General features: G+C 38.5%; 1 pseudogene; it reads right to left on the reverse strand.

Moving 5' to 3' along the window:
* Nucleotides 1-42,114: 42,114 nt before the first annotated feature.
* On the reverse strand, nt 42,115-44,169 carry LOC102428957 (annotated as a pseudogene).
* Between the last annotated feature and the right edge of the window lie 27,920 nt (nt 44,170-72,089).

Consider the following 72,089-nt stretch of genomic DNA (forward strand, 5'->3'; position numbering starts at 1 on the left):
TGGACTCCCTTTAACTTTTATACTCAATTTTATTTCTCTCCTAATCCCCTTCTTCCTGGTCTCATTTTGTGACCCCTGCTGCTACTTATCCTACATGATTTTGAGTCATAATGTCCTCTTTAATCAGCCCAATGTCTTTGAAAAATAGATATATTTATTATTCACCACTATTTTCCAATTATCTTCCAACAGGAGTAGTTAGTTGCATTTTCCTTTCTACCAAATTACCTCTCCTGAATTTTAATATGTAAGTTATAAAATAGTCTTCCAGACTCAGTAAATTCTGCAAGTAGTAGTTAAACAGACACTGGGTTGCATAACATTTATTTTGAACAGTGTCCTGTGTCAATAGCATGTGGCTTTATTTATCAAGATTAAGGGTTTCCACACTACCAAGAAACAATAGTTTTCAATTTTAAGTAAAAATTCATGCTTTATTTATTTTTACCTCCCTAACAATCACATAGAATTATGTGATTATTCTAAAATTTGGTTAAGGCAAAACACATGCGATTATACACTGAGTGGCCAGATTATTATGACCACCTGACGTTTGTAGGCAAATTAGCTATAATTTCACGCTGAAGTTGCTAGAGGGCCAGACCATTATAAATAGGGAAGCAGGTTGTTTACCACAACAGTAGAAGTGATTTTTTTTTTTTTTCTGAAGATATGGGTAAACAATGTGATTTAACAGCCTTTGAATGTGGGATATATATATATATATATATATATATAGAGAGAGAGAGAGAGAGAGACTTATAAATATAAATTTAGTCTCTTAAGAAAATGCTAAAGAGTTTAGTTTCTGATGCAACTTCATATAAAATATAGATATAGAGATAGTTCCTATGGGGGCCATTAAAATGTGGCCTTCCCTTCAGCAGAGGGTTTATCAAGGTTTCAGGTTCAATTGTGAAGAAAATGTCCACAGAATAGAGCTCAGCCTGCCCACTTTGGTTTATGGGTGTAGGATGTGTTTAGATTGAGCCAATTAGCTGTTTTTTGTCACATTAAATTAATAACCCATTAGTCTGGGTGAGTCCTCAAGAATTGATTTTTTAAAGCTCGTAGGTTTAGAAACCACTGAGTAATAGATGGCAATTATATCTTCCATATATAATTAAATTGTCATTTCTGAATACTTAAAATGGTTGTGGGCCATGATGGCTGCTACAGTATAAACACTGGGAAAATTGGTGAAAATTTCCATTGGGATTTGTTCATGTTAATTACTTTGGCCTCAGTGCTCTTCTATCCCTACCAATTTTCTCCCTTTTGTGATTTAGTTCTCCATCACTCATAGGTTTGGGTTGCCAGATTTCACAAGTAAAATATGATACCCAGTTAAAGTTAATTTACCATAAACAGTGATCTGGTTGTCGGTGTTGTATCAGAATTTCCTGAATATTGTATGAGACATCCTGACAAAATACACTCTTCATCTAAAATTCAAATGTAATTGGACAGTCTGTATTTTACCTTGTAACACTGTCTTAGGTATTGTATTAGTTTGCTAAGGCTGCCATAACAAAATGCCATAACAAAAGGTGGCTTACACAACAAACTTATTTTCCCACAGTTCTGGAGACTGGAAGTATGGGATTAAAGTTTTGGCAGGTTTGGTTGCTCCTGAGATCTCTCTCCTTGGCTTGCAGATGGCCACTTTCTCTCTGTATCCTCACATGGTCTTGGGTGCATGTGTTTGTGTCCTAAACAGTGCTTCTTATAAGGACATCTGTCATATTAAATTAGGGCCTCACCTGTATGATTTTATTAGTTAATCTTTAAGGTCAAATCTCCAAATACTGCCAGATTTTAAGATACTAGGGATGAGGACTTCAGCATATGAATTTGGGGGGAACATAATCCATTACATATAAGTATATATCCCATCCTCTGAGCTTATGGGACATTCAGGTTCATTTCCATTATTCCTTCAATATAGTGATTTCAAGCATTTACTGTGTCATGTGCATTGTTCTGGTGGATATATAATCCTAGTCCCTGCCTAGAGGAAGTTTACATTCTAGATAAGGTAGTCAGATAATAAACAAATATGTGAATACTAGAGGCCTGGTGCACAAAATTTGTGGATGGAGGGGGGTCCTCTCAGCCCAGCCTGCATCCTCTCCAATCTAGGACCCCTTGGGGGATGTGAGACTGCTGGTTTAGGCCCGATCCCAGGGATTGGACCTAAACTGGCAGTCGGACATCCCTCTCACAATCCTGGACCACTGGCTCCTAATCACTCACCTGCCTGCCTGCCTGATCACCCCTAACTGCCCCCTCCCACTGGCCTGGTCACTCCCAACTGCCCCCCTGCTGGCCTGGTTGCACCCAACTGTCACCCACCGTCAGCCTGGTCGCCCCATGCAGCCTGTTTGTTCAGTCATGTGGTCGTCCCTCACTAACCCCCTGCTGGCCTGGTCATAGGCAGCCATCTTGTGAGAGTGTGAGGGTCAATGTGCATATTACCTCCTTATGAAATAGGATTATTATATAGGATATAGGTAGTGTTGGTTTTTTGTGTATATACTTCTTGAGTAGATTAGTAATCTCTAGGGTATATTTCTCAATTCTGCTGTTTTCCTCCATATACTATTACATATAATGTCTTAGCAAAACGTGGCTATGCCTGAACCCATTAAAGTTAACTTCATTTGTATGTTTTGGAAATGTACTAAATTTGCAAATTTACTGAACAGCATGTTCCTCCATCTTTTCTACAAACTCTATGAGATTCCTCTGTAAATGTAGCTGAGGTTGTCAAGTCATTCCAAAACCAAACCCTGACCTTTGTGTGGCCTCATTATAGAATACTTTGTTTTTTTAGACACATGAAAACCCAGTCTCTCCAGGAAGGACGAGAAATGGGTAGCAAGTGTTTCTGGGGCCAGATTGGCCAGAAAGACACTCAATACTGTGTTGTCAAAAATTCCTTTATGAGTTTGTTTGCTTTGTTGTTGTTTTCTTTTTTTTTCCCCTAAAAGATAACATAATCCTGACTGATAGAAATTAGGATTAGAAAAAAAAAAGTAAACATATTAGAGGCTAGGACAAAAACTTGATTCCAGAAAGTGAAATTAAAATTCTATAGAACATTGCAAACCTTTGCCACCTAAGTGGTATTCAGAGCCTGCCCCTTAATGGGCTGTAGGTCAGGGGCTTCTTGCACTTTTATAACAAAGGAGGATTCCTCTGCTTTTCAGCATTGTGATGGAGAGGTCCTCTTCACATTTACAACCAGTGGGTGGCTATTAAACTTATGAGGGATTTTGTTGCTGCTATTATGGTTTTCTCATTTCCTTTAGCAGCTTTCATTCACCAGGAACTGCACGAGAATTTAAAGTATGAGATATTTCTATTAAATGCTTACAATTTTCTAGTTCCTCATCCCCTAGTAAATGTTTCATTGTGTTCAACTAATATTTACAACATTTTGCCATAGAGCTATTTTCATATTATTTTCAGGGTTACATTACCTTGCCTTGCTTTGGAAACTCCTTAAATATATTATCTAGAAATATATTAGATAGATCTATACAAATGAGACCCTTCTTGGGCTCAAAGACACTCATAAATATGAGAAATGTGGTATTTTCTGTTCTCCTAAAGTCCTCCAAATCTCATCAACTTGAGATAAATCTGTGACCTTCCTACCATCTAAAGACCTATATTTAGAAGACAGAAGAGATTTGTTCATTCACCCAAAGCAACATTACAGAGTGAACCTCCAACATTTAGAAGGAAAGGGATGGGGCATCAATATAAGATTTGTGAACTCTGTCCTAAATTACTGTAATATGCCCCAGATTGGTGCTTCTACAACAATCTCACTGTTGTGGATATCTGAATGTAAGTAATTAAGGTCATGGACTCAAGTTCAAGCAGTGAAATCATTGAGCACAAAATTGAGCATACACAGGAAGGTGTTCTAAAGAAAGGCTTGTGGTTGGGGAGGCTGAGCACTGGGGGATGGCAAGCTGAGAAGGAGCCAGGCAATTTCATTAATTGCTAACAAGGCTTCCAGTCAATGGTTCGGTTTCTCAGGGAGGTCTGGGCTAATGTAGAGACAGATGATAATAATAATCTGTGTTAGGAGAAACCCATAATCATAATAGTCTGGGACAGCCTTGAGATAAATCTATAAATAAGATATAGTGTCCAGAAAGTAGTTTCTTTTCAGGTATGTAAAGGCAGGAACAAAGAGATGGGAAGCCATTTGTTTTCCAAAGTGTGCCCAGCTGAGTTTGTCCATGCATGTGGGCTGTTTACTATAATGTAGGGCTAAGCTTGAAAGAAGTAATGAACAATAGGATACTTCCTCTCCCCTTGTGTCCTATACTCAACTCTGCTTCTCTATGAATTTGCCTCAGCAATGCCCCATTCTGTGCATTCAATTAACCTTCTCTCATGTTTTCACTGTTGCTGCCAAAAGCACATATTGTAAGAAAGAGAGAACCTTACTTCCTAGTCATTTCTCTTAAGAGAAAGGAAATAACATTCTCTAAAGCATCCAGAAAACTTATTTTTTAGAAAGTAAGTGTTCCCATGCCCATTTTAACTCCAAAAAATAGCATGGAGTATAGTGTTAAGATGTTGTGCTTACACAAACATAAGCCCACCTCTGGAGCTGTGTTGAGATCAACATTTCCTCAATCAGAGAGTTAAGAGTGTAAACAGGAGGGAAAGATTCCTGAATGCCATTGTGTTTCTGATAGGAAGCAGAAAGGAGAGAATGGGTACTGGTGAGAAGTCAACAGTGACCATTACTATCTCCAGAATCAAACTCTCAGAGTCCATTGAATAAATTCCTATTTTAATTACTTGTAGGCAGAAAGAATATTGTGCGAGAATTAAGGAGACCTTGAAGTCAATTCCTCTAGCAAACTAAAGAATCGTGTTGAATCTGTACCTTATATATATATTTTTTTTAATATATTTTATTGATTTTTTACAGAGAGGAAGGGAGAGAGATAGAGAGTCAGAAACATCGATGAGAGAGAAACATCGATCAGCTGCCTCCTGCACATCTCCCACTGGGGATGTGCCCACAACCCAGGTACATGCCCTTGACCGGAATCGAACCTGGGACCCTTCAGTCCGCAGGCCGACGCTCTATCCACTGAGCCAAACCGGTTTCGGCTGTACCTTATATTTGTCCTCTTTTAAACAAGAGTAGTTCTGGTAGAAGCTAAGGTATTAAGTAGTTATGAAGGCAAAAGGGTAAAGTGTGAGGATCACTTTGTAGTCTATTCAGTCTGTGAGGCTCTAGTCTTCCTGTCTCTTGGTGTTCCTTCACTCAGATGTGCTTCTAGGATGCCTAGATGCCTTTCAGACCTTGGAGAGTTGATTGCAATTTCATTTATTTTCCTTGCCATCTTTTGATACAGATTTCAGGTACCCAAATTATTCCATCTTCATTGGGTGATTGTTCCAGGCCAAACCTGTATTGTTTCTAGAAAACTGCAATACACATGATAAATACAAATGCTGTTGTATCTGTGTAACAATTTGTACACATGACATTTGCAGCTGTTTACATGTGTTACTCTGTCAAAGCAGCAAAACAAGATATTGATGATGAAAAAATTAGAGGCATCTAAAGCTCTCATAATTTATTTGCATCTTAGAGAATTCACCATCATAAGATTTTCTGGTAGAGGGCCAGCAATGTGTTTCTAAGGGATCTGATGTTCTAAACCCTGAGGAAAAAAATAGACACCCAGCATCTTCATAATTAAGATTATTACAGGACTGACAAAGGTAACACATGCTGAGTCGAGGTTCATGTCCTACAGGGTGATGTATTTATAATGGGTTTTAACTTTTCTGCTACAAATTTGAGCATAATTATGTAATTTTAAGTGCTTACTTCAATGCTATCCTCCCTTTACACCCATAGAAATTAATTCAATCCATATTAATAAAATCAAGCTCAGATACTCCAAAATGTGAGCAAAGGGTTGAACTTTCCATTTGACAATTCTCTACTCTTGTGTTTAATTATTTTGAGTTTTCTTTTTTAAATATATTTTTATTGATTTCAGAGAGGAAGGGAGAGGGAGGGAGAGAGAGAGAGACATAGAAACATCAGTGATGAGAGAGAACCATTGATTGGCTGCCTCCTGCACACACACATACACACACACACACACACACACACACACACACACCCTGCCACTGAGGATCAAGCCTGAAGGGCATGTGCCCTTGACCGGAATCAAACCCAGGACTCTTCAGTCTGCAGGATGACATCCTATCCACTACACCAAACCAGCTAGGGTTATTTAGAGTTTTCTTATAGGCTGTTTGGTGTTCCTAATGTATTATTTTGGACGATTTTAACTCATTTTATTCTTATTATAGTATGCCAAACACAAATTTCAGTAAAAGACAAATATTATTCTTTATAAAATATGCCAGAAGAGGTGATTGCAGATTGTACTTTCTCAAACTTTGGAAAGATACCATTCATAATCCATCTACTGCAAAGGGAGAGGACTTGATCAATGACTGTAACTTCTAATCTTGATAAAAGAGAAAACATAGTTTGTGTCTATTGGAGTAGGGATAGCTTCTTTGCATCAATGTATTAGATGAATAATTGAGATCGTTGGTAAACAACAGCAAGAAATGGTTAAAGTAAGGCATGTTTCAGGTATTAGAAGGAATAAAGAAAAACTGCACTCAAATAACTGTTCTTTTAAAAAGGACTGTTCTTTTAAAATTACCTGGAGGGCCGAAACCGGTTTGGCTCAGTGGATAGAGCATCGGCCTGCGGACTGAAAGGTCCCAGGTTCGATTCCGGTCAAGGGCATGTACCTGGGTTGCGGGCACATCCCCTCTTGGAGATGTGCAGGAGGCAGCTGATCGATGTTTCTCTCTCATCGATGTTTCTAACTCTCTATCTATCTCCCTTCCTCTCTGTAAAAAATCAATAAAATATATTTTTAAAAAAAAAAAAAATAAAATTACCTGGAGGAAAAAGAAAACTATTTAAACAGTAAAAATTGTAATTTGAAGAACTACCTGAGACTAAATGTAAATTGACAAAGAGCGAATCAAGCTCTACTTCTCAAGTGATTTTGTTTTGCATCCCACAAGCAGAGGATGCTTTACAGGTGTGAATACAGGAATCTATTATTATTTTTTCTTTTTTGGTTTAAGGTAATTTATTTTCCCATACTTTTGATGTCTACCAGTCTAAGGTCAAGGTGTCAGCCAATTTGGTTTCTTCTGTGGTGTCTCTATGACTTGCAGAGGGCTGCTTTTTCACTATGTCCTCACGTGGTCTTTCTTTGAGCTTTCACTTCAACCTCTCCATTCAAATAAGCACTTTCAGCCCTCTGGGAATTGAATACTTATGCCAATGATTCTAGATCATTCAAGACATTTCTGGAGGCTTTAGAGAATGTTATTTCCTTTCTCTTAAGAGAAATGACTAGGAAGTAAGGTTCTCTCTTTCTTACAGTATGTGCTTTTGGCAACAATAGTGAAAACATGAAAGGAGGTTAATTGAATGCACAGAATGGGGCATTGCTGAGGAAAATTCATAGAGAAGCAGACTTGGAGCTCTCACTGTGTCAAGTCTGAGGAGTCTCCACTTCCAGATGTGTTATATAAAAATGCTCTATTCCTCTTACCTTAAAGCCCATTTTAAACAGGTTTCTATAACTTGTATTTAGAAAAAAATTTTTTTCCAAAGTTCAGAAGAATTATGCTGGTTGATACAATGTGTATTATATCAGAATGATTTTTTAATAGATTTTTTAAGGGTTTTAATATAATGCTAAAAGCACACATCTAACTTTACAAAACAAAGGGATGCTTGATGTAATGCAAACACATTTTATCAACTAGGATGATTCCTCTGAAAATTAAGTTTTTTAGCCATCCTTTTAATTCACTATTTTCTTTCTACCAAGTCATATCCCTTCCCTTTGCTACCTCAAAATCTTCATCTGTGTGAAAGGATTCCACACCAACCAATTCATCTCATTTTGGATAGTTTAAAATATTAGTATATACTCATTTTCTAAAAGACTGTTCTTCCACAATGCCATGTATTGGTCATCAGTTCTGTACTTATTTATCAGTGTTTTTCATATGTGTTGGTGTTTCCCCTTCCACTACCTGGTAAAAGTCTCTGAAAACCTAGGCTTCAGGTCGCCATTTCATTTCCCATGACACCTAGCAATAGACTAAAATGTAGGGAGCTCTTAATCAATTTATCCTGATAATAAATTATATAAAACATTCCAATGGTTACTTGGGTGAAGCAATTATGAAGTTCTTTGCTTTTCTGCTTCATAGATTCAATTCACTCGTTATCATAAAATCTGAATTGAGTGGACCCAAAAGAAACGTTGGCCTGATATTCCCAAAATATGAATGTCATGAAATGGAAAGCAAAGACTAACAGGTGTGGCTATTTGTAACAAATTTATGTCTCACTGTAATTTATTTTGTTTTGTTTTCTTTTTTATCACTTGTATTTTTTCCCCTGGTGTAACTCTTATTTCTACCCAGGCTGGTCCAGCCCTGATTTGATGTCCTTGGGCCTGATGTCCCTCCTAACAGACAGTTCACCTTTGCTATCCAATTTTAGACCATCATCTCCTGACATAGTGCTGTCCTATGATGGCTCACCTTGCTCCTTCTGGGTCTACATCCTGTTAATCATCACCAACCTAATAACAGTGATGTTCATGCTGGAGCCATAATACTCTCATCTCCCTCCCCAGGCCTTCTGGGCTGTTCAGACAGCTAATGTCTTGTTAAAACTTTTTTACTTATTAATTTTATCTGTGACAGAGCCTGATTAGCTTCTGAATCACTCCATGCCTATTTTTAGTCTGCCATACTTCTATCCTTCACAGATAGTTTAATCCCAAAGTATTAATTCGTCTCTATATAATGCTGACTTGTCTTTCTACAGGTATCCTAAATCTTCCTGTTTTTGCTCAAGGTCCACCTTGCTTTTACTTGAGTGCCTTGCCCATTGCTTTAGATGATTCACCTCTCTCAGCAGAGAGAGAACTGTGTTTGGAAGCCATGAGAAAGCCTGAGGCCCATCACTAAACTATTATCAACACACACAAGGAAGAATATGAGATTGTAAATATCTGTAATCAACAAGGACTCTGTAAGCATATAGCCTTATTGTTATGAAAAACACTGTCACAATGCTTTTTCTATGTTTTAGGTGCTGCTCATAAATCCTATTGTAGAGGAAAACTAATAATATATATGAGTCCAATTGCAACCAATTAAAGATAGTTTGGAATAAGCAGCCTTTGTGATAAACTGGCTATAACAAAGAGACAAAATGTGTGGCCCTAATTCTCAGTGCTATGTGTATATAGAAAAATGATAGAGGGAAATGATGGTTAGAGTTTTTGTAGAAGACATCAAAAGAGGGTTCAGACCAGTGCTAGTCTTTGAATAATAGCTAGGACACAGAAAATAAACAGTAAGGAGTATAATCAGGATAGGGAGAACATTATGAGAGAGCAATTTGAGAATGTAAATAAAATATCATGAGCTTGGGTTGGTAAGGATAATAGAAGAAGAGTAACCAGTTGAATAGAAACACAGAGCAAAACTTATAAATATGTTTTGGGTTAGCACTGAATTTTAAATTGAAAGTCTGGATATACTCTAACAGGACAGGGAGGATTGTAGGTTAAGACAAAATCAGTTAGACATAAATGTTGGGCATCCAAACCATTCAAATACTATCATTCAGCTCCACAGAGTCTTTTCTACACAAAACTTGACACAGAGGTGTGTGGAATTCTGCATTTAAAAAGTGCATACTAGCCCTTGATCAGTGTTTGTGGACTTTCTGTCATTAGTTTTTTAATTAATTCCATTCTGTACATATTTCTTTATTCTATTATTTTGTTTTTTCTGACTAATAGTGTAATTTCATTACTGATCTATCCTCCACATCCTACTTCAATCTACTTCATCATATATGTTTAAAACCATGGTTTCATTTTTTAAATTGGTCACCTTGATAATAAGAAAGCAACTCATTACCTTAGAAATTGGTAAAAGAAGGAAAATAATTGATCTGGTATTTTGTCTCTGTGATAACAAACTTGCACCATTGGGTAACTAACTGATAAATGAAGGGACGTATCTCTTTATAAAATTGTCACAATTTACACACAAAAACAAATATGATAAAATTAGGTATCATCATTTTGAAACTTCTATTTAATAAATAGATATAGGCATGAATGATCAGTGGTTGCTAAGATCATAAAAAGAGTCAACCAAATATAATGTCTCTCATATAGGCTTGCCAAACATAGCTTGTAAAAGAGATTGAATTTTAGTCTGATCCAATATCTGGATCCACTTGCCAATTTCCTGGAACTATAGAGGATTTTTTGAACTTATTAAATTGTACCATATGTGTGCAATCAGCAACATACAGACTGAGGAAGACTCTATAAGTCTAATGGTACAGGTTCTTTAGCAATAAAAGGAATAGTGGGGAAGTATATACAAAAAAAGCCTTTTAAAAAACTATTAAAATTCAAAATATGAGCAGGGTAAACTATAGTGTCTGCTAAAACATATTTAGGTTGTAAAACTATGAACAATGCTGGAAAAATATTACTATAAATGCAGGAGAATAGTTACTCATGAAGTGGTGAGGGCATTGCAATTGGGACCAGACACATGGCAAGTACTTCTGGGGTAGCTGGAAAGATTATAATTCTTGACCAGAATGAAAATTACATTGTAATAATAATGCACTCAGCCACATTCTGAGGTGTTTTGGGGTTCTTTTGCATTTGTGTTTTATTTTATAATAAAAATATTATTTTTTATATTGTGACATTTTAATTTCTTTTGAATACAAGTCACTATTTGAAAGCCAGGAAACAGAATCAAACTGAGGCAGTCTAGACCTGTAGGAACCCAGGCCCAGTCTTTCCATCTTCAACAGAATGACATGATAATACAAGGTGCTAACAACAGTGTTATAAACTCTAAATAATAAGCACTTGTCTACAGTTTTCCTTAGAAAGCAGCCAAAGCCCACTCCTTAAAGTCATGATATACAGACTATATTGATCTACAAAACACAGAATGACCCAAATTCAGTGCTGGCTAATCTACTGGTGAATCAAATCAGAACCAGCCAAGGATTAGTGAGCAGAAAAAAGTGTTTACATTTTGAAAACTTGCTCTGAAGTTTTAAAAATTCCTGGTTGCTGTTAATCAGAAAGCAAATAAAAAAATATTACCAATACACCCACACTGATGTTTGATTTTGCCAAGGTCTTCCACTAGAACACTCGAGATGAGTGTAAGAGATAAGAAACTTGAATATTTTCAAAATAAATTACTTAGTAATGGGAAATTTGACACACTGCATTCTTCCATTTACCACAAGAACAAATTGACATTGACTGTTGAAAAGAAAAGCTCAACTCTAAAAAGGGTGGCAACAGCAACACCTACTACAGAATAACCTCCTACTTGGCAATACAAAGAACACTGCTACTCCTCCATGATGCATACCCATGTGGAAAAACTTATCAGGAGCTTTTGCCTGGGCCAGCACAGGAGAAACAAATCATGCTCTAATTAGCTAATTGTAAGCTCTGTTAGCACCTCTAGGATGGGCACATAAAATCTGGCCATTGTTCTGTTATAAACATATGCAAACTGCAGCATTTATTTGCCTTCCCTGTAGTTTCTGCTCAATGTCATAAAGCAGTGCTGAGTCTTACCTGTGACTCTTCTCCTGAAAGCTGAGGTGGGTGCGAGGCATTAAAGTCTGGAATGTCATCGTTGGAGTAGTCCTGGTAGCACAGGTGGCAAAGTCCTGGCAGGAACAGCCCATTGAGCCTCCCCTTTGCTGATACAGCCACAAGACCTGGAGGAGAGAGACTTGGCGCCAATCCAAAACAGGTGTAGCAAGTGAAACAACCTTATTGGTAGTCCAAAGTCATCATAACCTGCTGTCACAGTTTATAATCCGAGAGTGGCACGGAGGAGCCTACAAAAGGACTGCTTGTTCAAGTTTGGCAGCAGAAATGCCAGAGGCTTAGCTGGGTGCTTCATCTAACTCCTATCCCCAATCCCAGTTCAGCCCAGGAAATGGCTTATTTGAAGGCCACGCTCCGGAAGTGGTGTCATCACGTAGTTGCTTTATTTTTGTTTTTTTTTTCTTTTTTGTTTTTTCTTTTTTGGTGATTTCAAAGTGTATTTTATCTTAAGAGTAAAAAAAGAAAATTATGATTCTGTGCATTGACTATCTTGAATGCAGAGACAAAAGACATTTTATAAATATGTAAATCTGACAACACTTGCTACATGCCAGGCACTGTGCTAAGCTCTTTTCATTCATTATGTTTGTTTCATATTCTCAGCACTATTAGACTTTGCATTTTACATGTTCAGATACAGAAACTGGGTGTCGGGAGGCTAGAGGACTGAATCCTGAACACAAGAGTTAATTGACGGAGCCCAGACTTATCCCATTTGTGGGATTGCAAATTCTATGCTGGGATCCATTTCACTATACAGACCTCTCTTTGGAATCACAAAAGGCCTTGACTTTAGGGTATAAAAATCCAAGTTAAGAATCCAAGTGTCCATTCAACACCCTTGAATTGAGTAAATCTTTGGTACCATGCACGGGCAGTGTTGTTTCTTATTTACAGCTAGCTTTCTATCCTTAACAGGGATGGGGATCCTTTTGTTCTGCCAAGGGCAATTTTGGATATTTATAACATCATTTGCAGGCAATACAAAATTATCAGCTTAAAATTTAGCTTGCTATATTTGGTCAAACATTTAATTAACTCACCCCTAATGTCTTGGCAGGGCCAGACCAGATGATTCTGTGGGCCTTGGATGGCTCATGGGCCAGACATTCCCCACCCCTGCTTTAAAGGAACCCTAAAAACTAAACTACAAACAAAATGAATTTTAAGTCATGGAGCACGGGTGATAGCCATGGGTTATTTTGCTCAAAGAATTAATGATTTTTCAATCCATGTTGCAGGAAATGGTTGTATTTGTGTTTGCTTTGACATAACTGTAGATTTTTCACCTGGTATACTGTGAAGTCTGGACTGGAGAAAAAAAATCCAAACATTTTATCAAAGTGACAAGACAATGATCCACCATGTATCTTGGCTGCAAAAATATGTTATTAGATTCAATTTATCATGAAAAATTGCTAGATTGTGAGAAGGCTGAGATGGCAGCATGGCAAGAGTGCAGCTCTTTAGTACTAATTATCTTAAGAGTTGACCTTCCAGGTCACCCCAAACCCTGTATTAATTCAGGAGGAGCTCTTAGATGGCCAACTCAGAAAATCCCATCAGAAAAGTGTTCAGATTAACTCTTGCAAGACTGCATGAGCAGACACAGATTAAAATGATATCTAAAGTCCCAACAATCTTATCCCAAGCTATATTTCCAGTCTTGCTTGTCACTCTCCTCTGTACAAATTCCCTTGTGTCAAAATAATATACTCACTATTCCTGGGAGAAGTCATTCTTTTTTTCTGCCCCTCACCTTAAATGATGCTGTTCAAGACCTCTTGAAATTCCTCTCCTTCCTAACCACGTGTTTAGTTAATAATCATTTTTTCCTGGTCAATTTTATCCTAAGGTCTTTCTCTATAAATTCAGCAGAACCAAATCATACCCCCCCTCTAAAATGCTATAGCACTTATTGTCTTGTCACATATTGAATAATATACACATCTTGAATGTGCCAGTTGAACTTACCCATTTTATCTATCTAATCAACTAATTAATAGCTTGATTTACCCCTCTGCTTAGGGTAGCAATTTTTATGTAGGAGGAAGTAGGAGTGAAATAGTTGCCAAATCATGTGTCCCAAATGTCTTTTTGTCTTCTCTTTTTTGCTGCCCACATGCCTCGTTCCTTCCAAGTTCTGTCACAGTGGGCCTTACAGCCCAAGGGGACATAATTAAGATTGGTGTTATAGGCTGCATTGTGTTCCCACAGAATACAGATGTTGAAGCCTTAATCCTAGTACCTCAGAATGTAACTGTATTTGGAGATAAGGTATTTAAAGAGATTATTAAATTAGAAAGAGGCTGGTAGGTTTGTCCTAATCCAATCTGACTTGTGTCCCTATAAGAAGATAAAATTTGGACACAAGAAGGTGACAATCTACAAGCCCTGGTGAAAGACTCAGAAGAAACCTGTCCTACCAACACATTGATCTTGGATTTCTAGTCTTCATAACTCTGAGAAAATGAATTTAAACCATTTAAACCATTCACTGTAGTCTTTTGTGTTATGGCAGCCATAGCAAACTAAGACATAGGAATCTGTTTTTCTAAACTAAAGTTATCATCTTTGGCTTTGATACTAAGGTGGCACATAGTATCAAACCCTTTTTCATCTCTTAGATTTGTTTTGTTTTAAACAATATAAATCAAGAAGTAGATGGGGAAAATTGAGGGGGGGAGAGAGAGACAGACAGAGAGAGAGAGAGAGAGAGAGAGAGAGAGAGAGAGAGAGAAAGCAGGTGTCTAGAGAGAAACAGAAATTGGAGATCAGGTGGTAGGTGGCATGGGGAAAGGATTCCTTGGTTCCCAACCTTAGTGAATTCTGATCAAACGTCCTTACCCATGGTTCAATGACAGGCTACTGGCTACTGGTTGACACAGGAAATAACCTTTCTTGGGGAGCTAATGAAAGCATTGCTTTTTGTACTTAAATTAAAAAACCTGGGCTAAGAAGTCCATTGAGGGCTCATGTGGCAAAGAAGTTAACAGTCTATGTGCCATGAACCTTTGGTACCTGTTTAATTTGCATCCTATCATATTATTTAACCCTAAATTCTACCTGTTAGATGAAGGTATGGTGCTCTGTTGATCTCTAGATTATCTGAAAGGAACATACATCTCTATTTTATAGCAACTTAAATTACAGAGATTTATCTCATATTATAGGAAGTTAAGAGGAAGGTGGCTGCTGGTTTTGCTTTGGTAGTTCATGGTCAGGGTGGATTGACCTTGGCATTTCTGTTATATTCACTACCTCACTATTGCAACATAATTGCTCTCAGTGTCAGACATCACATTTGTATTGAAGGGACAAAGAGTTTGAAGAAGAAATTCCACGCAAGCTCTACTTATCCCTTTTTCTCAGAAAAATAAATCATTTCAGATGCTTTTCCCTCTTCCCAGTAGATATCTGTTTATGCCTCATGGGCCAGAACTGGGTCACAGAGCCACTGCCATCTTCAAGAGAGGCTGGGAAAACATGCTAACATGTATAGTGGGAAGGAAAAAGGGAGACAAAAATTGGGACTAGGGTTTAGGTAGCCAATCAATAGAATTTTCTTAAAATATATTTTAGTACATTGTGAACTTCTAAATATTTTAACATGTATATGTGTGTATGTGTGTTTCCAACTTCCGCAAAAATTTCAATTATCAAAAATTTCCAGCACTTAATGAGATCATCAGGGACCAAATTGCTGAAATAAATCATTATTTCTTCCCCTCCCCGCCTTTCCCTACCCTGTAGTCTCTGAGACCAACATCAATATGGAAGAAATTCTTTTCCTGGTTTTCCAGTTTAAGTCCTTCTCTGAGGAGAAGTATTTTCCCTCTCTGTCAGATTTAGGGTACCAGATATTATACCATGTATCTGTATCATGTGTGATTTTTATTTATATTCTCTCTCTCTCTCTCTCTCTCTCTCTCTCTCTCTCCTCTCCCTTCTTCCTACTCTAGCAACATCAACACACCTAATATTTGTAGTATCCTTCTCAGACACAAATAGAAGATAGTCTCCAGTTCAGATTGTTAAAATAAGATTGTTAAAATAAGTTATGTAGTAAAAATGGTCTTGCTCTTTTTTTTTCTTGTTCAAAAGTTATATAGGTTTGAATCCTGTAGTATAATGTTATTTGTGATAAAGTCCTTTATATATAACACGTGTAAATTTTAAAAATTATTATTATCTTTTGTAGGGGCAGAAAAATAATTTTATGCCCAACTTTCTAAGTTCTGACTGGACTAATAATCAAATTAACATGCGACAGAATAACAGAAGAAAATGACCCAATTTCTTTTATATGCACAGATGTGGGCTTTATAAGAATATGAGACCTAAGGACCCATTGTGCAGTTGAGGCTTATATGTCATTCTGGACAAAGAAGAGGGAGGCAGGGTCTGGGACTTCAAATGAAAAGGAGATAATCCACAGGTCAATGAGAAAGAGCAAAGGTAGTAAACAAATTCTTACCAGGCCACCTGAAACAATGGGACACAGAAGGGACTCTGACAGATAGACTTGCTTGGGTCCTCCCAGTCTGCCACATTTAATTCATAGATGCCAATGTGACTATGCTAGGGCACTCTTCCTGAAGCAGGTTTTTCTACCCGAATTCCTTTAGGCAGGTAAGGGGAAGGTAACATTTTAATCAATTAAAAAAACAAGCAAACAAAAACCTCTTCTTTAGTTCCTTGGGCTTTAATTGTTTTCAGCTCTAAATAATCTGCCTGCCAGAGTGGCACATTCTGAGAACTCATTCTGGATCCTTACAAGTTAAACTCCCCATACTTGTGTAAAGGTAACTTTCACAAACCTTGTAGCATTGAATCTTCTCCTAGCTGAGAGGTATTATAGTAAGCCCTCTCTTGTATGTTGCTGCTGATAGGCTCCCTACTCGCCTTAACTTCTCATTCTTTGCATATACTTTTTCTTTTAAATCTTTTTTAATAGCTCTTTATTAATTTCTATAGAGAGAGGAAGGACGAGAGATAGAGAGATAGAAACATAGATTGGCTTCCTCCTGCACAACCACTACCCGGGATTGAGCCAACAATCCCGGGCATGTGCCCTGACTGGGAATTGAACCAGCAACCTTTTGGTTCCTGAGTCAATGCTAAACCTCTGTGCACAATGAAGTTCTCATCCTCATCAAATAATCTTAGGAACAATTCCTGGGTTCTGTTGACCATAGAGACAGAGTTACAGAGTTTTGGTCAAACTAGAGATAACATCTAGGCCTCAGATGTTTTTCAGCTCCAGGCCTAGTAAAGCAGCAAGACCTGGTGGGGGTGACACAATGGCTGACATCAGACAAGCGTTGATGACTAATGACCCCCTGCCCTAATGCCAACCAATCAATGGGGACTACCACCCTGAAAGGACACACCTGGGAAGGGGTGGTGATTATCCTCTTGGATTCTTCCCTGGGACCTCCCCTAAGGTCACTGAGTTTAGAGAGGAGATAACAACTCCCAGGGCAGAGGACCCAGGGCAGCTCTTTCTCTCCAGCAAGCCCGCACCTTTCCCCTCTCCTCCTACCCCAGGTGTATTGCTTTCTTTCTCTTAAGCTCCAAGGGCCCTTCTTTTGTCTCTGTAACTTGCTTCCTGAGCCAACAGAGCCTCACTTCATCCACAGCTCAGTTCTTCTATCTCTGTCACTAAGTAAACTTTTACTTGTATTTGAGTCTTCCCTCTGAATACTTTCTTATCCAGAAATCAACCACCAAGGTTGCTGACCAGAGGTCCAATCTCTGGTAACATTTTGCTGTCAACAATAACATGTTGAAAACTTGAAATCAGCTAAAGTGAAAGACATACTAAATATCAGGACTTTTATTATTTTGTTGATTGACTACAGTAAAAAAATAATTAAGAAAATGTTAATAATGCAGACTAAACTTAAAAGTGCACTATTCTGTGAATGGCACACAAAACTGAAAAACAACAATAAAATGCTTCCAGTATTATGTTATTCAATTTGGCAAAGAAGTTGCCAATACCATTGATGAATGAGTGAAGTTTGGACATATATCTCTTTTGTTTCACTTTCATCTTACTTGTTAACATAAATGAAAATACCAAACAACATTCATGTCCTAACTACACTAGTTTATCAATTGCTTCTATAGATTTGCTAAAGATACAGAGAGAAAAAATCAATAGCAAGATTCTCTGAGAACTGTAGTAGAAGAAAAATAATTTTTCCTTTATACTTCTAGGTTCTTGGCTATGACACCCCCCCCCCCACTGCATAAAAGAAAATTACAGATTAACAGGAGGAAAACAAGCAGAAGTTTAATATATGTATACCTACTGTATACATTGGAAATGCCCAGGAAAATTGAGTAATTCCAGAAAAGCCTATCGAAGCCACACTTTAAATACCACCTCCATTTAAAGACAAAAGAAAGATGTTGGGGTGTCAGGGGAGGCCAGTTATGGAAGTTACCAGGATAAGGTTGGGTAAGGCTGGGTATATAAATTTAAGTCATTGCCTTCTTCATTGGTAAGAATTTCTAGAGTTGAACTGAGAAGGCTAAAAAGGGCTAATTCCAATGTAACCCTGATATTTGGGGGGCTAGCAATTGGAATCCATGGCAGCAAGCTCAGTGTACATTCTTGATAACCTATAATTAAGTCACTACCTCCTTCCCAGATATTGGTCTTGCAGAACCTATTACAGAGGCCATAAAACTGTGAACAGTGCACTGCCCTGGAGAGAGGCTTATTAACGCTGGTGCCAGGCCAAACCATCAGATATGGCCTGGAGACCCCCAACACCTGGGGGCCTTCTTGCGAGGCCTGAGTAATCCATAATCCATATTTGGGGGACAAGGACCACAGGGAGATATAAAGAGAGGCCCCCTGCATGTTTCTTCACTCAGATTTGGAAAGTTATTCCCTGAGTCCGCCGGTGTATTAAACAGTGTCCCTCCTTTTCTTTAAAGCGTCACTGGGTTTTTCTTTGGTCTTCTGCAACAGAATCATCTTTCTCTTCCTGGTACAGATGCTCTTACAAATGGAGATTTTCCTTATAAATGTCCCTCAAAAAAGGATAACCTCTACTGGTTTACAGAGCTTCTCTCATGTCTATCTTTTTAATAGCCCAAAATAATCCTTAAGCCAAAGAGGCCTATTTTGGGGTAGCAAATTTTGCTCCCCTTCAGAAAGAATAGACTATATGGAATTTTTGTTAAATATTGTATATTTTATTGTTTATTTTTCTTCACATTTTAATATCAGTAATATTTATAACAAATATAGGCTTGTATATACATGCACACACTTTTTTTTCCAGATTACTGGTTGTTAAACATTTGCCAACATATATTTGCTCACCCCCTATTACTTTAGTTCAGAGTTCCCTCCTCTGGGCTTCTGTACAACCCCAATACCAATTTATCACACCTATTTTAATAAGTGCTTATTTATTTGTGTTTGCCACCAAATTTTGAGTCCCCAGAAGGGAGAAATTGTGTCTTCCATCTTTTTATTCTCAAATCTAATGCAGAGCCTTAAATAAATGTCATGAGTAAATAAATCCCTGCTACCAGTTTGCAGGTAGAGAAATTGAAGATCAGAAAATTAGGTGGTTTGCCTACCATCATAGTAAATAACAGAGTTAGGACTTGAATTAGAATGTGAGGCTAAGTTGCTCAGATCTAGACAGAGACGAAGGTCCCCACTATTAAAATCCCATTTTCTATTAACAGTCAATGTAGAGGCAAAGGTACTGTCTCTCACTACTGGAATTCCTACTAATGGCCAGCAAATTGGGGAAGCAGAGACAAGAATTTTGATTGTGTTTCAGTACTTTTCTAAGGCCTCTGTGATTGCATCAAGAAGACAAATGCTGAGAAGAGAAAGAGAAAAAAAGTACATCTGTTTACAAATGTCAGACACCAGGGGCCTTCTATTTTGTTGTTACAGAGCATGATGGGGAAAGATTGTCATTCAGTAATCCTGAAGAGACAGACTCAGGGTCAGTAACTTGACCTTGTGACTGCTTCTAGGAACAGAGTCTGAATCAGAGGGACAGGAGGATCTCATGAGCCTGAGCTTGATTGTTGTGTTTTTTATTTTTTATTTTTGCCTCCCCCATCTCCCCGCTCCACACAAACACACACCCTGTACCTCCTCTGTACCTCTTCCTAAGATGAGAGTAATCAGCAGCCCTATTCAGCCACCAGGACACATTTTGCTAAACAATAGATGCAAGTTAGAAACTCCAGGTAACACAAAGGCAGATGAGCTGCACATTTTCCTTCTTTGATAACCAGATCATTATTTTTGTACTCTTAAGGACTGTCTGCCTACAGTGGAATTCATCATATAGTTTAGTTTTCTTATCTGATGTGTTTTTGTTGTGTTTTTTTTTTCACTATTCCCCTAACTTCCATTCCTTCCCTGCTTGGAATCCCCTTATAATTCAAATGGTAGCAGCCTGTTTTCAAAGGCTAATTATATTGACAAGTTAGAAGGAGGGGAGTTTTGGATTTTCTAAAATATTCTCTCACCCCTCACTATCACCCCTCCCCACCAATTTCAGTCTGGATCTCAAGTAGGCACTTCCCTTCTGAATCTTAATTCTGAAAGAGTCGGTTTATTGCATGTGCATCACCCCATCAGCTGAACTCTCTGTTGCCCTCCTGTAATTAATTACTGTTTGTAAAGAGCTCAGAAGATGAATAGTGCTATATAAGAGCTAAGTATCATGATTTCATTGTCCTGTTTCAGTTCTTGTTGGAATGAAGTATCATCATAATAATCAGCTTGTTGCATTTATAACTCATGAGGGGGACAGCCACAGTAATAATACCTTTACTAGTTCCATTTCTATCTGGAGAAGCCACTGAACTTGCAACGACCCCCTGGGATCATTCTCAGGCTTTATGCAGTGATCATTTCTTAGAAAATCAACTCTTTGAACAGAAACCAGGTAAGATATGAGGAGACAGGAGGGGTTTCAATTGTAAATTAAAACATGTATGGGATTTTCATTAAGTGGCTTAAGTTTTAAACAGGTTTAGTTCAATGATTGTGTGAATTGGGATAATCATTTAACTCTAATAAGCCAGCATTTTTACCTATAAAATGGGAATAAAGACAACATCTAATTTAGGGGGTTATTATGAGGCTCAAGTTAGATAATATACTTGAAAGCATTTTGTGGCCTCAAAAAACCTTTTTAAATATTTTCATTAGATTTACAGTTTAAAATAATAGATTAAGTTTTTAGGGAAAAAGAAACACATATGTAGTGAGGACCCTAAAAATGTAAAATAAGCTACCTGAGATTTATTTTTATAGAGATAAGGTGATAAAAGTGACCCTGGCTTACAGTTTTTGACTTGAAGAGCAGAAGTCATCTCTGATTAAGAAAAAATAAATTGCTAATAAGTCATTGGGAGAAACAAAGAAGATGGTGAAGAAGAGGAAGAACTAAATAATTAACCAAAAGCCAAAAGTAAAGGAAATGGAGAAGAAAGAAAGCACAGACAGAAATGGGGAAGGTGGGAGAAATATCAATTCTGCAGGAAAGGGGATAAATACCAGACAGTGTTAAAGTCTTAAAGCTGGTGATGACAGCGGTCATTCTTCTTTCCTTCACAAGTAAGTTCCATATTTGGTTGACTGGCAGAAATAAAAGCAGGGATAGCACTGTAATTGAAAGTGTGGGCTTTGAACTCAGAATTCCTCAAACACTTGCATTTATCAGATGTGTAAGAGTTATGTTCTCTTAGTATCTCATTATCCTGTGTCCTGGCTTCTATTGGTATTAAGAAGTCACCTGTCACTCTTGCTCTTTTAAAGGTAATCATTCTCTCTTTCCCCACTCTTTGTCTTTATTGCTCTCTCAGATCGGCTTTTTGTCTTAGTGCTCTGTAGTTTTACCAAGCAATGTTGGTGAGGGGATTTCTTATAATGTACTAGGGGCCCAGTGCATGAATTCGTACACCTTGAAAGGAACTGTGAGGCGCAAAGCTGTGGTAGGCACAGGGGTGGATCTTGGCCCACCCTCCATGTCCCCACCCTACCCCTCCCACCATGGCCCCAGGTCCCCTGTCTGCCGAGAGCCCCACTCCTGCCAGTATCACTCCCAAGCACTGATGGTGCTGGTCCCACTTGTACCCGCTGATGGTGTGGAGCAATAAGGGCCAGTGCTAGCAGCGGGTGCAAGCGGGGCCAGCACTGTCAATGTTTGGGAGTGGCGGCTGCTGCCCTGATTGCCTCTCAGGAGCAGGGGGAGATGGAGAAGTCCCTCAGGGGTGATCGGAGCTGGCAGCTGCCACTTGCATCCACTGCAGCACCGAATGATTGGGGCCAGTGCCAAGGAGCACTGGCAGCGGGTGCAAGTGGGGCTGGCACCAGCAACAGATGCAAGTGCCGGGAGGCACTGCGGCATGCGGGAGCAAAGAATTTTCAGTAACCACCAGAGGCTCGCCCCAATGACAGAGACTGATGCTCTGCCTTGGTCTGGTGCCCCCACTCACCTGCTCCACCATCCCACCATGGCTGACGCCCGCCATGTTTCTTGTGCACCCCCTGGTCAGCGCATGTCATAGTGACCAGCTGTTCCATCATTTGGTCAATTGCATATTAGCCTTTTATTATATTGGATGCGCTTGATATTCTTTTGGTTCCTTTAATTTGTGAACTGCTATATTTCATCATTGCTAAGAATCCCTTACTTGCTTGTCAGCTCATAAATGCATTAAGGATATAGATAAGTTAATGGATGGATGGATGGGTGGATGGATGGACAGATAGATAGACAGATGGATAATGTAGATAGATTCCTAGGGTCTTAATTGTTTGGGGCTATGTGCCTCATTACTATATATAAACTTTGAAGCTGTCCTGTTCTACTGATGTCCAAGCTGAATCTCATCTGCCAAGACACATCATAACTGGAAATTCCTAGTAGACAGAGAAACCCAGATAACTTTCTGAGTTGTATCTTTCTGACTCTGTTTTCACCTTTTCCTCACATCTCTCTGGAAAGACTTTGGATGAATCAGAAGTAGTTTCTCTTTAAGGAAAAAACTGTACTTAACCAACTGTTTAAGAAATAGGGGTGTGTGTTTCCACCTGGAGACTGAGAGAGATCCTTCAACCCTGTTGATAGACAACTCCAACATTTTGTGTGACTTTTATTACATAATATCTTCTCACTGAATTTTCAATTTCCTATCTATATTATAAAGGGAGAGAACTAAAAATCTCTAAGTCTTTACTTTTTATTCATGTGAATCCTAATTATTAAGATAAAGTCTTTAGAGAAAGATCACACATTCAAATCCTCTTAGGAGATGCTCTGCTGCTGAAAAGGCCATGTGAGAAAATATAAGTTTAGTGGGAACCTTCATATCAGTCTGTGCACAAGGGTAATGATACTGCTGTTCATCTACTAGTTACTGGTCCAATGATGCGACCTCAGGACAAGTGTCCCATACTCTGCCTCTGGGTCAGTGTTGCATCAGGTGTTTCTAAATCCAGTAGAAACAAGTTATGTTACAAAAGGCATTGGGAGCATGACATTCCAAATGTTCCAGTGAAAGGCCTCACCTCACATATTATCACAATGGATGTTATTACAGATAGAATTTTAGGTTCAAATTTTTATTTGGGTGCAGATATTCTGCAACCGGATATTTCCTATCTCAGCAATATACACTAACATATATCAGTAAGCAACAATTTCAAATGATTTATAATGTAAGACTAACTTCATCTTGGAAATAACCATTATGAGAGGCTAATAGAGTGATAACTGGTACCAAGTGGAGGTCAGACTCCATATAGATCATAAGTAAATTTAGAACCTCAGACACTCATCTCTCCTATTAAAGAAAATGTAATCCATACAGAAATTCTCATACTGACTTCCAGGCCTATCTTTCTTTTTGCTCCTGTTCCTGGACTGTTTTGATTACTGAACATATAAAATTGTTTTTTTTGGTTTTTTTAAATTGATTTCAGAGAGGAAGGGAGAGGGGAATAGAAACATCAACGATGAGAGAGAATCAGTCATGTGCTGCTTCTTGCACGCCCCACACTGGGGATCGAGCCCACAACCTGGGCATGTGCCCTCCCAGTTCATAGATCGACACTCAACCACTGAGCCACGCCAGCTGGGCTGAACGTGTCAAATTGTATTGCTATTCTGAGGCCTCTCCAGTAAGTTGCCATTTGGAATTTTGTTGTTGTAGTTTGGGAAGAAGCCTATAAATCCCACAAAGTACCATCTGATAATCACCATCCCACCACTCCAGAGCAAGTACGGAGGAGGGGCGAGGCCCTTTGCAGTCTTTTCTAAGAACTGCGTAATTATGGTGTCCCTCAGACCCTATCAGTTCAAAGCTCAGCTAAGGGGCTGAATGCAATTTCTGCACTTTTCAGAATACCATATGGGAGCAAACTCAAAGTTTGTATACCTGTCTCTCAGACTGATAATGGGTAGAGGGAAGCAAGAGATGAGAATGGATATCTATAGTCTGTAGCCTCAAGCTTTGGCTAGAAACTAAATATCCTGAAGTCCATGTGAACACATGTTTGCATTTGTCCAGTGTTCAGTATGCTGTTTATAGGTCAGCCTTTTTAATCTCACCAAATCTCAGTTTTCTAATTTCAAAAAGGACAGAATATCCTGGCCGGCATAGTTCAGAGGTTGAGCATCAATCTATAAACCAGGAGGTCATGGTTTGACTCCCAGTCAAGGAACATGCCTGGGTTGCAGGTTCGATCCCCAGTATGGCGCGAGCAAGAGGCAGCGGATCAATGATTATCTCTCATCATTGGTGTTTCTATCTCTCTCTTCCTCTTTCTTCCTCTCTGAAATCAATAAAAATATATTTTAAAAAGGACAAAATAATACCTATCTCATTGGGCAATGATGATATACATAATATGAGACCCATAGGAAAACTTAATGAAATGCATACATTCACACATATTTATGATCATATGTGATCTGGAACAATTTAAAAATAATGTCTCAGTTTTTGCATTTAAAAATGTGTTTAGCTATTATGAGTTTTAAAATACATACTCATAGACACAAATATAGGGTGTCCCCAAAAAAGTGTGTATACACTTTAACAGCTGATAACTTATTTTTAAGAATGAAATGCATTTTAATAAACATTGTCTTTATAATTATTTACAGTGTGGATATACATTTTTGGGATACCCTATATATACATACCAGGGTAGAGTATCTGGTTTATAATATGTGCTTAACAAGTAGCAGTGATAAAATTCAAAATCATCATTATGTAGTAAAAGTAGTCATAATACTACGGGGGGGAAACAGAGAAAAGACAAATGATTGGGATAGAGGAAAAAAGTGGAGAGAAAGTAAGATAAGAAGGAAAAAATGACAGTGTGGAAAAACAAAGAAACAGTTTTATGAGTATTCTTGTAAAGAGGAAGAGGAAAAGAAGAAAGATCACCATACGCATTCATCTTCATCAGTGAGATACATAATTTCATGGGAAGATTTGTGGGAAACAGTGACACCAGAGATAAGAGCAGAGGCCTGGAGAGGTGTCATATCATGGAGACCCTGATTATTAATTCTATTGGATATACCAAGGGACATATTTGCTGTAATTCTTAATCCAGAACCCAAGAAATTTGATATGAGCATTAGATGAGAAGATAAATTGAATTTATTTTAGAGACGGTGTCAGAAGTAAAAAGGACCAATACCGTTCAGAGAACTTTGTGATGATTCCACTGAACAGGCCAAGGCTAAAGACCCTATTCACTCACTTGAGGATAAAGCAGTGCCTATGGGCACTTTTTATTTAAGAACTGAGATGAGTTATAGCTGCACAGAGAACATCTAAAGATCAGCTGCTGATGGAGCTCAGGAAATCATTCAAGTGAAAGGTATAATCATGTAAAAGGTTTTAGGTCCAGAGAATAAGTACCATTTGTAAAGAGGACCTTGGATAGCTTCTGGGGACAAAAGAACACATCTATCCGAATGGCACGAGGAAATTAAATAATAAAAGAGGACTGAGGACAAGAGATAGACTCCAGGACTCTTGATGGGAGGAAACTAAAACCATGGAGGGGGTGGCATCTGCTAAAATAATGCAAGAAAATTTCTTAAAGCCTTGTTAACATTCACTTGTTCCTTCATTTAAGGGGCAACATTAAGCTTCAAGTGGGTGCTGGGTTCTCTGATAATTTATAGGAATGCAAACTCTGCCCCCCGATCCCAAATAGCAAATACATAAATAAGATAGTTCCTGCATTTAAAGACCTCACAGTTCAGTAATAACATGCAGATAAGAGATTCAGAAAATAGGAGGGAGGCTAATGAGGATGACATCCAGTTTATGAAGGAAAAGAAGGGAGAGAAGGCAGAGCAGTTAGAGACAAACAAATGTAAGAACCTGGAGAGAGCAGGCAATGATAGGAGAGCCCTTTCTTTTTTCCCCAAAAAGCTATTTGGTCTGAAGTTTAAGGATGAGAAAATAAGGGAAAACATTCATAGCAGGTACAAAGAAAGTAAAAGCAAGTATACTAAAGTAGATGGGACCAGGCACCAGAAAGAGGAAAAGAGAAATGGATGACAGTACAGCAGAAAGCCCACATGGCAGGAAGAGGTAGCAATACAGGATTTACGATGGTTCCTTGACACAGTCTACATAACAGAATATGATTGCCCATTAATTAATGAAGGTGAGTGGACCAGGACAGCTGATATCTGTGGCAGATAAAGAGTGTAAGGAGCTTTCCCTTAAAAGCAGCAGAATGTTTGGGGACAATATCTTAAGCAGCTCAGACACAATGATCTCATACACCACACAGTCTGGAATGGTTGACCTCTGGGTCGATGAGAAAGATAACTTAATGGTGAGAATATAAACAGTGAAGTCAGCATGTCAAGTTTCTCATTCTAGCTGTGCCACTGACCAGCTGTGTGACCATGGCCAAGCTACTTAACCCCTTGTTTTCACTTTCCTCAGATGTAAAATGTGGGAAATAGTTCTTCAAAAGACTTAGATATGATATTGGGGGTGTGTATCATAAAAGTGTCCACTTCAAAGCTATATGATCTTGTTAACCAATATCACCTCAATATACAGAATTAGATGCTGTGTGTTGAGTGAAAATGCTTGGCATTCGGTAAACCCTCCAAAAATGTCAGCCATTAGTTTTATATTCGCAAGTATTATCATAAATTATTGGTTCTGAGACATAACAATGCCAACAAGGATGGAGTCTTTCACACCAATTTATGCTGCTGGTCTGGAGTATTGACAACACGTTCCTATGGCCAATGGAACATTAATGTCCCAGCATCATTTCTTCACAAGATAATGTCCAAAATCAGGAGAAGAGTCATGTTAGAGAACATGTGCTAACCCAGAGGCTTCTCTGATGATGCACACACATCTCCTTTGGCTAGAAATGACTTGCGAAGCCTCCTTAGCTGTAAGGGATATTGCAACAGCAAGCACTTGGCATTTTCAGTACCATTTTGGAAGACACATTCTGTCATTAAGGAGGAAAAAAGAAGAGAATGATTTTTGAATTGAGGAGCAACAATGTACGATTTTGCAATATAAAATAAAATCTATGATATTTTACAATAGTGATCATTAATTTTTAAGAATTTGATAAGATGTTTAGCCCTGGCTGTTGGTTTGAGTGTCATCCTGTGCACCAAAGAGTCTTTGTGGGTTTGATTTCTGGTCAGGGCACATGTCCAAGTTTCATCCTTGGGGGCGAGTGTGGGAGGCAACAGATTGATATTTCACTCTCACATCCATGTTTCTATCTCTCTTCCTCTCTCTAAAAAAAATCAATTTAAAAATAACATGCCCTAACCGGTTTGGCTCAATGGATAGAGCATCAGCCTGCGGACTCAAGGGTCCCAGGTTCGAGTCCGGTCAAGGGCATGTACCTTGGTTGCGGGCACATCCCCAGTAGGGAGTGTGCAGGAGGCAGCTGATCGATGTTTCTCTCTCATCGATGTTTGTAACTCTCTATCCCTCTCCCTTCCTCTCTGTAAAAAATCAACAAAATATATTTAAAAAATAAAAATAAATAAAAATAGCATATCCTCAGTTGAGGATTATTTTAAAAAATTAATAGGATGTTTAAATAAATTTCTGCTGAATTTGGAAGAAACTTGCAAAGGTAAGAGATTAAAAACAGAGAAACATTTCAAGCTATAGAAGTATTACATGAAGAGCATAGATAAAACATAGGTGAGGAAGAAAACAGAAAATGATGAGGAAAATTTGTGTAGACAGGGTCAAGATTAAAAAGGAAAAAAAATGGGGGGGGGAGAATGAGCAAAGCCCCTCTCTGTGAAAAGCTTAGAGAATGAAATCATAATAGAACAAAGGATGGTTGGATTTGAGATAAACAATCGCCAGGTTAAAATATTGCTAAAATTATTTATTTATGGTAGAAAGAAAAAGGCGACATGGAAAAGGATAAAATTAATAATTTATATAAGAAAACCTATCTAGTAATTTTAAACATCACCATAAAAATCAAATATTATGTTGTTGATGAAGGACAAGTGTTTCTGATTTGATAACATTGAAAGAACATAGAAAAAGATTTTGAATGCTTCTTTGCAGTTGCATGTGGAAGAAATGGAATGACAAGAACATTAAAATAAATAGATTAACAATTAAATTTCAGGGCAGAGAGCATGTTAGAGATTGGAAACAACAAATACTGATAAAAATTCTGGATATATTAAGAAGGCCCAGCGGTAAGCCGAAAAGAGGTGGAGATGTTTCTATTGGTCCCAAGATAAATCATGGAAGACAATATCAGAGGGGAGTATTGTGGGTATTTACTTGTAAAAGACAGTTTTTATTTGGATAATTTTCTCATTAAAACCATGTAAATATACCATGTGTCAAGTAAGTTGGTGTAACATGTTCTTGCCATAATCAGTAGTTGGCTGGGAAAAATATTAAGTCACAAGAGGAATGAGCTAGAGATGGCCATGGTGTTACTTCAAACATATTTATTCAGATTTATGATTGTAAAGTCCTCTGCTAGGCACAGAGCTAGAGGATCAAAAGATAAATAAGATCCAGGGCTCAAAGCAGGCTTACAGTCTGAGAGACAGACAGGTTTATCCTCAAATAATACCAGATATGAGCTCTGGAGGAGGGGGGTGCATCAGGACCTAAGCATAAATTTTCTAAACTCATCGTTTCATGTTGGCACATTTATTTTGTGGTGTGGCAGGCCCTTTTTATATCCCGTACCTACAAGTAGCCGATCATCATTAGAAAATGGTACCTGGAGGGGTTCAGAACAGCAGGCACAATATGTACAAATAAACCCGTTACACCACCCTGAACATTTCGTGGGACTTTTTACTCAATGTGTGCTCTGCAGACTTTCTCAGAAAAGAATACTACATTTGAAAAAGTTACAGTGACAACATTTAAAAAGGAAGAATGTGGTATTAGCTAGAACCAGCTGTGTGGTTTATGCATAAGGCATTAGAACAGGGATCGGAGCTGTAGCTCTCAACTTGGGCACTATTGACATTTTGAACTGGATAATTCTTTGTTGTGGGGCTCCCTGGTCTTTACACATTAGATTCCACTGGCACCCCTGCCCCCGCCAAGTTGTGATGACCAACAATATCTCCATACCTTACCAAATGTCATTTGGGTGCAAAATTTCTCCCATTTGCGAATCACTGGGGTAGAGGAAAAGGAACTAACATGTGTAATAATGATAAACTGATGAGGGGAGTAAAGAGAAGGGGGTGGGGCAAGACAGAACACCACAATAGCAAAATTAATAGAAAAGAGGGAAAATGAAGAGAGAAGGAAGAGAAAGAGGAAGAAGAAAGGAAAGGAGGAAATAAAGGAGGTAATATGTATTACAGTAGTCTTTCAGAGCAAAGATATGCCTTCAGGTGAAATATAGTATGTGTGGTAAATGAAAACCCCTTCATATTTTTAAAAATAAAGTTGTAAAGAATAATTGAGAAATAAAAATTGATGAATAAAGCATAAAAGTACATACATATTATATAATATTATTGTGTGTGGTAAGAATGGAATTTGACTCTTAAAATATTTATGACTCCCACCACTAGGCTTAGTGTAGGTCATAAAGGGAGCATTTCCTATGTATGGTCCAATGGGACACTGGGGTAAATTCAGAAAATGTCATATGGACCCCCAATAGAATCAAAAGGCAAATCATACGTTTCAGTTATTTAATATGTTGTGTTTTAACTTGAAGAGAGAAGAGGACAATACCTAAGATTCCCTTTGTCATTGATATAATGGACATGTTTCCTGCAGTAAAAAAAAAAATACTTAAAAATGTAATGTTCTTTAAGGGTTGAAGGAAGCAGAAAAAATTGGACAAGCAGAGATACCATTTCTAACCAAAGGAAGTTCCAATGCAGGAGAGATTGTGCTTGCCCATTAAATTTTTTTTATTGTTGTTATCATTTGTTTTTATTTTGTTTTGTTTTGTTTTTAGAGAGAGAGGAAAGGAGAGGTGGAGAGAGAGATACACATCGGTGTGAGAGGGAAACATGGATTGGCTGCCTCCTGTACCCCCCCCTGTGGAGGATGGGGCCCAAAACCTAGGCATGTGACCTTATTGGGAATTGAACTGGCAATCTTTCAGAGCCTGGGATAACACCCAAACAACTGAGCCACACTATCTAGGGCTGTGTTTGCCCATTAGAAGTTAAAACATATTCAGTCTCTGAATGACCCTGCCTTTAAAAAAAAGATATTCCTAAGATCAACTAGCAAAAAAGAGAAAGTGGTCAAGTTATTAGTAGAAAGAAAGGCTTTATAATTCTCACTATCCCAGAAAAGGGAGAAGCATAATCTTTGGGACAGATTATCTGAGAATCACTGATGCATATACATGAGTAAGAGTCAGAGGAAGGAGCCAGAATGGTGAACTATTATTGCAAAACTATAGGTGAGATAGGTAAGGGGAAGCAAATATTTTGACAGTATTGGGTTATAAGAAATTTATATGCAATGCCTGTGGAAGTTTTGTTGGTTTTGTTTGATGAGAGAAGAACTGTAAATATGAATAATATGTAAATATACTTTATGACAAAAATAAACATGTGAAGATGAAATGAGAGAAAGGATGTGTAAGTGTGCTGAATAAGTTAAATGCATGATTCAAAAAAAAAAGATGTACCATGATCTGAAACCCTAAATTCTCTCCTTCGAACTACTGAAGCACTATTTTTCACACCTGTGAGACATATATGACACATGCATGTATCCCAAAAGGCAGGTAGGGACAAGAAGAACAAGGCCTAGAGAGGTCCAGTGAGCCTCTCTGTTGCACAGGGTCACACAATAGGCACAAAAGAAGTGAAATACATGTTTCCTTATCCATAATGCAGAAAGAGTCTAGCTAAAATAAAAAAGTAGAAGAATGAGAAATTAAGTTGTGTTTTAGGTCAGCCCACATTTCATCACATGGTAATAACTGGCTATTTTTAGAGTCTGAGTATGATATGAATCTTAGTCTAGAGACCACTCAAAGAGTTCTGATGTGAAAATAGTAATTATTAAAAAATACAAACAACTGTGTGTTTTCATAGTCTTCTATGAGCTCCCAGTGTGGCTTAAACAGAAGACACTGTCATTAGAAAGCTCTAGAGTGAACCAGGGATCTTGAAACAGGGAGCAAAAAACCATTATACCAGTAGAGCTGTATTCAAACCAGCATTGGTGAATATGGGTTAGGTGTCTTTGTAGTTGATACAAAACCAATTCTACCTATTATCTATCTATCTATCTATCTATCTTCTACCTTATTTTGGAAGTAGTATATAAAAAGTATACAGTGAAGACAACTCAGATTTGCACATCAAAATGTAATTCCAGTCATTCCAAGAACTTGACATATTAGTGGACTCAACCACAATGTTGCATAAATGAGAAAAATCAAAGACGGAAGTGTCAGTATATTCCTGTTTTTCTGTCCCCTATCTCAATTTACTAGCTTCTTACCAGTTTTCTTTACATTTGTGCTCCATCTACTGTAAAGCCCAATGCTAGCCTTAACATTATTTTTGCCCCTCCTTCCTGGGCAAAGGTAAGGAGAAATTTACCTCTGGACCCAGGAATATAGCATCTTGTTATATTGTTATATTATCCTTTGGCCTCACTCCAGATTCAGCACAGAAAACACTTTCCAACTCACTACTCTCTGCTTATAAGGGGTGGAGCATACAATTCATGATCAAATTGAAGTTTTAGTTGGCGCATTATTGGTAGTTTTGAAGTATGCTTTGGGCTGAGCAGAGCATCCCTGGCTGTCTTCAACACACCGGGTAATCACACCATTGCTCAAGCAGCTAAATTATTTTAAACCTTTCAAAAAAAATACCTTCTCTCCTTTCTGCAGGTTTTCCTATGAACAATCTCCATGAAAATGACTCCTAATTTAAAGAAAACTAAGGCATTCCTCATCACTGACAAGGAAAATGGCTCTTTTTGGCCAAATCTAGAAACAAGCTTCCTTAAGTACATTGCACCTTTAAAAGCTGACATTATTGCCGCGAAGCCTGAATGGTACCTTGTCAGCATGGAATAACCAGACTGGGCCAAGTTGTCATTTCTGACAGGTCAGTGTAATGAGCGAAAGAACGCTGAGTTTGTCTAAAAGTTTTCACTTGAGTCAGCAGGGTAGAGCTGTTTGGGGCGCTAACAGGCCTCTGTATGTGACTCATTAAATGTGTCACATTATCAAACGCTGTGACCCACTCTATTGCAGCCACCACATTCATGCTTTGTTTCCCCCTCCTAAATTTCCTCTGAAAGTCTTTAAATTTCTGATTTGAAAAGAGTATGGATGTCCCAGCTTTGAGGCACTGGGCGGCCATGTGTGATTAGATGAGTGCCAAGTATTCGGTTACTCCTTTGAAAACATTCAGACATAAATCCCAATCTAACTCTATGGTAACTTCTTGCTGGGCATCTCCATCCCCGTCTCCTGGGATTTCTCTAGTAACATCTTTGCCGTCATGAAAATAGAGATATAGAATAAACAAGGGAAACAAACAAGAATTAGGTAACATTGATATCGATGACCCTTCTGAGTAACTTGGTGACATTCCATGTCCAGGGTCCTCCCTTACCTGTGCCGAGGAACCTGCACACAGATTGGCCATTAGGATGGGGAACAGCAATGCGGTGATGTGAGATCACCTGGCTCCAGACTTCAAAGCTTGAAAGTCCCTTCCACCTCAGCAGCCAGCCGCGGTGCCCTCTCTTTAATCAGATGCACCAAACAACAGAAAACATTTTCCCTCTGCTTCAGAAAAATTCACTTAATGTTCGTGACTAATTAAATTCTCACTCTAGTCATGATTAATGTAACAAATAATTACAGCTTAGATCTAATATAGATACAACTAATTGTTCTGCCCACAGTGCATCATGACTAACAATTAAACGCAGCTTTTAAAGCAAAAGTTGAGATCTGAGGAATGACCTTCACCTGGCTTTGCTCTCAGCCACTGCAGGAAGTGCCTATTGCTTCTGTTTCCCTTTTCACTTCTTTGATGGTGGCGGCAAAATGTTTTGTTTGTTTATTTGTGTACATTTCTTTTTCATTAGGTGTTAGGGAAGCTCTGCTGCTTCACACACTTATTCCAATCTGTGGGATGTTGGAGGTGGTGAGCAGACCAATGAGAGAGAGAGAGAAATAGAGCGAAGTTGTACTGACTACACTTTCCCCAAGGACCAAGTGCAAAAGTGTCCTCCACATTGCCCAAGTGAAAGGTAACAGGGATCAGGCAATACTAACTGCAAGATCTATGGGAACTAGATAGGCCATCATGTCCTACCCTCAGATTTGTTTACTGACCTTTAGCAGCTATGACTAGCCCAGGGCCTGGCCCATGTATCTATCTGTGTGCTCTGGTGCCTCCAAATGCCATCCCAGTAGAAAATGTTCTTTTTTAAAAATATATATATATTTTTAAATTGATTTCAGAGAGGAAGAGAGAGAGAGAAACATCAATAATGAGAGAGAATCACTGACTGGTTGCCTCCTGCAGGCCCCACACTGGGGATTGAGCCCACAACCCAGGCATCTGCCCTCACTGGGAATCGAACTGTGAACTCCTGGTTCATAGGTTGACGCTTAATCACTGGGCCATGCTGGCCAGGTGAAAATGTTCTTTATTCTGCAGGCCCGGAGCAGAATGGACTACTGCTAAATTGAGGGAGTCATGTAGAGGTGATATCTAGAAATACATTCCCAACCAGAGGAAACATTCATAAAAACTCTTGGGGATTCTCACAGCTCTGAATAAAAAAAGTTCCCTGTCCAGTCGGCATGGCTCAGTGGTTGAGCATAGACCTATGAACCAGGAGGTCAGGGTTCGATTCCTGGTCAGGGCACATGCCCAGGTTGTGGGGTTGATCTCCAGTGTGGGGCCTGCAGGAGGCAGACGGTCAAAGATTCTCCCTCATCATTGATGTTTCTATCTCACTCTCCCTCTTCGTTCCTCTTTGAAATCAATAAAAAAATATTTTAAAAAGTTCCCAGTTTTATTAAACATCTGATGAAATTGAGAATTGATAACTTATTCATATGCCCCATCTGCCTTGGAAAATACGACACATTGAACTCTCTACTGAAGAATTTGCTTACACAGTTAGTACATAGAGCAGCCGTGGGCAAACTACGGCCCGCGGGCCGGATCCAGCCTGTTTGAAATGAATAAAACTAAAAAAAAAAAAAAAAAAAAAAAAAAAAAAAAAAAAGACCGTACCCTTTTATGTAATGATGTTTACTTTGAATTTATATTACTTCACACAAACACTCCATCCATGCTTTAGTTCCGGCCCTCCGGTCCAGTTTAAGAACCCATTGTGGCCCTCGAGTCAAAAAGTTTGCCCACCCCTGACATAGAGGCATGTCTCTTAGCAACTACTGTTTCTTCTGCCACAATAGCAAAATACTCCTTCTTGACTGGGGCATAGTTAAGCATAAGTTGTCTATGTGAACTAAAACTCAATGACAATAACCAAGGAATGAGACATCGGGTAGTTTAACATTCAAATGTAACTGATTTCAGAGAGGAAGAGAGAGAGAGAAACATCAATGGAATTTTTTTCTTTGCTCTTTCAAATATTTCTAAAATATTCAAGGCCATTTTCCTGACAGCAAATTATAGTAGACAGAGTATTATTTTACTGTTTATGGAATTATCAACATTTTAAATAGATTTGGGGGCTAGAAGAGGAATATTTTGTTTGCACAGCTTACATAATTATTGTGATTTAATTCTCAATGCATTCAAAACAATGTAACAATAACATTTATTGAATGTCCACCATGTGACCAGATTTGGGCTAGTGATAGTGAGTCAATTGTTCCTACATTTTCGACCTTCATTGAATAAAGTACATTCAATTCTAGAGAGCATTTAGTTAAACTAAATTTTCACTGAGGCAGGCTAAAGTTACAAAATGTCAGCACAAAGCTAACACTGCAGACCTCTTTCTTCTTCTTTTTTTAAAAAAATATATTTTTATTGATTTTTTACAGAGAGGAAGGGAGAGGGATAGAGAGTTAGAAACATTGATGAGAGAGAAACATCAATCAGCTGCCTCCTGTACACGCCCCACTGGGGATGTGCCCACAACCAAGGTACATGCCCTTGACCAGAATCGAACCTGAGACCCTTCAGTCTGCAAGCCGACACTCTAGCCACTGAGCCAAACCAGTTAGGGCCAGACATCTTTCTTCTTTCACAATCCCCCTAGTGTTCTATCTACCATATCAAACTTTACAATATCATGGTTTTTGTTTGGTCGATAAGTTTAGGTCTAGTTCCATCCCAGGTTCAAGGAAATTTCTGTTCCCATTAAGAAATAGTTTTGGAGCAACAACCAAAAGTCAGATCTATGTTTCTGACTCTCCCTCTCCCCTCTTCTCTGTAAAAAAATCAATAAAATATATTTAAAAAAAAGAAAAGGTGTTTCCTCTGCAGCTCATATGCAGAAGACCCCTTGGGTTGTGTCAACTGGGCTAGGGGTGTGTCTCCGCCACCGGGGGTGAAGGGGGCACGCCCCCGAGGCTGGCAGCCAGCCCCGAGTTTTGGGTGTTGGGCTTGGGGATGTGTGGAGACTCCGGGCCACGTGCGCGGTGGCCGCCGGGTCTCTGCATGCCCCCAAGGCCTGCAGCCAGCACCGCATGTTGTAGGCAACGGCCTGGGGGCATGCAGATACCCCAGGCCACAAGCGGCAGCTGTCACCAGGAGCACACCTCCCAGACCAGCAGCCCTGCACTGTGGATGCCGGGCTGGGGGCGTGGACCTGGGCTGCCCCTTGGCGCCAGCTCACGCACAAGTGGCCATGAGGCTGGAACATCTACTTGGAACCTGTACCCATAGGCCCGGAGCAGCCGGGGGCGTTCTGGGACCCCGGCTGCTCAGGACCTATCTGCGGGCCTATAGGCTAGGAGTGGCCTGGGTCCTGAGGATGTTCCCAGGACCCAGGCCGCTCGGGCCTGTATATGCAAATTAACCCACCATCTTTGTCGGGATAGTTTGCATACTCATTCCTGATTGGCTGGTGAGCATAGCAGAGGGACAGTCAATTTACATGTTTCTCTTTTATTATATAGAATATATATATGATATACATAAAATTTTATAAAGAAATATACATACTTATAACCATTATCCAAACTTTTTGATCACCAAAAACACTCCTCCATATTTTATGGCCTTGCATATCTTTGATATAATCAGCAACTAACTCAAAACTTCTATCTAGCTGAAAAACACAGAGAACATCCAAATGCATTACCTGAACAACAAAAATGAAAAATTCCATCCTAAAACAAAAGTAACAAAAATATGTTAGTTCTCTGGAACTTCATCATGAGCAAAAATATGCTTTTTGTTAGACTTTTGAAATATTAGGAGTAGCTTATGGATAGAATCCTCCCATTGTCCACTATGATAGAAAGATATTGAAAGGTCCAGGGGCTCTGGGTTAGAAAGAGACTATATATAGTGCACTGAATAATATGAATGAATTTTTAATGTCAAATCATCTATATCCTCATTTCATTTAGTGAAAATTCCTTTATATGACTGAAACTTATGACAATGAAAAATTAGATTTACTCTAATTTTATAAATAAGTGAAGAAATGATCTAATCTTCACTTCATTTGAAGGCAAGGCAATGTGTGTATCTTGACATACTTATGATTTGTATGCTCCTTGCAAACCAGTTTTCTGGGAGTTTAATTTAGTTCCCATTATTATTTTATTTTTATTTTTATATCTCAAAATTAATGTTATGCCTATGAAAAGTGCCAGACAGGAAACTTAAGTCCTGTGCTTATTCTAAGTCCCCAAATTCCCATGGAACTGAAGGAAAGTCATCTATAGGAGCCTGGCTCTGTCAAAAACATTGGAAGAAAATTGAAATCAGAGGCAGAATGGTTGCTCCACAAGCATTTCATAGCATGGCTTTTGAAGACAGTGATATTACGGCTGTAATCTCAAAATGTAGTTTAAAAAATACCACCCTTGTCTACCTTTCAAAACCTATGTTTCTTCCCTGTGCTATGGCTCTCCCTTGTTCAGATTCACTGGCTTCATCTTTCAAATGAATCTTGTGTCTTCAGATCTGTTCCTTTGTTCAAAAGGCTTTGTCCAGGCACCCTCTTCTTTCTTTCCTGCTCTCTCTGCAACCTTCTGGACTTTGAAGCTTAGCTCAGTGTTTCTGGGCTCTGCAACACCTTCCACAACCATGTCCACCAGGAGTGTCCATCCAATACTGTACATGGGAATCACTGAGGAATATGCAATGAATGTTACCTAAGACCAACACAGACCAAATATCTTGGTCTGGAATATCAGTTTCAATATTCCTTAAATAAGCTGCAAGTGGACATAATGACTGAGGTTGGGAAACCTGTTGCCCCATACGAAATGTTTGTACCCACCTATAAGTTGAAATAATTGCAATATATACATACATGTACTCATATGTATGTCTATGTACATAAATATATATACAACTGTATCTTTGCATTTCATATATATATATATATATATATATATATATATATATATATATATATATTGAGAGTTAAGCTTTATCTTTGAAAATGAACCCATATTTAAGCAGATTTCAGTAAGGATGCCCTACATAATCTAGGGCAGAGGAGATTTCATTTGGGCAGAAGGGCATAAAGAACCCAAGTCTCACCATCTTGCCTCCTTTCCTTTCTTCCTTTATTTTTCCCCTTTGCCTCCTTTCTTCTCCAACAGCCACTGATGCACCAATTAGTCCCTCTATTCCTACCTAAGGGTACCAACGAATAAAGTTTTAAATCCCATAATCTATAAAATGCTTTCCAATTTTGAAAGCCTATGATTTACTTACAGATCTATATTGTGATTACCATATAATAAAAGCTGGCCAACCAATCAAAGGACAAAACATTTTGCTAACTCTTCTTCCCACCAAAGCCTTAGCATTTATTATACTGTGTCCACCTTCTAATTTCACCTGGGAGACTCTACTAGTAAACCCTTGAGGGCAAGTATAAGATTTTATTATACACATTTCTCCTAAAAGATAGCACATATTTTAAGTAGGCACTAAGTAACTCTAATTCAAATGTTGATTACAACAATCTAAAGAAATAAATGAAAACATTCACAATTGTGATTAACTGATTAATTGTGCCATTATTTGCTTAATGCTTGTTTCTCAATCTACACCAGTGGTTCTTAACCTTGGCTGTATATTAGAAACACTGAAGAGAGTTATAAAAAAACACACACGCACACACAAAACTATTAACTGAGTCTTTATTTGTCCTCAGGTCCTTTCCTACAACAACTGAATCTCAATTCCCACTTTAAAAAGATCCCCAGGAAATTGCTGTGCACATCAAAGATGAAGACAAGCTAGACGCTAGTGACTAATGTTTCTCAAACTTGAGGTTGCATCAGCATCATCTTGAGGTCTTGTTAAAATACCAATATGTGTGGCTTTTCCCCTAAAGTTTCTGATTCAGCTGGTCTGGGATGGGACCTGTGACTGGATTTCTAGCAAGTACCCAGTTATGCTAATGTAACTGGTCCCAGAACAACATTTATGAATTACTGGTGTAGACCACTTATTTCCAAGTTTGATTATACACTAGAATACTGTAAATAGATACTGATTTCTGTATCCAAAAGCTAGAGATTCTGATTTAATTTCCTTGAGTATAGCCTGTAATTGGCATTTTCAAAACTCCCAAGGTGATTTTAACACTTGGAGTGCGGGTGAATTTCCCGCCAAAATATAAGATGGCTCTGTCTTTTGGTTTTGTTCCATGCACCCTATGTTGCAAATTTAACTGCCATTGATCTAATCAGGGGTCAGCACATTTAAAAGAATAACGTATTGAGGTAAATTCAGGTAACATAAAACTAACCATTTCAAATGGACTATTTGGTGGTATCTAATACATTCACAACACCGTGAAACTGCCACCATTATCTAATCTCAACACATTTTCAACATTCCTAGGTAAAACCCAATACCCATTAAGCAGTTGCTCCCTATTCTCCCATACCCCTATCCCCTAGTAATCACCAATCTCAACTTTGTCTCCATAAAGTTATCTATAACTATTTCATACAATATCTGACCATGTTGCATTGGAGGCTCATCCACAGTGTAACATATCACTACTTCATTTCTTTTGACATATATATATATATATATATATATATATATATATATATATAATTAAATATATATCTTCCATTACATAATGAAAGATAATTTATGTATAGATAATGGGAAATATATATAATATAATATAATATAATATAATATAATATAATATAATATATACATATAATGCAAAGTACTAGTAAATACACTCACACACACACAGACACTCACACCACTATTTGTTTACCCACTTATGCATTCATGGATATTTGAGCTGTTTTCACCTTTTGGTTGTCTTGAATAGTTCCTACTATGAACATGCACATATATGAACTTGTTTGAATATATATTTTTAATTATTTTATGTATACACATAGGAGTAGAATTATGGGGTCATATGGTAATTCTGTACCCTTAACATTTTGTACCCAAACTGTTTTCCACAGCAGCTGAACCATTTTACATCCTCATTAGCAATGTACAACAATTTTGATTTCTCTACATACTTTACAATAGTTTTTTTATTGTTATTATAGGCATCTTAGTGGGTAGAAAGTGGTACTTCATGGTAGTTTTGTTTTACATTACCAAAATGACTTAGGGTGTTCACTTTTTTTTCCTTCATGTGCTTGGTAGCCCTTTGTATTTTTTTTTTTTTTTTGCATAAAGAAGTACATGGCCCTAGAAGTTTTTTGCCCATTTCTATTTGAATTACTTATCATTTTATTGTTGATTTGTTGAGTCAGTTGGCCACAGCTGTATGCATTTATTTCTGGACTCTCAATTCTATTACACTGGCCTGGTCTATATATCTATCCTAACACCAGTATGATACTGTTTTGATTTCTGTAGTTTTTTTGGTGAGTTTTGAAATCAAGGAGTGTGATTTTCTTCTTTTTTTTCAATTTTGTTTTAGGTATTCAGAGCCACTGAAATATATATTTTATGAATTTGTGAATTGAATTTTCTGATTCTGAAAAAAAAAATGGCCATTAGAATTTTGATAGGAATCACTTTGAATCTACAGATCATGTTGAGTTCTTAATATCAAATCTTCCAATCCATGAGCACAGGATATATTTCCATTGATTTATGTCTTTTTAAAATGGCTATCAGCAACTTTTATTGTAGTCTTATAGTTTTCATTGTACCTGACTTTATATTTATATTTATTCTTAGGTATTTTATTCTTTTGAAGGCTATTATAAATGAATTACTTTCTTAAATTCCTTTTTGCATTGTTCACTATAGGTGTATAGAAACATAATTGGTTTTTGTGTGTTAATCTTGTATCCTAAACATTTGTTGAATTTGTTTATTAGCTCTAGTAGCTTTTTGTGGATGTGTTCTTGGGGATTTCCTATATATGGAATCCTGGTATCTGATCATAGAGATAGGTTTATCTCTTTCTATCTAACTTGGTTGGCCAATTGCTCTGGCTAGAACTTTCAGTACAGTGCTGAATAGCAGAGGAAAAATGGGCATCAATGTCTTGCTCCTGATCTTAGTGGGAAACTTTCCCTTTTTTACTTTAAGAATGATGTTAGCTGTGGGGTTTTCATAAATGGATTTTATGAAAGTGCCCTTGCTTTTTATATTTTTAAAGGTTTTTAAAAAATTTAAAGAAAAATAATGTTTTGTGACACATAAACCTTATATGAAATTAAAATTCAGTGTTCATAACTACCTTTTCTGTTGGAATCCAGCCACACTCATTTCCCCCTTATGTCTGAGCCTGCTTTTATGCTGCAAGGGCAGAGTTGAAGAGTTGTGACAGAGACCATATGGCCCACGAAGCCAGAAACATTTGTTATTTGGCCCTTTACAGAAAAGGTTTTCCAACTTCTGGTCTAGCCCTTCTAGAGCATATGATTTAGGAGGAAAGATGCTTTTTTTTTCCTTTTAGTTCACCACTGAATGCCCAGCAAATGGTACATACTAAATAAGAATGTGTTGAAGTTATTAAGGAATTATAAAATCAGCCAATCCAAAAAATCTTTAATCTTATGTTACCTACAATTCAAAATGTTGTCTAAGATAAAATAACAATCAAGTAAAAACATCTCTCTAATTATCTCTCTATACTGAGTCAGTATAAAAGTGTAAAGTGTGAAGAAGACTAGCATTACGTACATTAAATGAAATCATATGTGTTCAGTGTGTCTACATAGGAAGAGATATATTCACACATATAGTGGTTCACACACAAGAGGGGCTCCATTTAATTCGTTTCTTTTCCTGCTTGGAATTAGAAGAATTGAGTACAAATTCTGACACGTATACTACATATCAAGTGGCCTTATCATTTTTTAAATAATATTTTCACATTGTGAAGTGTAATAGGTTTCATTCCAAAACACAGCATAGAAAAGGAAATGAAGAAAATATAACAGTTTTTTGTTTGTTTGTTTTTTAGTGAGAAATGTTAATAATGACCTCTAAAACCATAACCATCATCCATGTTCAGAGAGTGACCTTGGCGAAGAGTTTCCTAGGGGTGCAGAGAAGACTTGGAGGGAAGTGATCACCCAGTACAACAGGTGTTTGGGCCTCAATGTCTTACACTCGAGTTTCACGGAGCTTCCCCACGCTCAGGGCTGGACCCACATGTTCCCCTGTGGATCTGGGGTTTTGATATAAGGAATCTTCCAAATACATGCTGATCTTTACTTCCACTCAGTTCTGAAGGCAGGTCGTATGGCACAGGAAAGGATGCTGCTGGCTCCTGGCTGCCAGAGAAGACTTTTTGTTTCACTCTGAAGCTGTCCAGGCCAGATGCTGAGGGAGGAAAAGGACCCTGAACTCCTAGGAGCGGATCATCATCAGGGCGTGGGTTTTCCCTAACACTCCCTAGGTGACCTTGGACAGATGCGCGGTTGTGACACGGAACCAAACAATCTGACTGAGGTCTGGACAGGGTCTCTTATACGTCTTAATACGTGACATGGCATTGCTGCGGCCAGGCGTCTCAGCTGACCATTTGTGAGAATAGGAATGAAGCCAGTTCTGGATTTCCGCTGTCTGAATGCTGTAGGGAAGAGAGCCCCCGGCTGGATTCCCTCCTAAGCTGCTCTGCACATTTCCCGCAGATGGATCGATCACGTGGAGAGGAGCGACACTTTTCCCTGGGGTCCTGCTTTCCTTCCCCTGGGTCACCAAGGTCTCTCTAAACTCAGGACAGAACCATTTTGCTTTGTCAGCCCCCATGGAGCCAGTGCTTCAAAACTGACCTACTATGGGCCAAAACTCTGCTTTAGGTGTGGATGAGGCGTGTTCTTTCAGGAGCTTCCTGAGCCTAAAGTGTCCCCAGTGATCTTTTTTGACTTTCTTGAAAGAGTCCTGGTATTGATCCAATGAGGTAAACTTTTGTTTTGGAGATCAAGGTCGTGGATAATGTCTAGCCACTCCTGGACAGTAGGAGTGTTATAAGCCATCAAGTAGCTGACGAGATCCGCTTTAAAACGTGTTGTCGATTCTCCAGCTCTATGGGTTCCATGGGTAATTCATGGGTACAAGGGGCTCAGTCATATTCCTTGCCTTTTCTGGTTCCAGTCAGCATGGATGAGGTTGGAGGTGTGTATGACAGCTAGCAGGATGTCTTTCTACAGCAGTAGCATCATTTTCATGTGGTGTGTTCCAAATGCAGTTCCAGCTTCGCCTGGCAGAGAGTAATGTTTTCATAAGGCTCTGTCTCAGCAGGTAAGTGAACCTCAGCTTCTTGTTTATCACCATGCAGGAGCAGGACTGGTTTCTTCCTGAACTCTGGTGGATACTGCTTTATGAGCTAGTCCACATCAAAGCAATAGTTATATTGTGCTGAAGATACAAGTGTCACAAATAGAGAAGATAAAATATCTCTGAACCCAGCAGGAGTGGCTCTGTGGTTGAGCCTTGACCTATGAACCAGGAGTTCATGGTTTGATTCTAAGTCAGGGCACATGCCAAGATTGTGGGCTTCATCCCCAGTAGGGGTTGTGCAGGAGGCAGCCCATCCATGATTGTCATCATGGATGTTTCTATCTCTCTCTCTCACTCTCCCTTCCTCTCTCAGAAAACAATAACAACCTATTTTTAAAAATACATATATTGATGTGAAGAGATGCAGAATTATACTTTGGCTTAATTCCTGAGACTCTAGTGAGGTAGAATTGGAAGGGGTTCCCTTTATTCAGCAGGTCCCAAGTGTCCTGGCCTTCCCCTAATGCTCAGTACAGGTCTTAGTCCTATGGGAGGCATGGCGGGCAGGAGGCCATGATTTCCAGCTCTGCGCAGTGCCTTCTTTGGGAGAGGAGAGCCTCTCTCCTATTTGACTGCCACTTTCTCAGCCGCCTTCTGCTGTGTCTCTGGTGGTAACTCCTCATCACTACTGGAGAGACTCCAACCCAGCTCTTCCTGGGAACTATTCTTCTGCCTCTGAGGGGGTGAAACTTTTGAAATCGCCTCTGTGTTGCTGCATTTCACCGGGCACATCTTCCTCCTGTGGGTGCTCGCTGAGCCTTGGAACAGGAGTGCTTTGGCTCATCTGCTGCTCCCTGCCCAACATGGGGGAGAAGAGAGGTAGATGGGTGGTCCAGTTTGGACTTTTCCTTCTCACCCTCATCACCACTGGATATGGTTCATTTCCCATAATCACCTTCTTGAGACATTATACTTCTAGTGTCTTTACAAGATGCTCCCCTTCCAGCCCCATAGAACACTCAGGACTTTTCCGGATCTGAGGGCCTGTGCGCACCACAGCCTTAAGCCCACAGCCATTCTGGATCACACCCCATCGTGCCCCCTGTGCCTGCCTGCAGTTCAAATTCTTCACGCCCCAGCACCTACTTTGTGGCTGTGGTTCTGCCCCTTCCCCTTTGGCCTTATCATGTTTGATTGTTGATTTCTTCATGTGTAAAATGACATCACATGGGACTTTTGTGATAGTTATTTCAATGTTAAATGTACAACAGCTAACACTGGGCAAAGGAGCTGCTGGTGGTTTGTAAGACTATTACAGTGAAAGAATGCAGAGTCAGACCAGACTTTGGAACAGAAGTCTAGGCCTATCCATAAATTAACATGAACATATGAGATAATCCACGATGGTTATAAGATACATTCACAAACAACCACAGACACTACCACCCCAAAGTCTCTTGGGGTTGGTCTTGAATATTTTTGTACACCTGCCCCATAGGACCCCCAAGAATTGAAATTTACCACATCCACTGAGGTCAGATTGCATGGTGGACCCTTGAACCAGGACCATATGTGTAAGAATTATTGCCCAGCTATTATATAAAAGTCGTGTGTGTGTGTGTGTGTGTGTGTGTGTGTGTGTGTGTGTCAGAGAGAGAGAGGGAGAGAGAAAAAGAGAGAGATAATAAGCTACTAGGCTCTTGAGTAAAATGGAGTGGAACATTGCTCTTGGCACTACATGTCCAATGCAAAAATAATATACATTTGGTCTCCATTTGGATTGTACTTCCAGGTAGAAGTTGTGCTCAATGAGAATCAAGTTGCAAATGTTTCTCTAGTCCCACTTAAAAGGTTATACATAATGAGATTTCTGCCATGGTGGGGAAGTTAAGAATTCTGGGTGACTTGCCAAATCTTTTGATCACAAAGAGTGCTTTTAATACACATTGCAAAGCATTTGTCTTTGCAAGGTGTAAAATGCCAGAGCTCAGCTTCCTTTTTCAGGGTCTGTTACTCTCCATAGCATAATATATCTTAAATTCCCCAGCAGTGTTAACTCTTGGCAAATGTAGCAAGGGAAACTATTTGTATGACTGTGTGTATTCCCTGAGAGTCAGGACTGTCACCTCTGCAGGTATTCCTATCCTTGGGGTTCTAGGATTCTGACAAACACTGAAACAATCTATCTTTCCAAGTAATCAATACATATTTATTAAGCACCATATATGTGCTCAAGCCCTTTCTAAGGATTACAGTACATGTTTGGTGCTGTCAAGGGAGATTATAAAGTCTAAGATATTCATAGAATTTCTCTGGAAAGATACATAAGAAATTAGTAATAGTAGATACCTCTGAGGAGGTAAAGGGGAGTAAGGAAAGAATTACATTTCACTATTTACTTTTTTTATATGATTTGAAGCTGTACAATGTGCTTAATTTGCCTATTTAGAAAGAAGACTACAACTCACAATTTAAAAGATGTTTTGAGGGTGAAGTTTTCTAGAAAGTAGTCAACTAGAGAGGTATTTCAGAGGGAGTGCTGTGAGTGATACAGATTCTAGGCATTATTCAGAAAAGGAAGAATGAGGAGTAGAATACCTGGGAGCTACCTATTAAGTTCTCTTGCAATGCCTGTGGAAAATGAATCAGATCAGGGATACCTGGCCCCCCATAGTCAAACATTCCCTAGTCATTTTGGAGAGTCCAGAGAGGTGACTGAAATACATTCACAAGCTTTCTTTTCCAATTTCTGCTCCTGCCGCTTATGCATTGGAGGTGGAGCCTCAGCAGGGCTGCCTCTGTCTACCTGGTTCCTGCCTGGGGAACATCTTTGCCCCCAACACCGTAAGATGTGTAAGCTAAGTCAATGTGGTAGCAATTGACTCACTACTTACTCTGTAGGCATCACACCACAGAACATGGGGCAGCACATCCTTGCAGATCCAGCTCCATGTTACAGTTTATCACCTGAATCGCCCCTGGTCTTACAAGGCCCATCATGAAAACAATTATTTTAACTGCTACCTACAATTAATTATAGCTGGCCTGTTCTCTACACAAGGCTGGTCATGGAATGCCCTAACACTGTTCACACCTTCCTGACCAACACCTCAGTGGCCCACAGAAAACTAAGTGCCATGTACATGGTAAAGAGCCGACTGGATAGACAACTCTACTGCATGTGCATAACACACTTATATTCCCATGTAGACTAAACATGTATGATATTTATAGAAGATATGCATGTTTTCATTCCCATAGGAAGTATATTGCCACATGAAATGTCAGTTGCTTGTTAAATTTCCAATGGTTATATTTGGGTTGGAAAGTTTTATAGTAGTTATAGTCTTAGAGGATCAGGTCCTGGAGCAAGGGCATTGCCCATGAAGTTTATCAAATGGACTTAATTCTTTTCAATTTATAAGGTCATAAAATTAATCTCTCCCTCAAGGATATTGGAAAACAGGTTTTGGTACACCACACTCCAATTCTTAGCACATCCTTTGCTTTGAAACCTTTGATAGAAAAGAAGTTTTGAACTAGGCATACTTGGTCAATGGAAGAAACATTTATTTTTTTAGCTTTGCAGAAATTCCTAGGTAGATCTGAGTCCTAAACAGTTTTGTAAATGATATAGTAAATGTTATTTGCTGAAATCTGTGCAAGGACTGTGTCAGGAAGTGTTGGGTATAAATGGACAGAAGTCTCCATGAACGATGAAAGCAGGAGATTTATAGAGAAAATGAAAATTTACATCCTTAGTGGGTGTTTTGTTGATGGCCTGTAATAGTCTCCTAGAAGGTTTACCCTGTATCTACCTAACAAATAGCCTCAGCTTACACTCATCTTGATATCATTATGACTTAATTTAACAGGGAGAAACTTGGGAAAACATCTCTAATGTATTAGATACCACCCTGTAAATGCAGCATCTGGAATAAAGGTCCTCTCCATTATCTGTTTACTGTGTGCTGGAGACATGCCAAGCTATCAAAGCCAGCATGAATATGTAGATCAGTTTGCCTTCCAACAAGTTGGTACCCACGTTTGGCATTCTTCTACATTAGTATTAGCAAGAAACTGAACTTTAGAAGGATAAGAAGCAGAAAGTTATTCAAATATTTGAGGTAACACTATATTTGGAATCATTAAAGGCAAAAATACTTCAGTAAATGACATTAAGCAATTGTACTGGACTCAGTACTGGTTTTCCTTATGACTTGGTTATCTGATTAGCAGGTGACCTTGAATTAACCATTTAATGTGTCTGTATCTCCAAGTTTATGAAAGGAGGAAGTTGAACTAAATGGTATAGGTTCCTTCCAGCTTTAAAATTCTGTGATTTAAAGAATGCAAATAAGACATATAAAACACTAAAAGGACAAAGATTAGAAATCATGATTTATTTTAAAATATAGTAAATCAGGGATGTATGATTTGCAGTTTGTACTAAGGAATGCAGGTGGACAATTGGGGTGCCTAGAGAGGAGCTGTGCAATGATTAATTGACAGGGTAAAATGGACAAATCTGAGAGACCAACCAAAGGACTTGTATGCATGCATATAAGCTTAACCAAAGGACACAGACACCATGGGGGTGAGGGCATGAGTAGGAGGGTGGGGGGCCATGGGGGGGGGGATAAGGACATATATGTAATACCTTAATCAATAAAGAAAAAAAGAATAATAAATAAATACATTGTTTAAAGAATTACAGTAAAATAATAAATTTGTTTTCCTCTGTATACACAAAGTTATGCACATGCCATTGTGTGAGGTGGTAAGTCTCTGCTGGCTCACCTAGCTTGTGCCTGAGCTCCAATTCCCCTTCTATTCCTTTCATAAGAGGACAGCAGTGGACTGACTGCTGGATGGGGTGGGAACTGAGGGGCAAAGAGAATTAACTCCTTATCCAAAATGATTCTCTCTGAATTCTGCCCTTATGTGAATTCACTGAAGACTTGCACAATGCATTACACTAATATATCAGCATCATTTACAGAAATATGTTTATCATATCAACTAGACTGGGATGCAGGAAGGCTAGGACTTGGGAAGCAACATATAATTTGTGAGAGGAGGAGAAAAATGTCCAATTCTGAGACTTACTGGCAGATGCCATTTTAGACCCTTAAATGACTAGCTCACCAGGGGTGCTAAGAATATTGGGTACAGCAGAGCACCAGGGGCAGTATGGATTGGGCTGATGTGGGACAGAGGTATCAAAAAGAAAGAGGAAGGCAGATAACCTGTGACAAAAACGTCATGAACTAAATATACCCACTTCCCTCAGGGGAAGAAGTCCATATCTTCACTTCAAGTCTTCAACCCTCTTTGACCCTTATTTTGCTCATTAAAAAAGCTTGATTATCTGGTTTTCACTCAGACTGTCTAAATGAAAGGGTGATGCTAGAGAAAGGTACAATAGTAGCTGTAAGAAGTGGCTACTTCTTGCAACAAAGTGGTTAAAACCAGATGCAGAAACTTGGAAAGTCAAGTGGTCTGGGCCACTTGTGGGGCTAAATGGAGACAGACCACTTTAAGAATGTGTTACACACTCCCCACCGTCCCCACCCCCCCCCCATCTAGAGAATGTGCTATGAACCAGGACTGTGAACCTGTTTTCACTTCCCATTTTCTAAGGCACTACTGCCTTGGGATTAGAGTAGAGTGAGGATATATGAAAGGAAGATGTGTCTTATCTTCTGATGGAAATAGGATTAGAGCTAATTTTAGGCTTCCTCTAATTTCTGCTTACCTGTGAGAACCCAAATGTATTGTGAGAACATAATAAACATTAATTTTAAAAAAAGTCTCTTTGGTATGACCAATCCATTATAGCATGCGAAGAGTCACATAAACAGAAAAGACCTATAACATTGTGTAAGCAAATTATTTGTTTTTTCCTTAATTACGAGAAATTCATCAGCTATTTCAGTTCTATTAGTCAGGCAGGAAACACTGAGTAACTATTGTATTCATGTAAAAGTGCTTGGGAATCTAAGATATTCTAACATCTTCTATGCTAACATTTTCATGAAAAAAACATAGCCTGGCTAGATAAGTAATGCATTTAAATGTCGTGTGAGGAATGAACAAAGACATTGGATTAGATTTTTGGGGAGGGAGCAGTCATTTCCAGGTGAAGCAAATAGGAAAGTCTTCCTGGATATTCTGACATTTGAACTTGGCCTGGAAAGATTGGTAGTTATGGTGATGAGAATATATCATAATAACTTGAACTCAGTCACCAAACCTCTCTGTGCCTGGGCTAACTACCCATGAGACAGTGCTGGAAAGAAGGCAAAAACATGATTACAAACAGTCTGGCTGATATAAAATCCTTTATAAATGAGTAACATGTGTAAGGAGATATGTTTAATTAGATATTGATTAAATTATAGAGCCTTTATCTGACCTTCTAGAAACTGTGTTTTTCTATTTGCAATTGACTCCGATTTTCCTTGTGTACATAATACACATAGTTGTAGCAGTAAATAAAAGAAGGGGTCTCACCAGGAAGGTGAAAAATGGATTAGCTGGAAAGCCAAGGCAAAAGGCATCAAGGCTCAACCAAATGACAAGGTAAAGAATAACAGATTCAACTTTCCTGGAAATAGAGATAGTTACACAATGAATATGATGGCTATTTCACCCTGGAGCCAGGCAGGAGTTGGCAGGTCCACATTTTGATAAAACGTCTGTGGATACCCCTTGATAATGAGTCTCTCCTGGGCTCTTTGAGACAGAAGAAAGGAAAGTGCTGGCTAAGATTGATGGGCAGTGCCGTGGCCTCCAGTCATGGACACCTGTGTGAGTCACAAAAAGAAAATGACACACTCCAGTCAGGAAAGGTGTGAATCAAGGTGGGCTATGGATGAGGTCCCATCTCATGCAAAACATAGTTTGATTCCCTATGATTATATTTGCCACTCCTCCCTTAGGAATTCTGCTCTACCTTCCACCAATCTGCAGTTATGTGCACACTTCTTCTCTCAAATGCTCTGACCTATGTATTTAGATATAAAATTCATGCTGGCTGTTCTCACATTGTGCTATTCTCATTATTACCTCAACCTAACATTACTATTTTCTCTACACTGAGTTTGTCTTGTATTGTCTTGTGCCATTTTTATATTATTTTGGGGGTTATTTTTAAGTCATTAACATACTAGAAACGTACAACCATAGGAAAGGTAAGACCCCTAGAGCAGCGGTTCTCAACCTGTGGGTCGCGACCCCTTTGGCGGTCGAACGACCCTTTCACAGGGGTCGCCTAAGACCATCCCGCATATCAGATATTTACATGACGATTCATAACAGTAGCCACATTACAGTTATGAAGTAGCAACGAAAATAATTATATGGTTGAGTCACAACATGAGGAACTGTATTTAAAGGGCCAGAAGGTTGAGAACCACTGCCCGAGAGGAAATAAAATATCTCGTATTTATGTTTCATAAATATTTCTTCAAAGAGTGAAATAATGATTGAGAAAATACAAATATTTATGCTTCCTTATGTAGCAGTGTGGTAAATGTCTGTGTGTGGTCAGCTCCCAGGATAGGCTCCATGGAAACAGTGAGGGTCTGTGCTCCCAATGGCAGCCAGAGCCTATGTTTCTGAGCACTGACTAAGGACTTCCTGTTGTAGCTCTTTAAGCTGTACCTTCATAGCAACTCCTAGTTGAGTTCTATTTGTGGGATTGGTGGTTGGGTGTTACAATGCTCAAAATGTGCCCAGAAAGAGGACTGCTTCAGTTTAATCACTGTGAGTATTTCTATTTGACTTATTCTCATATTGACTCTTTTGCAGTGTATTTTATTGTGTATGTTTTTGTTTCTAATATAAAAGTGTATATATTTATTTGTTATATATATATATTTATGTATTATATATTAAATATAATATTTGTATAATTTTATATAATATATAATATTATATAACATTATAGATTATAGATCATAGAGTATAGATTATGGATTAGAGATTAGAGATTATATTGAATTTACTGGGTGACACTGGTTAATAAAATTATATAGAATTCTATAATATATCATCTGGATATTATAGTGTGTGTTTATAACCTCAATTCAAGTATCTTTCCATCACCATTAATCTCCCATTTACCCTCTTCAACCCCACCCCCCATTCCTCCTTCCCTCTGGCAATCACCATACTGTTGTCTGTGTCTATAAGTCTTTCTTTTTTTTTCTTTGTTTAATCTCTTCACCTTTCTCACCCAGCCCCTAACCCCCTCCCCTCTGACAGCTGTCAGTCTATTCTCTGTCCATGAGCATATCTCCACTTTTTGTTAGTTTATTTTGTACATTAGATTCCATATATAAGTAAAATCATGTGGTACTTGTCTTTCTCTGGATTATTTCACTTAGCATAATACTCTCCAGGTCCTGGATAGCTGAAATATTTTTACTTTTATCCTTAAAGTTCAAAAATTATCAATCCCAAATAGTTCACAGTGTTAAATATTCTGTTTTAATTATTCCTGCAACTCAGTGGATATTTTGATTTAGCTATTCATTTATTTCTTATGTTAAGAAATTTATTCTTTATTATCTTTGAATGTCCTTTGTTGTTTGTGAAGCATCCTGCTTCAGAGATACACAGTATCCTCGGCTCTCTCATCTGTATGTCAGGTGCCCCCTCTCCAGGGGCTTTCATCTTGTTTTTGTTTTTCTCATTTGCCATCATTGGGAGTTTCTTAAGCTTTCTTTTCATGGTAACAAAGCCATCTATGAATTCAATGCAATTCCTATCAAGGTTCGAATGGTATTTTTTTTAGCTATAGAAAAAAACACTCCTAAAATTTATATGCAATTTGAACTTTTAAAATGTGTATTCATCTTTTTACTGCTTTTATATTATTTCTTAATTACACAACCTCCTTTTTCTTTTTCCTCTGTTTTTTTTTATAATCTTTTTAGGAAGCTTGTCAAGACTGTCTACTTTTTTTTAGATGGTTGTGCGAATGTTTGTGTGCTGTGATAAGAGAGAGAGAGAGAGAGAGAGAGAGAGAGAGAGAGAGAGAGAGAAAGAGAGAGAGAGACTGACTCTGACTCCTTCCCATAAGATTTGAGGCCTGGTTTCTTTATACTCTGAGCTATAATTTGAGACCTGGGTATTTATTTTCTTCCCTATATTTTATCTACCTTGAGGGCATGTCTGGGGATGAGCATGAATTCAGATAAAATGTTGTTCCATGTGCTCGTCAGGGCACCGAGACCTGGTTCCTACAGGTGCAAAAAAGTTTATAAATACCAGCAGAAATGAACTGGCTAAATGTTTATATAGATTTTTATTCTAGCCCTGGCCCCATTCCAGGCAGCTGGGCTCAGTAGGTTTGTCAACATTCCTTCATTCAACTCCTCCTCTGCCTTTGAGATGTGCTCATTTCTGATTGGCTTCACCTATCTTATAAGTAGATTCACTTCAACTAGTTAGTGGGTGCTCACCATTTCTGTAGACTGAGTCATTTCTCCCTCTGGATGTCTGGAGCCAGAACATTCCTTTCCACCAGAGACCCAGCCCTATCATTCCTATTCCTATTTTCCCAAGTAGTTATTTCTACATCATGTCAGTTAAAAGAGGGAAAAGATGAGCATAGTCAGTTTGCTCCATATTTGAGGATAATCATGAGAATTCTCAAAGTTGCTACATCTACTCAATTCCAGAATCTTCTATTTATTTCCCAGCCTCAATTTGAGAATTGCATGGCATTTGGCTATGCCCCTTATTTGGGGTTTCTGTAAGGAAATATTTTTGCCAATGTTGACAATGTCTTTGGCCATTTTTTTTTTGCCGCAATTACTTGCAAGAGCCTCAGCAATTGTCTCTGGATCCCCAGGTGTGTCATGCATGCCCACATGGAAAGTTCTTTCATGCTTTCATCTAAGCCTCAGGTGATACCTGTTACGGGAAGAACTCATGGGGGTAATGCCTATTGCTACTGCAACTCTCAGCCCTCCCCCATCAATACTGCCCTCCTTTCCTGGGGCTGCCTTCCTTCTGGTTTCACCAACATTTCCAAAGCCTCAAGATGTATAAAAGCATCACTATGCTACATCCAACTCTCACAGCCACTTTAAATGCTTATTGAACTTTGTCTCCGGGGACCCAAAGCAGTGTAGTTTATAGTCAGGGTCTCAGAGAATTTTTCTTCAAATCAATGTCCTGACATTTCTTACAGCAGACTTTATCTGGCACTCAGATCTGGTCCATGGGGTCATACTCTCCAGCTCTCTCTCTCCATGCCCTTAACAACCTGCAAAGATGAAGAGGACCTGGAGCAGATGTCATTTCCCCAATTCCCTGGAAAGAGACCTATATATCAGTCCAGGCTTCTCTGAAACACTGCGATAAACATGTGTGAGTGGTTTATATGCTAGGATATGCTTGTGAGTACATGTTAAAACAAACACACATGATTCAATCTTTGCATAAGCTCATCATTATTTACATAGAATTAATTTCTTGAAATTGTTCATAGAAATGCAGAGTTCTAAGACTGTTTTCCCTACAGAATCCTAAGGTATCATACTGCCAGAAAGAGCGCTTGTATCATCACAGTCTGGCTTTGGTGGGGTGTCTTCTTTATTTTTTTAATTTAAATTTTATTTTTCAATTACAGTTTACTTTCAATATTATTTTTGTCTTATTTTCAGGTGTACATCATAGTGGTTAGACAATTATATACTTTACAAAGTGTTCCCCCTGATATTTCTAGTACCCACCTGGTACCATACATAGTTATTACAATATTATTCACTCTATTCCCTATGCTGTATTTTATCTTCTTTATTGTTTTAACATTAACCAATTTGATGGATTTTTAAAACAGCAGGTTTTTGTTTTTTAGCACTTCTCTGCTTACTAGTGAGATTGAATATTGTTACATATGCTTATGGGATAGTTCTATGTCTGACCCTGTCCTTTGTCAATTTATTTTGTTGGTATGTTTTTATTACTGATTTATGTTAAAAAATCTATCATTTATCTATCTGTCTATCTATCTATCATCTATCTATCTTCTATCTCCCTATATCTATCAGTCTTTTCCTCATTACATATTTGAGTAGCTTTTTAAATATAGCCTAGTCTTTATATTTGCCCTTTTTATTCAGGTATATCCCAATGGCCTTGTTTTTGTTGCTGCTTTATTTTTGTTTTGATCGCCACTCTTAAATCTGTGACTCACTACTTTGAAACCCTGCTTTGCCTCTTGCCTGATACATTCCTGAACATCCATCCCAAGTTCCATGTTCTTCTCAGAAATCTTCATATTTGTCTTACTGTCTATGTTCTAAAAGATAGGTGTTGCTTTGCTTTGAGAAGATAAGCTTTCTATGCTGTGTCCTCTCGGACCTATGTAATTTCATCCAATATTAAACTCCATCCCGAAGTCCATTTCCTCTCTTCATTCTTTTATTTTCTAGACAAAACCTGACATATAACACTTACATAAACAAGTGCATTGGTTTAGTATATTGTGTCCCCTTCCTATATGTATAAAGATTAAAGAGAAAATGAGACTTCACTCTTTAAGCAATATCAGGAACTATAGAACTATGGATGAATATGAGGCAATGCTTCTATACCTATAATAAAGCAAATTTTCATGAAATAAATACTAAGTTTTTGAAGAAAAACTTGTATTTTCTCCTGCTGTGATCATTCCTGACAATTTGAGCATGCTGGGATGTCCAGAGTTACCTCTTAAAAATATTAGCCATAGGAGATATACTACCTTCTATTGCATCTAATTACAATGAATTATTTGATATAATAACATTGGCAAATGATAAAAAAAAAGCTTGTATGGCCCCTGTCCCTGGTGCACTGGCCTCTCCACATTCCATATTGCCTCACTAATAAAATGGCAAATGGCTTATTTGCTTTTTGGTTTGCTTAGGTACTGGCTGAATTGACACACTCTGAATTTCATCTATTTTCAATCAAATGCTTTACATAAACTTGGCTTCTCTCAGCTGCCTGCACCCAATACTAAGTTATATATTCTCTTTTCATTGCTCCATCACAGTGCAATACATTTGAATGACACCAGTCATCTGTGGTTTCACTTATGAAAGGTGCTATACCAACTTCAGATATTGTTTTCAGATTGGAGTGCATTGTGCAACTCATATCCTAGTTCTGCCTTGCCTCCCAACAGCACTCCTTAGGTAGATAATAATATATTTGAAAGGAAACATCCAATCCAAAATATTTGCACACATAGTAATTGAATGACTGCAAGTAGAAGATAATTTTCTTATTATTAATCTTGAACAATTTAGCTCTACAGAATACCTGTACACTTCCAATATATGTTCAGTTTCATTGAATTTTTTTCTCTCCCTGACATCTGGTTATTTAATCTTCTGCCAACATTGTGTCTGTGAAGCATATTTTTTCCAGCTATGCCCACTCAGCTTTTAGACTATTGATGTTTTCATAGAGAATGGTGCATGTGTGTCAAATTATAGCTATTGATCTATGTTTGTTTGTTAATGCATACAGTTGTTTAGATAGTGTTATAGCTTGTCTGATGGTGGATATATAAATAAAAGGAGGAAAAGAGAAAAAAATGCACTTCTTTTTTATATGAATTTCATTGTTGAGTGAAGACTGTTTATTTGAATTGAAAATGCAATGGAATCAATGTTTCTTTAGATATGAGTTATCTTTTTCCATTTTTCAGAATCAAATGGAAGTAATAGGATGTAGAACTATAACATAGAGAAAATTCTAGTTTTTCAACAAAAATAAATCTTTTAAACTACATTGTGTCAAATTTCCTTTGTCTTTAAAAAATAACTTTTCTATATACTCCAACATATTTCTCCCAATTAAATGAATACTGTCAAACAAGATTTAATTTTTTTTTAGCTCCTACCTATTTAAAGATTCTTTCTGTTCAAAGTTTTCAAATATAACATCTTGCCTGACAAATTTTGTTTTTGACATTTTCTAATATTGATTGTCTCAACTTACTCTTGTGCAATGTTTAGGATGGAGATGTAATTTAAATGGCTTTGGTACTATTCACACCAGTCTTTCTTAATTTTGATCCAAACTGTCAAAAAGTAATAATACACAAACATAACATTGTCTTTGTGCAATTTTAGTGTGTGGCTGGCTAGGAGGAAGATGTGGGAAAGGGTAAAATATGAATCATTTGAAAGAACATAAGCACAAAGGTTCATCTTTTAAAAAAACACATTTCCCAATACCCAAACTGTTCCAAATAGATCAGGTCGCAATTAAAATCCACCTTGTCAGATGGCATGCTTTGGACACTTCCCTGATCTCCAGCTTGTTACCTCCAGCAACATGTCACTGACAAGACACAGGGGCTTGTTCTGGAGAAAGGCAGCCCTCAGATCCAGGGAGGAGCCTTCGAAAAGGGAAACAAAGGACTGCTGGCTGCTGACAGATCAGAACTAGGCCTGAGGCATCCCACCCCCAAACTGCTTTGATGAAGACTCATTACTGGAGCAGCCACTGGGTTCCCTGCACGGTGTAGGGTTCCAAAGGCCTGGATTTGAATCCGGCCCTACCACTGACAATAGGTATGATCTTATGCAAGTCACTTATTCCCTCTGAGCCTCACACCCTTCATGGGTTAAAGAATCCCCCTTTAAGATATTTTTGAAGATAACGTAAGAAACTATTAGGATCTTAAGTATTATGCTGAGAACTAAGAAGGCATTGGTTAATTAAAAACAATGGCATCCATCTTCCAGAGGATCACAATCTTTTGGAAGAGGAAGAAAAGTCTACTGACATCAGTGAGTGCATTCATCTATGCAAGAGAGCGACAGGGATGTTATGAGAACACAAGCAAGGGTACCCACCCGTGTCAGGGCTAAGTGAGGCTGAGGGTGAGTGAAGGCTGCCTGGGGAGGTGATGCTGGCCTTGGTCTTGAAAGATGTTCACATGCCATTTGGGAAGCAGAGAAGCAGTTCTGAGCAGAGGCACCAGCAAATGCAAGGCAAAAAGGCAGAACAACCATGATGATTTCCAGGAGCTGCTGACTTAGTGTGATCCCCAGAGTACTAGTAAGGATGCTCTGGAGGAGAGTTTCTTTGAAAGATCAGTTTGGCAGCACCTTAGGGTATTTACAATATTAAAACCATGCTCAGATCCCAGGCATGGATTGTAGAATCAATACATGTTCCTTCTTTTCTAATTTTTAATTATTCTAATTACCTATTTTTAATAGTCATCCTATATTCCTCTGTTTTTCCTTCTTTATTTTGGATGTGCACATATTCTAGTTGTCTCTTAGGTCAGGGTGCATGGGAAATAAATTACGTGAGCCCCTTCAATGAACCCTCAGTTTTGATTGCTTGGCCACGAGTAAATTCCAATTGTAAGTCGTTTTTCCTCAGACTTTTGAAAGCATGTCTCCTTGTCTTCCCAGTTCTGAGGCTGCAATGTGAAATTTTATACCTTCTAATTTCTGACCCTTTGTTTGAGACAAATCCTGATTTACTGATAGCTTATGAGATATCCCCTAGATCCAAAGTATTCAGAAAATTCCTTAAGATATGCCCTGGCTTGAATTTAATGGCCTGTTTCAATTTAGAAACCTATATTCCTCCATTCTGGAACATTTTATTTTATTACTAGAAGCCCAGTGCACAAATTCGTGCATGGGTGGGGTCCATTGGCTTGTTGGGTAATCAGTGCCCATTGGGTCCATCTCTCCCAGGCCCAATCAGAGCTGGCCGGCTGTGGGGAGGGACCACCGGGAGGTTGGCCAACTATGGGAGGTTGGCCAGCCACAGGAGGTTGGCTGTGGGAGTGCACTGATCACTAGGGGGCAGCTCCTGCCCTGAGCATCTGCTCCCTGGTGGTCAGTGCGCATCATAGTGATCTGTTGACTGGTTGTTAGGTTGTTCGGTGGCTTAGGCTTTTATATGTATAGATTACTTTGGTAACTCTCACCCCCTTCATTTTATCTTTCTTTATTCTCCATGCAATACTTAGCCTTCTGGTTTGAGTCTTTATCTTATACTAGAGGCCCAGTGCATGAAATTCGTGCATGGGTAGGGGCCCTAGGCCTGGCCGGCGATCAGGGCCAATCAGGTTCACTGCCTCTGGGCCTCCCTGCCTCCTCCTTCCCTCACTCCCTCAGAGCCCAGCTGCCGCTGCTGGTCGCCTGCTATGTTCCGCGCCGCCCCCTGCTGGTCAGCACAAGTCATAGTGAGCGATCCAACTCCCAGTCTCCTGGTCAAACTCCCAAGGGGACAATTTGCATATTAGCCTTTTATTTATAGGATTTTCTTCTTTAATTCCAATCTCTTTGTAATTTTGTTCAAGTGTTTAAGAGATTTCCTTAATTTCAATTCTCCTATTCATTTTTATTGTATAATAACTGATGTATTTTTTAAAAATTCTTGCCCTAGCTGGTTTGGCTCAGTGGATAGAGTGTCAGCCTGTGAACTGAAGGGTCCCAGGTTTGATTCCGGTCAAGGGCACATGCCTTGGTTGCAGGCTTGATCCCCAGTAGGGGATATGCAGGAGGCAGCCAATCAATGATTCTCTCTCATTATTGAGATTTCTATCTCTCTCTCCCTCTCCCTTCCTCTCTGAAATCAATAAAAATATATTTTCTTAAAAAAATTCTTAATTACATTCTAAACATTCCTTTTTATAAAATACAATTAATTTCCATGAGTAAAGCATTGTCTCACACCAACAAATATAAAGTCCAAAAAATCAAGTTGTTCATTCAGTGGGACAATGACTGGCAAGGATACTTTATGCCCCCACTTAATGAACAGTGTTGAATGAATGAATAAATGATGCTCCCTGAAACATTCAATTATACTTTTATTGAAGTTTTCTTCTGATTCCTACTTTGTCTCTGTTTTATTTGTGTTGTTTGATTTTTTTCTCTTTTTGCCCTTGTCTTTCATGTAAGAGATTGTACTTTAAAACAAATAAATGGTGAGCCTTGGGTATTATCTGTACATAATAGTAAGGCCCAAATAAACTGACCAGAAACCATCTGTAGCATGGACAGGGCTTGTTGGGCTTGTCGAATGGTAGACTTTATCACACAGTGTGATATGATGAGGAGCTGGCTGTCCAATCCTCTTTGTCTTTATCAATATCTGTAAATCTTTTCTCTTGGATTGGGGAATTTCTTTATAGAACAATACTCCAGTCTTCTGCCTAGGGGATATAAGACTGGCTTTCATAATTTGGGAAGCTTGTTAAGGGAAGAGAGGTGTAGATTTTGAAAATATCATTCTACATCTGGGGATTTTTTTTTTCAATTCTGCCATTTTCATGGTATATTAACCTATCCTTCAGCTTTGCTGCTGTCTTTGAGTCGTGTATTGTACACCTTCTCTCAAGAGTACATTTTCTTTATTCTTCTGTATATATGAGGAAAATTCTATTGAAATCATGGGCTTTGAAATAAACTTTGGGTTCTGTTTATTTTATAAATTCAAAAAACACGCACACACTTTTCAAACCAAACCAGAAAGCCTCAAACTCAAAAGTATCTGGTACCTCCAATTTCTAGCTGAGCTTTGCAGAGTAAATCATATTTTTTCTACATTTTATTTCATATACAAGGTTTTATTATTCTCTAATGTCCTAAATCAGTTATTACCCATCTATTTGTTTATATAATGATTTTGTTGACAGCTCTGAGTAAATCATATTTTTTCTACATTTTATTTCATATACAAGGTTTTATTATTCTCTAATGTCCTAAATCAGTTATTACCCATCTATTTGTTTATATAATGATTTTGTTGACAGCTCTAGTCTAATGTTTTCTCCAATCTAATATTTTGTTGTTTTTGTGGGCTAATTCTTTATTCCTGAGTGTCTGGTAGTTAGCACAGAAATTGAGAGAGAGAGAGAGAGAGAGAGAGAGAGAGAGAGAGAGAGAGAGAGAAAGAAGAAGAAGAAGAAGAAGGAGGAGGAGGAGGAGGAGGAGGAGGAGGAGGAGGAGGGGAAGGAGGAGGAGGAGGAGGAGGAGGAGGAGGAGGAGGAGGGGGAGGAGGAGGGAAGAGAGAAGAGAAGAGGAGAGAAGAGGAGAGAGAAAAGAGGGAGGGGAGAAGGGAGAGAGAGAATCTGAAACACCACTACTATTAAAATCCACAAGCATATCTGGAAATAATTTTTCTGTAGAAGAGTCATTTACTGTCACAGTCTATTTCAGGTTACTTCACTACTACAAATGGGGCTCAAGTGAGTTGAAAGAGTGATGGAAGCACCCAAAGGGAATCATCTTTTTTTTGTAAACCGTTGCATACTGAGTCTCCACTTGAAACTTGCTGCTGATTCTTTTCTAATTTGAACTCAAGAGACTCTCTTATATATTTTAAATATCATTATATTACACAGATGCACCACTGAGAAAATTGTTTAAGGTAGCATAGAATGCCTAAATTTAACTACTGCAAAATTCCTCCCAAATTATCCATCATTCTCTCTACTCCAATTTACTTTCTAAAATCTAACACACTCATTTCCCTACTCATATTTTTGTATACTTCAGGAATTATTTAATTCTGCTTGTTACATATATTAAATTTATTTATGAGGTGTGAGTGATAGAAGAAAGACTGAAATCACACTGACCTAGATTGAACTGCAGTGTCCTCTACTAGCCATAAGACTTTGAACCTAATCTCCCTAAGCTTCAGTTTTGTGATCCTTAAAATGGAATAAAAGAGCACTTATATCATTAAGCAGCTGTGAGCCATAATCTTTTTAATGAACTAAAAGAATAACCTATTTTCTATGCATTACTTTGAAAGGATAGACAGATAAATAGAGAGAAATTGTTTATCAAAAAGTAAAAAAGATTTATTTTGATGAACCTTTGTGACTATATATATATATATATATATATATATATATATGTATTATTTAACTGATATGTTTACTGAAAAATCCCTAAGGAGAAAGACAAGATAACCAACACAGAAACAAAATAGAAAGGGAGTCTAGACTTAGCCTGGTTGGGGAAGAATCACTTAACAAATATCCTTGGTGACTCTTTGTTTTTACCTTATTCAGGCCAAACATCTAATCCAAATCTAGTGGCTTTTCCTAATCATATCTAGCTTTCTGAGAGATGCAATAAAACACCAACAACAGTTTTGTCAATCTCTACCCAGAGCTTTAATATGCCATGTAGCACTTAGAAGCACAGAAGAAAACCATAAATACAACTATGAAGGAATGACATCTAATGCCACTGAGATCTAATGCATTGCTGTAGAGGTTCCGGAGGAAAAAGGTAAAGGCAAGCTGGAAGGGATGGTAAGGCTGTAGGTAGGTGGTGGCCTTGAGTTAGGCCTGGAAACCCACCCAGGTTTTGACTGACTGAAGGGAAGTGGGAAGCATTAGAGAAAGAGATAGTTTGAGTGAAGACCCAGAGAGATAGTTTGAGTAAAGGAGTTCAGAGAGTGGAGTGATTTGTTCAAGATCACAGAACCAATTAGTAGTAAAGTCATAAAACCTTGCTTCAGTCCAGGCCTCTTTCTAATTATTTGTGCTACTGATGACTCCAAGGCCCTCACAGGGTTTGGGTTAGTATTCTGCTAACCCAAATTGAAACATAGAAGCATCCAAACTTAATCGGCAGATATAGGAAATTCAGAAACCCATGCATAGTCAACACAGGTAACTGTTACCTTGCTTTCATCTATGCCCTGTCCCTCTTTGGCCTTGAGAGGATGTAGTGCCCCAGTACATTTTGTTTTCTATTTATTCCTGTTTCTGGATTTCATTCTGTGGTTATAATTCCCATGAAGATACAGACTAGAAAAGGGCACATCCCTAATAGTGGGTAGAGGCTTAATGTCAAGATCTGTACTCCATACCCACTTACTCATAAATCTCTGACCATCTTCTTTCATTTTCCTGAAATGAGTAATTTTCTCCCCAACCACCCTGTAAGCTCCTGTGAGCAGGGGCTGTGGGTTATATCCTAGCTCCACCCCAGGTAAAGACAAATTGTCTGGACTAGAAATTGGGGCATGGGGGGTCTAATAACTGTTGATTGATGGAAGGATAGATTGAAAGAAAAATGAATGTTACAAGCCAAGTAATTATGCTGATGGAGGAAGGGAAGGAAAAGAAAACTCATGGACACAAGCATTGTTGTGGCCCTCTCTGCAGCCATCTCCCCACTTTGTGCGCCCCCATCTCCTCTGGAATGGTTTCCCCGTCATCCAAGAGAAACTTCTCTACACACTTCTTTCTCTCAAATAAACTCTCTCCCCTCTTCCTCCCACGGTTCCTCCTGCGTCTTCTTGGGGTTTGAATTCTTAAAGGAGAGCATGTAAACATCCCCCTGCAGCCTGCTGCCTGCCAGAGCCAAAGGCGTTGTCAGCGCCGAGCCAGCAGTGGCAGCGCAGAGCTGGGCTGTGTTTTTGCAAGTACAAGACAGAAAATCCATGTAATTACCTCTGAAGCCCAAGAAGCTGTGCCGCCTGACAGAACAGCATGTGTAGGAAGCACTTTGTCAGGCCTCCGCTGACTAATTCCCCACTCCACCAGGGGTTGTGTGTTTGAGTGTGTGTGTAGGTGTGAGCGGGTGAGAACACGGGTCTATGCCTGCAAGTGCCGTCAGCAGGCTCACTGATATTTAGCTTTAAGACACCAATCCCACCCTGATTTACTGGCGATCCCAGTTCTGTGCTACCCCAATTCAGAGGAAACGTGGGCTTTGGAAGGCCCTCAAAATAGCCTTACAAGGTGGCTATCTTGATGGCATCTCCCCTGGTCCTGGCGTGGCCATCATGCAGTTGGACATACAGCGACTGCTCAGAAATAATGGAAAATACAATAAATGAACTTATTAAACTAGCCTTGCTGATTAATAACCATATATAATGAGGGGAATGTGGGTCAGAAGTGGGTTCAAAGTATATATCTGTCACTGACTGTGTTGTTGGCTTTCCTCATGACACTGTAAGCCCCTCAAGATAGAATATTCATTCTTTTTTTTTTCTTCACCAGTGTATTCCCATCATATGTAACAGCATCTGGAACATAGTAAGGATACAAGTATTTGCCAAATAAATGAATGAATCGAGGTGAAGAAGCTTTCTGAGTCTCTGTTTCTTCTGATGGGCTTCAGGATATGCTACCTCACAATATGACTTCTTGGATACTGAAAATGAAGGAACTTGAGAAAATATCAGAAGCAGGGAGGTCACTGTGACCTCCCCGCATCCCTTACTCCTACCTCCCACCCTCAACCCATTGCCATTCTTCCACAAACCAGGTTATAAGACCCTCATTTGAAAGGTGCCCTTCTTATGCCTAGAAGAAAGGAGCATACTTATCTCTGAAAACAAAGGGACACCGAGAAGCATCCAAACAAAGAAACCCCAAGGATAACTTTTAACAACCAGGCCTTGCTGTTTTCTAATTTACTACAATTACCCCATATTCCTTAACCCAGTGGTCAGCAAACTCATTAGTCAACAGAGCCAAATATCAACAGTGCAACGATTGAAATTTATTTTGAGAGCCAAATTTTTTAAACTTAAACTATATAGATAGGTACATTGTTATTAACTTAATTAGGGTACTACTAAGCTGGCCTTTGCTAAAAACGTCCTCAATCTGACTGAGGTACGTTCGCTGAGGTCGACCCCTTCCAACTCTCCCATCCACACTCATCTTGTAGCCAGTCTCACTCAACTCATGCATGCGCGCCCTACTCTTGCGCGCCCGCACGTGGTATTTTGTGGAAGAGCCACACTCAAGGGGCCAAAGAGCTGCATGTGGCTTGTGAGCCACGGTTTGCCGACCACTGATCTAGACGAGTCTCAACTGGGATGACTGGGCACTTCAAGTCTCTGCCACGTATCTGTTCCATGCCAGTAGGCTACCTCAGGAATGTCCTCATGGAGATGACAGAAACACAAGAAAGAGCAAGGCCTCTCGAGTTGTAGACTTAGAAGCACCGCACTTGCACTTCTGCTTCATTCTATTACCCAAAGCCAGGCACATGGTCAAGTCCAGAGACAGAGGCAGAGGACACTTCAAAGTTAAATGCCCAAGGGGGTGGATGCAGAGAGGGTAAAAGATCATTCAACCCATCAGCAAGACCTATCAATTCTACCTTAGAAATACTTTCCACACCTGTCCAATACTCCTTCTATCTTATTGCTACCACCACTTCAGTTCACCATGATCTCTCTTACCTATCACCACCTGACTGCTCTGTCCAAATCTTTCTTGTCCATTCCTTCTCAGACCATTCTCAATGCAGCAACGAGAATAAACTTAAAAAGGAAAACCTGCTCTGATCACTCATTTAATTAAGTCTGCCAAATGGTTTCCTATTGTTTTAAGGATAGAGGTAAAAATCCTAAGGCCTGAATTGTTTTCAATTGAGGGGTTATTTTAAAGCAAATAGATGAACCTGCCCTTTGCCTTTCTCCTTTCCTTTTGGTAGGGAAAAAGAAGAGAGGAGAAGAGCGCAGATTGGTTTGGCTCAATGGATAGAGCGTTGGCCTGCGGACTGAAGGGCCTGAGGTTCGATTCCAGTCAAGGATGAGAGAGAGAGAGAGAGAGAGCGAGCCACGAAGTTTCACTCACACTGTATGTGCGTGCCCGCATGTGGTATCTGGGGAAGAGCCACACTCAAGGGTCCAAAGAGCTGCATGTGACTCACGAGCAGCGGTTTGCCGACCACTGCCTTAACCTATCAAATACCTCCATGACTGTCAACTCTTCATCAAACCTAGCTTAAATATTTAGTTCTAGCAGTCTCTTTGGGGCTTCATTTCCTTATGATGACTCCTATGTCATGTAAAAGATTTTAAATAAATTTGTATGGCTCAGCTGGTGTGCTCAGTGGTTGAGCGTTGACCTATGAACCAGAGGTCATGGTTCAATTCCAAGTTAGGGCACATGCCTGGGTTGTGATCTTGATTCCTAGTATGGGGCGTGCAGGAGTCAATCAATGATTCTCATCATTGATGTTTCTATCTCTCCCACTCTCGTCCTTTCTCTGAAATCAATAAAAATATATTTTAATAAATAAACAAATTTGTATGGTTTTCTCCTATTAATATATTTTTATCAATTTGATTTTCAAACTTTGCCAAGGACCCTGAGATGATTGATTAAAAGTTTTTCTTCCCTTACACTTCACACATAAAAAAAGTTTAATAATATTCATTTTGCAAGGGGGTTGTGCAGCTGAATGGAATAAGTCAGACATAAAGCTTTATAAATAGCCACTACCTTCTTTTTCTTATCCTCTAAAACAAAAGGCCCAAGAAACACTGTTTCCCAATTGATAGTATCTTGCACATGGTTCTTCCTAGAGTTTTGGCATGTACTGGTGATGGAGAAAGAAATAACCATGAAGTTAAGCTAACACTACTGTGTAGAACAGGGGTGGGCAAACTTTTTGACTCGAGGGCCACAATGGGTTCTTAAACTGGACCGGAGGGCCGGAACAAAAGCATGGATGGAGTGTTTGTGTGAACTAATATAAATTCAAAGTAAACATCATTACATAAAAGGGTACAGTCTTTTTTTTTTTTTTTAGTTTTATTCATTTCAAATGGGCCGGATCCGGCCCGCGGGCCATAGTTTGCCCACGGCTGGTGTAGAACATGCTTCTCTCTGTGGCCTGACAGATCAGCTCCAAAATCTGCAGGCATCCCAGTGGGACCCTGGGAGTCCTGCACACAGAGCAGCGGTGGCCAGCTCAGAGTTGTAGCCACACCAGCTCTCACCATTCCTTGGTTGCCAATTCCTCTCCCTCCAAACAGAGAGGCTGTGCTCTTGATTTATTCCCTTTGTTGTTGGCTTGGAAAGAAAAAATCTGATGAACAGATTTATAATCAGGGGACAGGGGCTGGGATGCAACCTCTTACTTAGATACTTGCATTTTTATGAGGTTAGACCGACATTCAAAGAATAGATCGGTATCAGTATCACTTAGGATATCAATGGCAGAGATGATTTTATATAATAATTTTCTGACTACTTGAGAGGTCATAAGTCATAAGAAATGGTCTACCATACTGTTGTACATCAGCTGCCCATCACTGTGGCCCCTGCACCAGGGACTATGGAAAAAGAGTGAGTGGTTGCTATTGTCACTCATGGAGCTGGCCCTGCCCTGACATCACAGTCTTTGAGTGAGAACACTTACTGGCTTCAAGCTATTGCTTTGATACACTTGACTTTCTTGGAAACTTTTTGTTTTAAGGTTAAAAGCAAAGTTATGTATACACAAAATCACTGGAAGTGGAAGTGGTGGCAGCTATAATCAGCCAAACCGGTCTCCCAAGTCCCCCACAGTGTGCCTGCTAATGTTTTGTCAGCTGAGTTTTATATGACTTAAGCAAAAAGACAGAGCCACATGAGCAGCATGGCTGGAATTATGAGAGCTAATAATGATAACGATGAATAATTCATAAAAGATAAATCTGTGGTGTTTTCTTCATAGAGCTTTCTCTAAAGAACTTGAGCTAAAAGACTTGCACAGCAAAGCAAAGATCCTAAGTGTGCAAGGGTTAATGAAGATAGACTGTGACTGACAGCTCATTCCTCCACTGGCCCAGGATTTAATGCAGGGAGGAAGGGGCTGTGCTTGTCTCTCTTAACCCTGACCCACAGCATCACCATGATTAGCAAACCTAATCACTCTGACTTCTTTCTTTGTGCTACTGTTCACACTACCAACTATCCATTTTGGAAACCTAACATACACAAAAACTTCTATTTCCCCACAGTAAATATTTTGAAACAAGTTCAAAATTTCCAATAAAAATAAAAGTTCTCTAGTAGGAGGTACAATTTCCAGATTTTGTTTCTTACATTAACCTCTACAAACTTAATTTCTTATTATACTTGTTCTGGTTGAAAGAATTAAACAATATATTAATTTCCTTTTCATCTCTTTTTAATAGATATCAGTTTAGCCTTATTCCAGCAAATCATTTGATCTCTCTCTTGTTTTTATGAGTTTTCTTTAAATTTGTAATTTTTAAATGGGATGTAAGATAAAAATGAAACCTGTAAATGAACTATTAATTACTTTATGTGAAGAGTAATAGCAGCTTGGGAATTCATGGGGAGAGAATGAGGCAAGGGAAAGCTTAAGACTAGAGAGATGTTCATGAACTATCTGGATATCAACTGAAAAAATCAGTATTCTCATCAAAATTATTTACCTATATAGTAAAAGTAAAAGACTACATGGAGGTCCATTGAAATATTTTACAAGAAAGCAAAACAGCATGTCCCCTGTCCCTATCTTCAAGGAAAGTAAAACTGAATTGATGATAGGACATTAAAAGCCAAAACAAACAAAAGAATTTACATAACCAGAAAAGTGACAACCTGAGATGTGCATATTTAATTGTTAAATGAGAAGCCTTTATACCTGTTTTAAGTTTAGAGGCCTTGGATGGTTTGAGGAAACTAAAAATCAGATGCCATTTCTGTTAACAAATTCTAAATCCCTGTACTTATGCAATATCACAAAAATGTCTATCAGTAATAAAGACAAATTCTGTGAAAGTTAGATAGCATATGATATTTTGAGATCATTTTATGTAGCTAGCCAATCTCCCCAATCTATGCAGGAAGAGATATAAGAAATGACCAGTAACACTAGCTCACCGGACTGGTCATTCTGAGTGTGTTTCCGTCACAAATTGGACTGGAAGCTTACGAAGACACACTGGGGGTGAGGATATGAACATTTTTCTCTGTCACTTGCAGGATGCATGGCCTCCATCAAATAAGACACCTCTGATTTTGTTCTGTTTCTGCAAAGCCAGAATAATAGAGTATTCTAAATGTTATCAAAAGATCATGAAATGATTAGATGAGATGATGGATATGAAAACACTTATAATGTAGCCTTAAAGTACTATTTTTAACAGCTTTATTGAATTTTAATTGACATAAAGTCAACTGTACATATTTCAAGAGTACAATTTGATAAGTTTAGAGATATACACCCCTGGAATCACCAAACCAATCAATATGTAGAAAACATATATATAGTATCCAAAGGTATTCTTGTGTTTCCTTTGTAATTTATCCTTGTTTTTCTCTGCCCATATCTTCCCAGGCAACCACTAATCTGCTTCCTGTCACCATAGATTAGGTTGCATTTTCTAGAGTTTTATATAAATAGAATCACTCAGCATGTACTCCATTTTTTATTTGTTTGTTTTTTGTTTTTTGGTCTGGCTTATTTCATTCAGTATAATTATTTTAAGAAACATTCATGTTGTTGTGTGTTCATTTATTTTTAGTTTATTCATTTTTGTTGCTGAGTAGTATTCCATGCACCCTAGACATTTTTATCTGTTCTTCTGTTGAAGAACATTTGGGTTGTTCTCAGATTTTAGCTATTATAAATGAAACTGTCATGAATACTTAGGTACACATGTTTGTGTTTACGTTGATACATAAGTTTTCTTTTCTCTTAGGTAAATGCTTAGGAATAAAATAGTGGGTTCGTGCAATTATATATGTTTAACTTTTTAAGAAACTACCAAACTATTTTCTAAAAAGAATACCATTTTACCTTCACACCACTAGTGTTTGATAATAATACTTTCTTCAAAGCCTTTCCAAAACTAAATGTTGTGAATCTTTTATTTCTAGCGATTCTATCAGTAGATAGTGTTATTACCTTATCATAGTTTCAATTTGCATTCCTCTAAAGATAAATGATGTTGAACATCTCTGCATGTGCCTATTTGTCATCAGTTCTTTGATGAAGTATCTGTTCAAACCTTTTGCCCATTATTATTGAGTTATTTTCTTTTTAAAAAATATATACATTTTTATGATTTCAGAGAGGAAGGGAGAGGGAGAGAAAGATAGAAACATCAATGATGAGAGAGAATCATTGATTGGCTGTTTCCCACATGCCCCAAACTGAGGATTGAGCCCACAACCCGGGCAGGTGCCCTGACCTGGAATTGAACCGTGACCTCCTCGTTCATAGATCTTTGCTCAACCACTGAGCTGCTCTGGCCTGTGTGGGATGATTTCATTTAATTGATTGTTCTCATCATGTGTTCTGTATTCAAGTTCCTCTAAATGTCTTGATATTTTGGGTTAGCTATCGGACATTGTAAGTTTTACCTTGTTAGGAGCTGGAAATTTGTGTATTTCTACAAATATACTTGAACTTCATTCTGGGATGTAATTATGTTACTCAAAAACAATTTGATCCTTTCAGGTCTTGCTTCTATGGTTTATTACATGGGTCTGATGTTATACTCTATATAGAGCTAATTATTCCTTCCTACTGAGGCTAGAACTTTATGAATATTTTCTCTAATGCCCCGTATATTATACATATTTCCAGTCCAACTGGCGGTAACAGACAATTCCCTCCCCTGTGGATGATTCTTTCCTTTATGTCAGGCAATTTCCTCAGATGCATTTGCTGACCAATGTTCTGCTAAATACTTGAGGGCAAATTCTTCGCAGATCTCCAGGATTCACTCCCTGCATATCTGTGCTCTTTTCAGTTCTTTGTCCTATGAACTTTAGCTACCTTTGCCTCTCCAGATTCTCAATTCTGTCTGCATCACTCAGCGATTTTTCTAGGACCTGGCTCATTTTCCTTTCCCTGGTATGTAGGCCTGAAAACTCTCCCAAAGCAGTAAGTTAAGGCAATTATTGGGCTCACTTCTTTGTTCCCAGGCTCTCAGGGATCTCTCTGTTGTGTCCAGTAACTTGAAAACTGTTGTTGCATATATTCTGTCTGGTTTTGTTTCTTTGTTTTGTCTTTCCTTGATTATTGCATGTATGAGGCTAAATCCAATCCCTGTTACTCTAGGTGCTCAGAAGAATTTCTCAAGTTTAAATAGCATTATTATAAAATTGTTCTTATTTAAAAATAAAAAGCCTTTTAAAAACCATGGTAGTAAAAAGATGAATGGATAAAGAGGTATATAAATGGATGTAAATTTATCTTTTTAAAAACATGCAAATAGATCTAAATAACCACAAGACAGGGAAAATGGGGTGCGTGGAGAAGGGTCTTCTGTTTTTAACAGTCCTCCAGCTTCAGACCTATTATGTTTCCCAGTGTTGCTTTTATTTACTGGAACTCATGAAATAATTGCTTTGACAAAACAAATTTGACTAACTGAAATAGTTAATAACTGGCTTTTTAAGTGTGATATTAACTGCCTTTAATTATCTGCCTCTACTTGACTTTACAAGTTTGAGCATATCAGAGTTCAGCCATCCTGACCACTTGTAATCGCCCCAATACATTTGTCTGTTACAGGCTTCTTTGCCTTAGATCATGACCCAACCTTATGTAAAATGTATTTTGCAGTTCTTTTCTCTCCCGCTCAGTTTCTGTTGAAACCCTACTCATGTGACCACAGTAAAGTTTCTATGTCCTATATACTGTCATCAACCTCCTATAAACCATAACAGATGTATCACTTCCTTCTTTATGCTCTCTGTACCCCAATACCTACTACTTTCAAAAATCTTAAACAATGCAGTTATAGCTCATGTACTACACAGGGATTCTGTCAGATTTATTTTTATATTCCAAGTATATGTGGCACGTTATCTGGTGCATATTCAATAACATTTTCTTGAATAAAAGACAGCACATATGCATTAGTAAACAGTAGCAAGTGTATGTGTATTTGTATGGCCTACAGTCTATCAGACACAAAGCCATGCTCCATCCTTTTTCCAATATTGGCTCTATTTCCACCAGTCACTATGGTCAAAACCTAAAAAATAGTAAGGAAGAAGACCCGGCTTCACAGTATGCTCCATAGTCTCTCAATTTGTTTTTTGTCTGCTTATTATTTGTTTATTTTCATGATGTGCTGACTTGCTCTAGGACTGAGGGTTTCCATGATATTCTGACTTATCTCTTGGCCTTTGGGCTTTTATTTTCTCCTTTCCTGTTCATGTACAATTAAAGGAACCATTAATTAAGTTAGACAACTGGTAGAATTGGGTGGGTGGGTCAAGGAGAAATATTATGCCCTGAGAAGGAGAAATGGAGGCAATGCCACCTTTCCATGTTCTTGCACATCTTTGCCTGAGGGCTTTTTAAATCTCAGACTGCCAGGCAGTTTAAGTGGTCTCAATTAATCGAGATTTCTGAAGCTAAAAATCAATTTCTTTTTTAAAAATTCACATTAAGGATCAAGATTATTTTATTATTACATAGAATGAATTCAGCAAATAGAAACCTGTTCACTCACCCAGCACAAGGAGGACTTAAATTAAGAACAAGGAGAAAGTAATAGAGATATGATTTAACTATGGCAGTGCCATCAGTTAGAAGTAGGCAATACAGACGTGCTCATGATTTCCTGCCAGATTGAGTTGCTTCTCTTTTCTTCTTTGTGTAACTAAAGTCCACCCATCTATCATGGACCCTTTCCTCCAGGGAGACTTTCTATTTTGTTCCCATGTCTCCTTCCAAATTACCTTAGCACTTTAAATCTGAAACACTCTAAATTAAAATATCTTATATTGTTTTGTAGCATCCTGTCATATACTATGAAATCTCCTCTTGGAGACGGGTTTTTACTTTTCTTGAATGGTTTGCATAGTGACTGGCAAAGAATGAAGCAAACAGCAGGTGTGTTGGTAAAGACTCAATTGCAGCTTTATAGCTCTGTTGATTGGAAATGGACATTTGTGGGCTTATTGTTTTAGCATCTCTCCCTCTACCCCTGTTCCCAATAGGCATACATGCAGAACTTAGAGAAGGGGACATTGAAAACACATTTTCCCTGACTTTGAGAAATAGGCCAATAATCTCTTAGAGTGAGTATGGGGTGTGTACCCTCACTCTCTTCCCACTAACAGATTCCATATTGAGCCCCC

This window comes from Myotis lucifugus, unplaced genomic scaffold (genome assembly GCF_000147115.1).
Source record: "Myotis lucifugus unplaced genomic scaffold, Myoluc2.0 scaffold_16, whole genome shotgun sequence".
Lineage (NCBI taxonomy): Eukaryota > Metazoa > Chordata > Mammalia > Chiroptera > Vespertilionidae > Myotis > Myotis lucifugus.